Genomic DNA, 60,948 nt, shown 5'->3' with positions numbered 1-60,948 from the left:
GGAGGAGGAGCTGGGGTCATGAGATGGGTTCTGGCAAGTGTGCTTCCAGGCCTGCTGGCGGAGTGGCTGGGCTGCTCGTGGGAAGGAGTTTGCAACCTCCCCCCACCCCCCAAAGAAAACAAACCCAGATTGCAATCCCCCCCCCCCACCAAAAAACAAACAAACCCAGAAATCTAGTCCCTGAGAAAAAGTGGAGGATGTTGAATGACAGGAAATCTCCTTGTCATTTGTCTGGGGGGCAGTCCAGAAAGATCTCGCTTCTTTTTCTTTCCCCCCCCCCCAGTTCAGAATCACCATTTCATACGTATGCAATATGAGCAATGTAACAGGCATTGCTTGGGACAGACACCTAAACTAAATCTCTACCATTGTGTTTTTTTTTTTTTTTTGGATGATTTTATTTTTGGATGATGTACATTGACTGTACATGTACAGATATTACTAACTTGAAGCTTTATGTTCATTTTTTTTTATATTAAATAAGTTAAAACACCATACCCATACCTCAGAAAAACTTGATTCTATCTTTGCCTATGGCCACTTGGAAAGAAAATTCAGACAATAAATATTTATTGCACAGCTGTATGTCAATCAATAACTATTAAATTCCAAACCATTAAGCTTAGTTAAGAATAAAACATTTTAAAATATAATGGGCTAAACACAAAAACTTCAACTCTGGTGCCTTGTGTAAAGCATTTGGAAAAAGCTATGTCAATTGCAAGATAAATGACTTTAGTCTGGAAAAAAATCTTTTAAAAGTGACCTTCTTTGAAATAATGGGCTTATATGATTAATTAGTAAAATAGACATCAAAAGTGCCTGTAAATCATGATAGAAAATAATTTTTTGAGCATCTCACTTTGCAAACATTATGCCAGTAAAATTTGGACTGATGCAACCTTTTCTCCACATAAATTCGTTTCAGGGTCAAAACACTGAAATTTTATAGACCACACCAAATCTTTCTAACAAGAGTAACATGAAGACTTTTTAACCAAACCAAATTTTAAATCCTATTTTTTCTGAGCTCATTTTTACAGCCAGTGAATACAATTACGTTTTTTCAGTAAAAATTCAAGGAGCGTAATATGGAAATAGCTAACTTTGCAATAATCATTGTGTTTGTGGCAAACGTTTGCAACATGAATACTTCTATAATATACTTCCAGTTTAAAATTATGTTCTGTATTAGTGGGTTGGCTATGAAAACTCAAAATTTAGGAACTTGAGTGAGCAAAAGTGACCAAAAACCCCACAGTTCTTTTTTAAATGTAAAATAAGAATCACAAAGAGTAGGACCTTCTTTCTTTCTTTCTTTCTTTTTTATAAAGCATCTTGAGGTAGTATTTTTGTAACACCCATGAAAAATTTATAATTAAATGTCAGTTTTACTGCCAACTGCTATAATTAGTTGTGGGTGCCAATGACTTTATCCAGCAGCTACACACTGCTAAAATTAAGTTAGATTTCTGAATTTTAGAATAACTATTTAAAATGTTTGGCAAGAGAAAGAAGGGAGAAAATAGCGTGTGCTTTTCTGTACTTGTTGACGTAAAGAATGGATATTTCTGGCAGAAGGGACCCGAAAATATCTGCTGCATTTTTTCTTATAAATAAAAAAACTTTACGCGATTTGGCCATTTAGCAGGTCTGATTAAAAACAAACAAAAACAAGTATTCAAAATTGATGATGTAAGGTTTATCTGCACATGGCTAATTGCTGTGACCCCAAACAGGTCAGTGCTGAATGTGGTCTGGTGTTTGCTGTGCTACTTTTCTTCAGGGAGCTGGAAACAACCAGGTGGAGAACAGTTGCCTATTTATTTCACTGCCCACCCTTAATCACATCACATTATCAGGGTAGAAAAAGGCCCTACAAGGAATCATGTAATGGGATTTGAGCATGGGGCTTAAAATGGTTCACTATTAAATAATCAGCCTTGCAGTTACTTCAATGGTAATAGTATTAAACTGTTTCAGCATGACTGAAGCTTAAATCTATGACCATTAAGTAATATCATCTTCAAAATAGCAAGTGGTTCTTAAAGATTTCTGGGATAAGAACAACTTTGAAAATCTGCTAAAATTTCTGGGCCTTTTCCCTAGAGTGATGCTTATAAGGCCAAAATTTTGCATATACTTTCAGGAAGTCTACAGACACACCCTTTCCTTCCAGATTATCCTTGGACTTTGGGTATCTCTTATAAAGCTGTAGAGTCCAACCTGTGTTCAATACCTAGCTCTACCACCTATACCTTGATGATTCTGCGAATATCTTTTAAGTGTCAAAAACTTAATTTTTTTTGTCTTCAATATGATACATTGCCTAGGGATGTGGATTAAACAATACAACACATGTGAAAATGCACGTGTCGTGGCTGCCATGCAGTGGGTCATTTTTATTGATGACTGTAACTGTCATGTGGAATGCCATGTTCATATTAGTTGGTCAGCATGTTCGAGTCTTCCTGGGGGAAAATGTCCCTGAGAAGTGAGATGATCAGATTTCTTGGGAGAATTTAGAGTCAGGGCAGTGAGAGACAATGAACCAAAAAGTGAGTTTCTGGTGTTCTCTAACTCGGAGCTGTTGCACTTGTGTCCACTCCAGATAAACAAGTCAACAGCAAATGCAGAGTCCAGACAGGGCATCTTTTCCCATAGAGATGTGTTTACAAATTCTTCCAAATAGTCTTCTTTTTCTAGCATTCTAAGCAGACCACTGCTGTTAACACATCTTTCTTCAGACAGGCTACTGCAGAGCAGATCCTGGAGCCATTTTCTGGTAATCATTCCAGCCACATGTTACTAAGACTACAGCATGGTCATGTTGATTGGACCACCTCTTCTACAGAGAGCTAATCTCACTGCCTATGGGCCATTTCATTTTAATTGCCAAGTTGTTGGGATTATCTGGAGTCTTCTGTGAACAGTTTGTAGTGTGTCGACTCTGATGTTATGTATCTATTTCATATAGACTCAAAAGCTCGTGTTGGTAACCAATGGACCCATTTATACTGCACACATGTGAAGACTATTTGGTTGGTGGGAAGGACTGATGCATGGATGGTGGGAAGACCTCAGGCTTTAGAGTCAGATAGATCTTCCACTTACTAGCCTTTGAGCGTCGTGACTGATGTAGATATTATGGGACACCTGTCTGTGGCCTCCTATGGATTCTTGCTGCCTGACCCTTGCTAGTGGTTATTGTGATTGTTATGGCCTGTGGCTGCTCACATTTCCTGCTTCTCTTAGCAACACTGCATGTTCATGGCCTGAACCCTCTGATCTCTTGATTTGTTTTTGAGAAATGACCAGTTGAAGTAGTTTTTTTTTTTTTTTTAAAAATATGTGGGAATGGAAGGGGTAATTATCCACTATCTGTCATAGAGGCTTATCATCAAATATATGAATTATCAAATATACAAATATCATATTACATTGCATTTATCATTTAACCAATTAACCCAACTGATGATGAAGTCCATTCTGGTAGTGTTGTGCTCTGTGGAATGCAGAGTAATGTGTACATAAGAATGATCCATGTGCTTGAATTATTTGCTGTGGAATTAAAAGGGATTTCTTATGAAACTAGGACCCATCGCCTTAGTTTTTCTTACATGTAAGCTTGATTTTACAAATCTATACATGTGTTCATTTTAGGTTAGTTAGTACCACAGTCCTCAGGAATCTGAGGATGGTTCATAAATTTAGGAGGGAAAGTGATTGTTATCTTGAGAGTTGAGTCAGACCCTAAAGAATCATTACTTGGGTCTATCTGGAATTAATTAACCTGATCTCTGCTTTCTTTGGATTGCATCCAAAATCAACCCTGGATGGTTTCTCCCAGAATTAGCTCCTCCAAACTCTTCCTCCTGGAGAAAATGTGTCATAGACTGGAACCCACGACTAAAATTTACCAAGCAAGGAGAACTAATGACTATGTCCTCAGCTTTATAGCAAAAAATACTCAAAGGTTTTCCAGTGTGGTTTATAGAACACTGATACTTATTTTCAGAATCAGTGGCACTGTTTTGCTAACTCTATCAACCCAATTAGTAAAATTAATTAAAATCTAAGTCAAATACTAAATCACATTTATTAAAATAAAGATTGGGTCTTTGTTTTTATTGTCAACCTGAAATCTCCTGTACAGTCTTAGAATTCTTGTCATATTTTTTAGTTTGATGTATAAGCCTCACTGTGATTGATGTACAGCTAAGAGTTTCTGTATTGAAACAAGAGAATGTTTTGCAAATAGTGAATGTTCATGTGATCAGTGAGAATTTTGTTTGTGAATTTTATTAGGGGTCTTTGGAAAACTAGTCCCATGTACACGCCCTTGATAATTTTGCCTGGAAGGCCGGGGGTGGTTTAAATGCTACCTTTCAAGTACATTTGGTTTCAGAATTAGGTGATGTCTGAGGAGCTGGAAGGCCAACTCCAGCTTCCAGAAGGTCATTTTAAACTTAATACAATGAGCCTGGTCTCTGCTGAGACTGCTGACTGTGAACTAGGTGGGGCAGAACAGAAAACAGCCACTTCCCAAAACAAAGAGCAGAGTGTGAGACACCCAATGATGCCAGCATGTCCCCTGCATTCTCTTCCAGGGTTTTTTCTCTAACATGCATAGCGAAATCTTCTTTCCAGTGTCAAGAGGGTCAGGGCCTCTCAGGGTTGGAAAATCTAGGCCACTTCCATTTTCTGAAGCCACTGATAATGTGAAAAAATGAAGTGTCCAAACAAGTGTATGAATATTGTGGCACATTTTAAAGCCTCATGCTTAACAAGTTAATGCAGAAAATAGTGGGCACTTTTCATTTTTTTAAATTTATTTTTTATTAGCATATTCATTGTTACAAATCATACTTATTCTTTATGCCCCTTATCCAATCTCTCCCCTTCTCCCCCTCTCTTCTCCCTCTCTCTCCCCCTCCCCTTTTCCCTCCACCCCTAATAACTACAGATTTGTTCTCTCCATCTGATAGATTAACTGTTCCTCTGTTGGTTTGTTGCCTAGATGATCTGTCCAGTGCTGAGACAGGTGTGATCAAGTCCTCCCCTATTATCATAAATCAGGTGCTTCTTCTCTTACTCTGGAGTGTGCTTTGTGGAGAGAGAGCACCTCTTGGGCACTTTCATTTTGCCTTTGCAAAATGTTTTAAGGATTTATAAAAATGTATTGACCCATGTGCATGCCAGGAGCTTGGGCTGGTGATGGGACACACACATAGATACATGAAGAGCATTTCTGTCTGTCGGCCTCGTTGGGGTTTCTCTCTGATAGCCTGAATAATGCCACAGTTCTTAATTTGAAATCCTTTGTGGATGTGATGGCTGTACCTTCCTTCTCATTCCTTTCATTCAAAGGGGCCACCTCCGATTCTGAAGATAATTTGTTCGTCTTTGCTGTCCCATACATTGTCACTTATAGTGCCTGTCTTTTAGAACGTAACTTCCAAAGGGATGCAGGGGCCATGTCAGAGTGGATTTAGCCTGCCAGTAGCCTCCACCCAAGGCTACCATTGGTAAAAGTATTCAGTCAGGGATCTGCTGCCAGTCTGCCTGGCTTCTGAGCCCAGTTCTACCACTTACAGCTGTGTGACCTTAGGTGAGTTACTTAACCTCTCAGAGCCTCAGTTACCTCATCTCAAAAGATGGAAAGATGGAAAATAATTGCTATCCAGCTCATGTGTTTGTTGTGAAGATTGAGTGAAGTAAAATATTTAGCACAAAGCCTGACATAGCAAGTGATAGTCTACAACAGTAACAAATTATTATTATTTGTTGTACTATTCATTCCTTCCCCAAGATCTTGATCTATTTACTTGTTCTTTGGCTCATGCAGGCAATTAAGGCCCATGAGAGTACTGCATTTCCAAAGACAGACTTTGAAAGTCATAGAAAAATATCTCACTGAGGTTTTGTAATATGTATTCTGAAGTCAAAATGGCATATGTGATTGAAGACAATAATAGAAGAAAAGTAGATTTTTTTCATTGTTTTTACTGACAATTTTGAGATTAGTTTACCTGTTTTTGTGACTTTACTGCACATTGCTAATTTTAGTCCTTCCCTCTCCCTCTGCTACTTAAACAGTGAGACGTTGCCCTCAAAGGTGGTGGTTTCAAGCCAGCCTCCATGGGACCCCCTCAAATCCCCCAAACTCTGTTTAACCAGAGCTGCTCAAATTTTATTTTTTATTCTTTGTAATTAACTTTTATTTAGATCTAAAGTTTACATGTTTAAAAAAAAATTCCCTAAACTTGAACGCCCCCTTTTTTTCTATTGAAACATAATTGATTATACATATTTGTGGGGTACAGAGTTGACAATCAATACTTGTGTACAATATGTGATGATTAAATCAGAGTAATTAGCATATCACCATTACAAAATGTATCATTCTTTGTGTCCAAAAACCAGTTCTCTAAGGGCAAGCGATAGGAAAGGGAACTAAAATTTACTGCCCCTGCCTTACACAAAGGCTCACATGCCTACATGCATAAATGGAGGGAGACTTTGGTCAATAAATGTGATACTTGTGTTGTTTTGTAATATCTGGCTTCCGAAAAGTATGTAGAAACGGATTTATGACTGATCACCTGAGAATCCCTGTCTATCTCATTATATTAAAGAATATATGGTTATCTTTGCCTTGTGGATAAATATCTAGCATCAGAGTTGAAAGGAACCCTGGAAATCATCTCAGGTCCAGCCCCCCAGAGGTGCTGGTCAGCTTGCATAATCAGAAAGAGCTGGTTCTTGGCAAAATCCAGGCTTTTAACCACATTTTATGCCACTATGCCATATTGTGTCCTAAGACTATTATTTTCCTGGCTCAGCAGTAAATTGGCAGAGAATAAGCAGCCCTTAGACCACTTATAAGACACCCCAAAACCAGATCACACACTCTGATTTTCTACAGGTTTTTTCCAAGAGGCCTGAAGACATAAACACAACTCCCAAGTCCCAAATATCCATTGAACCAGAATGCCTCCAGCATCTAGAGGTGTATATTAGATGGAAGTGTTAAAAATTGAGCCAAGAACAACCCAGTAGAACAATGGGCATAGGGCTTGAATTGATATCTCCCCAAAGAAGCTGTACAACTGACCAATAAACACATATAAAGATGCTAATCAACATCACTAATCATTAGGGAAATGCAGATTAAAACCACAATGAGCTAGCACTTCCCACCTATCAAAAAAAAAGCAGAAAATCACACATGCTGGTGAGGACATAGAGAAATCGGAACCTTGTGCACTGCTGATTGGAGTATAAGATGGTGCCTCTGCTATGAAAAACAGTACGGCAGGTCCTCAAAAATTAATGTTTTACTGTACGATGCAGCTGCTCCACACCTCCATGTATCCCAAGAGAACTGAAAGCAGGGACTGGAGGAGTTATTTGTACACCCATGTTCATGGCAGCATTATTCACAGTAGCCAAAATGTAGAAGCAACCCTAGTGTCCACGGAAGGATGAGTGGTAAACAAAATGCGGTATATACATACAATGGAATATTATTCAGCTGTAAAAAGGAAGGGCCTTCTGACACATGCTAATGTCATGGATGAACCTTGAAGACATTATGCTAAATGAAATAAACCAGTTACAAAAGACAAATACTGTACTTGTTTAATTCCAGTTATTTGAAGTACCCAAACTAGTCAAATTCGCAGAGGAAGAAAATAGAATGGTGATTGACAGGGCCTGGGGCCTGGGAGGACTTGGGAGTTACTGTTTGATGGATGTGGAATTTTAGTTTGGAAAGATGAAAAAAGTTCCGGAGACGAATGGTGATGCCGATTGTGGAACTGTGAATATACTTAATGCCAAGAAACTATACTTAGAAATGCTTAAAATGGTAAGTTTTATGTTATGCATATTTTACACAATAAAAAAATTAAAAAATGGAGCCAAAGTTTATACCATAATGAAAAGATAATGCCCTTCTTGAAAGAATATTACACTGAATGAATTTGTAAGGGAGGAATCCTGTAATAACATAAATGGTCTATTATAATGTAAATAATGACTACCTAATTTATTAGGAGTTTTCTATCTACCACAAAGTATTCGTTGAGCATTTTCTGCAGTGTTTTTTTTTTTTTTTTTTAAGTGGGACAATACGTCTTTGCATTTAAGTACATAGACATTATTTCATGTGTTGTTTCAAGAAAGGAAGTAATAGTGCCTCTTTAGGCCAAGTACAAACTTAGGAGTAGTGTAGTTAGAAAACTACAAAGGAGAGAGGGGGGTTGGGTTGGGGTCACGTGTCATTTATTTTCCTTCTGTCATATATTAAGCCACTTAATCTAAATTTTCACGGGCTCAGCTGTGTTTTGCTTTCGTCAAAAGACAACTGTGTTTCAGCTCAGAATCCCCAGGTTCCCGTCCTGACTCAGCAGCTTGCTAAGCCGTGCAACTTTGGGTAGAAGCATCTCTCTAGAACTGTGAGAGACAGAATCTCTGTCTCATAGAGCTCACATTGTAGAGTGAGGGCTAATGACAATAACATAATAAACAAGTAAATTAGTTCCTAAATTTGGTGAAAATAGCATAGTGGGAGTGTTGGAGTAGGGTGGTGATGGGGTGCATTTTATATAGGGTGGTCAGTGTGGGTCTTACTGAGAAGTGGGTTTTTGAACAGATTTGATGGAGGTGGAGGAGTGACCTGTGTGTTCTGAGCAAAAGGCATAGCTGGTGCAAAGGTCCTGAGGTAGTGCATGCCAGTGTGGCTGCAGTAGGGTGAGGGGAAGAGTAGATGACATCATCTAAGAGTCAGGGGCATGTTGAGTAGGGCCTTGTAGGCCATGTGAGGACTTGGCTCTTCCTTGGAGAGAACGTTTTGAGCAGGGGAGTGACCTGCGCTGACCAAAGAAGAACAGCAGAGTTTAAGGGAATAGTGGTTGAAGTGATTGTTATAATTTTCCTAATGCTATCTCCTAAAACTTCACCAGCCTGTTGAAATGTATTGAAAAATAAAATGTTGAGTATTTTGAAGGAAATTAAATATTGCTGAGGAAATTTAGTTGCCTGAATTGTTTTCCAGTGTATCAGTCTAGTTTGTTCTAGTCTGTTTGCCACAGGGTGTCAAAAATTAGGAGCCTGTTTAGGTCTGCCCTAGCAAAAAGATGAGTCATTTAAAATTAGGAATTATATACCCTATGACTTTCTCATGTAAAAGTGATTAAAAAGAGTCCTTTCTGCAGTGTTTCAGGTGGCCTATGGATTGACACCCCCCCCAAAAAAATCCCCCTTCTCTTCCATTACTTAGGCTAGGATTTATTTATTTTTTTGCAACTGCCCAGTTCAGGGATCCAAACCCTTGACCTTGGTGTTATAACACTGCACTCTCACAACTGAGCTAACTGGCCAGCCTAGCCTAGGACTTGAAACTTACCCAAAGAAAGGCAGATGCCCAGGAAGGAGCAGAGGCAGCACTTAGCCAGGCTTCCCTAGGCCCTCGGGGACAATGTTGGCTTGCAGATGCCACGTCACCTCCCTGTGCTCTGGGGTCTTACTTTGCCATTTGGAAAGAACTTATTTTATGTGTTGGTTTACTTCTAATGAGAGGAATGCTTACAAACACTAAACTCTTTCTTGGCCTAACCCCAATCTCAGCAAAGCTGTATTTTCTTGAGCCGGGTGTGTTGGGGCGGGGACCCTGAGCCCTATCTCTGCCCATAGCATCCTGTCCAGCATTCCAGAAAGGCCAGTTCATCCCTTCCTGTGTAGCTACTGTATTCTATTTTTTCCCTAGCAATGTTTACTTAAATTTTAAAAAATTATGACAATAATGCATAATTCTTACAGAAAATATGGGAAAAACAGAAACAGAGAGAGGAACATAAAAACTACCTGAAATTATGCCTTTAAGAGAGCCATTGCAATGTTTATACGATAACTTTTTTCTTGAGATGTTATAAAAGTAAACATGAGCAATCTCTCAAATTATGGGAGCCCCAAAAAGGTTTTGCAATCTCAGTCACACACACATACACACACATCCATATATACTGTACATAAGACTTGTCACATATTCTAAATACTGAAAATATAAAGGCAACTCCTGACAGTAAGAAAAGTAAAAGGGAGAGTCTGGTTTATTTTATATACAGCTAAAATAACATAAAAATAATCCTTTGTTTATATCAAACACTGAAATGTGACTGTCACTTTCACACAGCATGCATTTTGCATTTCTTAGCGTGATGACCAGGAGGTGTTATTTGGTCTCGGCACATCCAGTAGTGAAAGCATGTGGTCACCTCCTCTGCTGGAACCTGTCTAGTTTCTTTTTAACTTGGTAAGCATGCCTGCTAGAGAGCTATGTGGTTTTTCTACTGTTTGACACATCTGTCTTTATTTTTATTTTTCTAGAAGTTAAGAGTTTGACATTCTTTTTGGCTCACTCTCTTTTTGTAATTTGATGAAGTCTCTACTTAGATTGCCAACTCTCCAGTAACATTTTTGATTCCATCCTTGGACAATCAGTATTAAAAATGGAGGTTTCTGCTGTACTCAGACTAGCAAAGGCACAGAAAGTATTCAAACTTAGCCTCAGAATCGCGGTTATTTGTGAAAGTTCTGAAAAAAATTATAACTAAATTGTGTATAATTCATAGGGGAAAAGAATAAAGCAAAAGGAAAAAAACAAAACAAAACAAAGAACAACAAACCCCAGCTCATTGAAACTTCAAAGAAAAACAGTTTGAAGATCAGCCTTTAAGAAATGCCAGCTATTTTCAAAATACATTTTTAAAGAGGTCTAAGAAGTTAGATACACTGTACTTAATTACAATGAGTCAACATAAGTTTGCTAAAGTAATTTAGAATGGTATTTGATAAATATCTAAAGTATTTGATGGCTATTTACTTAGCAGAATTAACTTTGAGACTAAATAATTTTGTCTTGACACCAGAAGAGTAACATTGTATGTTATAAAGATAAAGTCAGAAAACACCATCTTGAGGAAATTGTGCACAAACAAATGTTAAAGCTGCAGTAGTCACTATTTCCTTCTTCCTAAGCCCACTGACAAATTTTCAAGGTTTCCGTCCAATGCTGGCCTGTCCTTTGCCAGGCCATACCAAGAGAGGCGAGTTCATTACTGTCGTTGTTTCTGTATGAATATTTTCTCACAGGTTCTTTTCATTTGACTCACAGTTGTACACATATGTGTTTTAAGCTTAGATCATTTCAGCAGTTAAAATGGTTTTTAATTAACTAGTTGCCGGAGTTGTCCATTCCCTGTAACACTGGTGCCAAACCAAGTCTTTTCCTAAATGTAGATATTTGAAATGGGCATACAAACACGATTTGCGGATTTTACAATTAATATACTTACTTTAAAAGCTCCCCTTCCTTTCATTTGACTCAGAAGACCCTAGTGTTTTCTATCCTTCCGTAATTTGGAGTCAGTGACCTGGAAACCTAGAAGAAAGGAATTTACAGCTCAGGCAAGCAGACAATCTCACTTTCAGGGGCACCATGAGTTAATCAGTGGTCCTTCCTCCTCATTGGCAGCACAGATCTGCAGCCATTAACTTGGAGGGTTTGGGCTGAAGGCTGAAGGCTGTTCTGTGATGCCCGAGCCTGGGCTGGGACCCAAATTTAGTAGCATGAACCTTGCCACCAGTTGGGAGATTCCCGTGTCTAGTTTTATCTGAGTCTCATCATATCTGCCGTCTGCCCCCCTTTTTAAAGGGCCATTGTTCAGCCTATGGGAAATGGAAATGCAGGGTAGGGTGGGTGGCAATTCAGCGTTCTACTTAAGTATGAATAAAGACATCCTTGTACCCCACATTTGTGCTGTCCACTCCACCTTTCAAAAGTTGGGAAAATTGTCCATGTAATTAAGTATGTTTTGGAGCAGATGCTTCCATCTTCTTGGTTTCCCTGCCTTGTTTTAGCTACCTCAAATCTCCCATTTAGTTTTGTCACCTCAGACATACAATTTTCACCCCAAAGGTAATAAGTGACCTGCCATCGTGGGACTTTTAAGAATGATTTTCTTTGAGTACCCCACCTTTACCACCATGCTAGGTGCTATGTTATGAGGATAAAACCAATTAGCTCTTGCATGAAGTGAAAAGTGATTATGTATGGAATTCTGGCAGTAACATTTAGTCATACTAAGATAACACCATGAAATCGGGGCATTATGAATCCAACTGACAGTGTCCAATTTTTGCATGCCATTTTAATTCCTTTTGTGTCACTTTGGATGTAAATAAAACAATTAGTTGGCTGAATTTGACTTTGAATAGAGCTTTAACTCTGCAAGAGTGAATTTATAAGTGAATTTATGATCTGTTTGAGGATGGAAGACCTTGGAGTTGGGGTGGATTGTCTTCACTGAGTAGCAATGGCTGCTGGTAGATATGTTTGCTTCCATTTGATAAAAACATTACAGTTTAAAGTTGCTTTAAACTGGACTCAGGCTGTCATAGAAAAAGTTTTGTCTGTGCTCATACAGATTTTGACTGATGGAAATGTTCAGATATTAACACAATTAAGTAGACTGTAGGAATAAGAAAACTGTCTTACTTTGGTTCTAGCATGTACTGATTTATATAGCCAAGGATATAGATTTATTGCAGTTTCATTTACAAAAAAATGTTTGGTGGTTCAAAAATATTTCTGGATTATATGATTTTCAGAAAGATACCTCTTTTGAGAACTGTGAATGGTGGACTGATATAAAAACTTCAGAAAAAATACCTCTTCTTAAGCCACTGATGAAACTCTTAATGATTGACTTCATACTGTGGTTGAACATGTCTCAGAGTAAATGAAGGGAAAGTACACTATTAAAATGGCTTGCCTTTGCTGCGCTGTGGACTCGTGTGCTTACTTGTAAAGTTGTTTAAGAACTAATATGCTCTTCCACATACTGCCTAAGAATATAATCTATTGTTACAAAAATTATTTTTTAAAAGTAGGGTTCATTACTAGGAATCAAAAAGGCAAAAGCCATTCATAGTTTTTAGTGTATTTTTTGAGAAAACACTTTTATATGTTCTTATGTTGAAAAACTTTGGAATGTTTGAAACAACCTAGCAAATAGTCAGTATTAATTTTTCCCGCACTCTTAAAATATCATTAATTGGGACTCTCTGTATAAATTTCTGATTGCGTGGTTCATTATTAGAAAATACTGAGATATCCTGTACACAGTATTATTATTTTTTTCTGAAAGATTTTGAAATGCTCTCCTTTAGTGAATTCAAAATGTAAAAGGAGCAGACAAACAACGCAGGTTGTAACTGAAGCTCTTATTCTCATCACGTGGGACATATTTGCTCTAGGGAGGTGATGACAAAGGGTAAGCAGTTTGCCCGCTGCTCCCTGAGAAGCAGTGCAGGCTGGTGAATGTGGGCCAGGATCCTACTTTGGTTTTACTCATTCCCTTTGTGATCATGGTAAACCATTTCCCTTCTCTGAACTCAGTTTCTTCATTAAAAAAAAAAAAAAAGTATGAAATTGGAGCAAATGAGTTAGGAGGTTTCTTCCAGCTTGAATATGTTCCAAGTCTTTGTTAGAGGACAGTCTCCGCCTTCTAAAAGATCCTGAAACATTACTTGATGGAATCTGCTGGCCCCCATGCCCCACCATGCCTGCCTCCCCTACCTTTGGTTTATCTCCTACTCCTCCTGGGTTCCATGGCATAGAAAACTTGCCCCCATGCTTGGGAATAGTTCTTGACTCTCCTCTCCCTATTACACCCACAGCTAACCATTGGTTCTGCCACTTAAATAACAGAATCCTTCTGCTTCTCTCAGTCCTTGCTGCTATGTGCTGATGGAAGCCACTCTTGTCATCTCTTGCATGTGTTACTCCATCCTTCTGCTTCATCCCCACCAGCCTTCCACTAACATCCTTACTCCTTACTGTAGCTCACAAGACGCTCCTTACCTCTGCCTCTGCCATCTTTCCTGTGTCACCTCTCCTCATTCTCCCGTGTCACCTCTTTTCACTCTTCCTCTTCAGTCAATCAGCCATATGTCCTGTTCTCAGTTCTTTGAGGATGCCATGTCCTTTCTCTCCTTGAGGCTTTTGAGCCCACAGCTCCCTCTGCCTGATCATTTTCACTTAGCCCTACCCTCTCCTCAGTCGTCTCCTTTTCACTTGGCTAAGCCTCTTTATCTTTCAAGTCTTACCTTGCAAGTCACTTCCTCAAGGGTTTCCTTACCCTCAGACAAGGTTGTTTGATTTTCCAATAGCTCCTTGTGCTACTTCTGCTTTATCACTTCATGCTCTGATATAATTTGTACTATTCAATTGTCTATCTCCCTCCATTAGGATATGTGCTTCCTGAGGTAGGAACCTGTCTGTCCTGTCCATGGTGGTATTCTCATCTCTTGGCATGATGCCTGGCCCATAGTAGGTGTCCAGTAAACACTTGGTGAGTGAATACTTGAAAGAAAGAAAGGAAGAGGGTAAAACCAAATGCATTCTCAAGAAGAAAGCAAGCCTAGCAGGGAGCAGTTTTACCTTGTTGCTTGTCATCCTTTCACCCCATTTTTTGTTAGAAACAGGGACTTCCCTACCAGTACAGGGCCTGTTTAATTGTCTTATAATCTCAGAGGCTTTGCCTCTCAATAATATTATAGACACTTGGTAGAAATATCCAAATGATTCATTTTAAACTTCAAGTTCCTCATTGCTCACATTTGTATGAGAAGAGATAAGGGCCCATGTTTGATCTAGCTAAGCTACTTAGATGACCTCAGATATCTTTTTCTGCTAGCAAAAGTTTGCCAGTTCAATAAACTTTGCTTATAGATTTTCCCACCCATTTTATTGTCACTTCTGTAGTAACCTAGAGTGATTTAGTGCTAATGTCATTATTGCCTTCAGTTGAATTTTTACCTCTATCTTATTATCTTTAAACATAGGCCTTCTGGCCTCTTCTGCTTGTTTTTATGATTGGCAGAAAAACCCTTGGTATTGGATGGGGCAGAGGGAGCTTCAAGAGTTATCTTCTTGTTAAAAGGTGGTTCAATATCATATTGACTTTAAAAGTGGGTGAGGCCAGTCCAGTTGGTGCTAGTGTATGTGTCTTTGCTTTCTCTTCAAGGAGGCAATGTTGCATAGCTGACTAGAGAATGGGCTCTGGAATCAAAGCCCAGCTCTGGAACCTTCTAGCTGATTGACATGTAGCAAGGTGCTTAACTTTTTTGGGCCCCAGTTTTCTATCAATCAAATGGGGGTAATAATAGGATCTATCTCTATAGTTTTGAGGAAGATTAGCTGAAATGCTGCACCTACAGTGCTTAGCATGGTGTCTAGCACATTCTCAGTACTGTCAACTCTCAACCATTATAAGTAGGTCTTTTACAAGTTGCAATCTTTTACAAGCTACAATTATTTGCATAAGTGGAAAAAATGAAGAACAGTAGTAGTTTTGACTTTGGTGGACAAAAAAATAAATAAATAAATAAAGCAGGGTCTAAGGTGCTGAGTGCAAAGGGCTTTGGGCTGGAGTGAGCAGATTATTTTAAGTCTGCTGGTTACTAACTGTACCACTGAGTGTACAGTCACCAGCTCTTTGGGCCTAGATTCTTTCAATTTTCTTCCTGCCCAATCTGTATATCTTTTATTTCCTTTAAAATAAAATGTTAAAAAGTAGTGATGAGAGAGGCCATCCTTGCTTTGTTCCTGATCTTAAAGGGCAAGCTTCTAGTTTCTCACCATTAAGTAAAATGTTAGCTATAGTTTTTTGTAAGTGTTCTTTATCAAGTGGAGGACATTCCCTTCTATTCCTAGTTTGCCAAGAGTTTTTATCATGATGGGTGCTGGATATTGCCAAATGCTTTTTCTGCATCTATTGATATCATATGACATTTCCTCTTTACCCTATTGATGGGATGGATTACGTTAGTTGATTTTCAAATGATGAACCAGGCTTGCATACTTGCGATTAATCCCATTTGGTCGTAGTATGTAATTCTACTTATATATTGTGGGGTTTGATTTGCTAATATTTCATTGAGGATTGTTGCACTGTGTTCATGAGAGAATTTCTTCAGTTTTAGGATCAGAAAGTTTGCACAAATTAGCTCTGTTGGCCTTTAAAATGCTAGCATCTTGTGAGTCTAGGAATGAGTTATTATTTCATTTAAAATATCTCACTGTGGTAGATACTGAATAAATATTTGCTAAGTTGAGTAGAATATACTGACTTTGTCTCTGGAATGTAGGTGATTTAGTTTTATGACATTGAATTGTAATGACATAGAAAATGATGATGATGATTTTTGAGATTAAAAGGAAAAAGACACACACACACAAAAGACATAAAATTCAAAGCAGAGACAGACAATGCATTAGTTTTCTAGGTTGCTGTAACAAAGTACCAGAAACTGGGTGGCTTATACGACAGAAACTTGTTTTGCCACAGTTCTGGAAGCTAGAACTATGAAATCAAGGTGTCGACGGGACTGTCCTCCTGGGAACTATGAAAGTGAATCTTCTCCATGCCTCTCTTCTAGCTTCTCGTAGTTCACTGGCAATCTATGGTGGACCTTGGCTTCTAGTGCATCACCTCAGTCTCTGCCTTCACCTTCACATGGCATTCATCCTGCGTGTGTGTGTGTGTGTGTGTGTGTGTGTGTGTGTGTGTGTGTGTGTGTGTCTGGGTCCAAATTTCCACCTTTTTATGAGTCCATCTGTCATATTGGAGTTGGGGTCCATCTTAACTAAGGATGAGTGACCTCAGCTTAACTAATGGCATCTGCAATGACTCTATTTCCAGATAAGGTCAAGTTCTGAGGTACTGGGGGTTAGGACTTCAACATATGAATTACTTTGCGGGGGGGACACATTCAATTCATAACACGTTGATCATTTTGTCCTTTCAGTGTAACTACTCAGCTGTCCTTCCTTCCTTCTTTTCTTCCAATAAGTGCTATTGTGCCATACATGTGGATGGATAATAGGCAATTTTATGAGGAATTTTCTTTATAGAGGTAATATAAAAGTTTTACATAAGAGGCCACTAGCTAATTCTCAGCAGTTAATCTTTTAATTTGTAGATTACTCATAGCTGGCGCTTGCTCAGCACATGTCAACATTTGTTTCCACGTCATTCCATTTTTTCCCTCTTACTATCTTTATTATTCTATTCTTCCTAACTCTTTCTTCTTCCCGAACTTGACTTAATTGCCTTCTGTACTGAGCATTTCACTTATGAGTAGAGTTCTGCCACCAGATGGTGTGCAAGGACTGGAAAAAGAATCGAAATTATGTTGGTCAATGCGGTTGCTTTTCAACATTTTATTTCAGGAAAAAGATTGACACAACAGGCCTAAAATGAGATCCTGAGATTGTGTAGGTTTTAATCATTCATATAAATTTTCCTTTTCTTCATCACAAAAACAGAAACCTGACCTGGAAATCTTGAGGGGGGGAAAAAAAAACTCTATAAAATTGAATGTATAAATGTTAATGGGTGATTCTGATCTCAGAATAGATTTGACAGTATTAGGCTGAGATGTGGAAGCAAGGTTCTTGAGTCAGAGGACCACTTCCTCAAACAGGGGTTTCAGAAGCCACAAAAAAGAGAAATAAAGGAGCCCAATAAAGCTGTAGGATATTAATGCAATAAGGGATTTCAGCCACCTTCTAATTCTGCAGCCTCAGATGAAGTCCACAGAGAAATGCAGCTCACAGACTATGTCCACTCATGCTGTGCTTTGTTTAGCTTGAATACGGTTTTTATTATTATTATTAGTTATTAATATTATTAATTGCCAGTATTAAAACAATCCCAATATTTCACCTAATCATTCAAATTTCAGGATTCCTTTGGAGAAATAAACCTGAAGACCTGGCAGTCATGACTGACATTTTTTCCTTGTCTACACCTTCCTATGGCAGAGTTGTGGCTGCCGCTGTAGTTGAAACTTGAGATTTATAGTTTGCCGCTGTCTCTTCCACCCCCTATTGCATTATGCTGACCCTTCACCCTCATTCATATGTTACCTGCCTCTGCTCAGCCCATGAAAGGCTTTTGGAAATATGCCCCTGCTCTCCTGTTTCATGGATGAAGACATAAGTTCTGGAGAGGGGAGCCGAGAATTGGCTCAGTGCCACACCTGTCCTTAATTCCTGCCAACCCGCGCTGCCTCTGCAAATAGGAACACGGAACTAAGAGCAAGAGATCACCATAGAAGAGTGATGCAGTTCAAATAAGGAATCAGGAGGGAGGGTAAAAGCTAAAAAATTTTAAAAATAGATGCCGTTACTTGATGATAGAAATAGACACTGGAAGAATATACACACATAGGTGAAAAAATGGTGAACCCTGAAGCAAACACCTTACAAGGAACTTGGCGAGAATGAAGACATACATCATCAGAAGACCATTGGTCAACAGTCAAAAGAGAGAACCCTAAATAACCCATCTGCGAGCTTGGGCTGTTTCTGGGGTAAACTCATTATTAAGCTTTGGAGTGATGACGGATGAGACCAGGTGACTGAGGAGATAATGTAAGCAAGTGAGCTTAGAAATCCAGTGGTTTGTTATTATCCAAGAATGCCTTTGAAATGGCTGTCAGAGATCTTTTCCATCAGAACATGGAAACCAATTCCTGATAAAAATAATGGGGTAGTAATGGGATGATTCCAAATGGGGAAGCAAAGAATGTTTTTCTCGCCTTAATGAAGATAAATAGGATAAATGGGAAAAGGTGACTTCTGGATGACTTATTAGTGATAGCAAACATTTATTGAGTGCTTACTCTACACCAGACTCTGCAGTAAGACCTTGACATGTGTAAGATCATTTCATCCTCACAACGTCACTGAGGTCACCACTATTGCCATCCCTACTTTATGGATGAGGAGCCTGAGGACCAGAACAATCAGGTAACTCTTCCAAGTCCACTTAGCTCAGAAATGACAGAGTCAAGATTCAAATGCAAGCTTTCCTGTACTCCACTTAATAAATAAGATACTCTACTGCTGCTCCCTATCCCCCACCCCCTCTGGCCAAGGATGTGTTTGGCTTAGTGATAAATGCCCAGCATCCCATGAGCCAAATGTAGATTGTCCTAGTGATAAGGTCCCAGCATGTACTGGACAAAATCTAGGTTGTCATAGTAATAAATGCCCAGCATGTCCTGGACTAAATCTAGATTGTCATAGTGATAAATGCTCAGCATCTCATGAGCCAAATCTAGATTGGCTTAGTGATAGATGCTCAGCATGCCCTGGACCAAATCTAGATTAGCCTAATGATGTGCCTAGCATCCTGTGAGCCAAATCTAGATTGGTCTAGTGATAAATGCCCAGCATGTCCTGGACTAAATCTGGAACAGCAGTTGAGTTGCATTATTTTGTCTGGATGGTATGTATGTAACAATTTGAAAGAACTAAAATTTTAATTTGTAGCATGTAACAAGTTGGTTTCAAAGGGTCACTAGATTAGAGGACTGGCAAATGTCAATCAACCTTTATCCTGAAAGTATGTGTAAATGACATCTGGGAAACTTCGGTATGGCAATCCTATTTCCACCCAGACCATGCTGGTAAAATCCATATTAAGAGTAGATCATGGAAGGCTTAAGCGAATGACCTTTTCAGGAAGAAGGCTACTGGGCTTGTGGAAGAGAGAACTGTATATGGCTAGAGCCCTTTGAGAAGGTGAATATACAGAAAGGCCCTCTGATGGGGGTCCAGACCAAAGGGAGATGCTTGCAGGGCAGCAGCCCTGGAAGGATAGTCTTGTGGTTTTCAGAGAGGGCTTAGAGGAAGGAAATCAGAATAATGGTTAAAGAGCTCATCCCTACATGCAAATATAAACTGTGGAGCCCTGGAGGAGTGAGTGCTTAGATTAGTCATTTTTACAATTGATCTAGGAGAAAGAAGAGAGTGGCTGGATCTCTTGGTTCACAGATACTGTTAAGCTCTTCTGGGCAGAGAACTGGTAAACCGGTCAGGATACAATGCCAGGCCTGACCAATGTAAGTGCTAGTTGAGTTTATTGCATATGGAGAAACATAATCCCAGTTGTAAGTTTATGATGCCCAATACAACCCTGGGCTTTTTGAGGAAAGCTATCTCAAGAAAACCATAGTGATCTCCAACCCTTACAGAAAACCAAGGCAATTTTCTACCCAGAATACTAATACAGGGCTAGTTGCCATCTCAGAATTCAACAGATTCATCAATACTTAAGTTTCTATTATGAGCAAGAAATGAAGTTAGACATGATTCAGGAGGAAATGTGTTAATGAGCTTGATTGTGGTAATCATTTCACAATGTATACATATGTCATAACATCATGTTATACCCTGTAAATATATACAATTTTTATTTGTCAATTGTACCTCAGTAAAGCTGGAAAAATTATATTAGGAACATTAGAATTCAGGTCAAATGTTATATGCCTTGAAGTAAATCAGGACATATATTAAAGTGTATTCTTGCACCTGAACCAAGTAAACTAATGGCAGCTTATTTCATGAACTGTTACAGGTTGAAAAATGAAACTGCGTCAGATAAAATCAAAAGGTAGCTCATAATGGATAGTTTAGAACAATTAATGTGTTTAAAGATTTTCCCTAAATCAATGTAGGAAGGGAGAGGGGATGATACTTGTAACATCCCAGAATAAGTTTTTTTTCCCAGAAGTTTTTAATGTCACTGTCAAGTAGATACCCCACCACCTCTTATTTATTCTTTTTAAAATTAATTTTTATTTTTAATTCAAATAATATATAAATACATATATATAGTTTCAAAAATCAAATGGAGTTAAATAATTGGTAATGCAAACAGCAACCCTCTCTTCCTTCACAAGTTTTCCTTGCAGAGACAATTACTTTCAATATCAATAATTACAATCTTTTCTTTTGCCACTTATCTCTATGTTTCTAAATATATGCTTATGCTGGTAGTTTTCCATTCATCATTTTTTACACTATCTCCTGACTTCCTGTTAGGGTAATTGAGCATTTACTTTTCTTCTGTTCACCACCCACCACCCCCAGCGTGCGCGTACACACACACACACACACACACACACACACACACACACACACACGCGCGCGTGCGCGTGCACACTTCCTCTCCTCTTCTCTCAAGATAGAACATGATTAACATTTCTTGCTTGTATTATTTTTTTCTCCCCTGCAGCTTATAATTTTCTCATTTTTTCTCCTTTCCTAGTTTTCTATGTGTCTATTACTGTTTTTCTCCAATGCATTAGTAGATCTTTTTAGTGCCTATCAATACTTTTTCCAACGATACAAAGAAATCAACCTATACAGTCTACAAATCTACAAATTCTACTCCCCTTCTCTCCCCGCACCACTTCTATCTGGATGGTTGATTTCTGGCGTATGGCTGTCGCTCTGTCCTTTCCTCTCCCCCACAGTTTGCTCACATTCCCTGTGCCCTGGAAAGCATGGGTGACTCTGTCTTGCATCACTCCCCTATTTGCTGAGGTGCATCCTGCACTGGCTTCCCCAGAAATACTGGAGGCAAATTAAAAAAAAATTTTTTTCTCTTTGTATTTTTGTAGTCTTTGCATGTATAGAAATGTAAAATGTCTGTTCAACTCCTTCACTGGATCGATAATTTGGCTGATGTAGACTTCTAGTCTTCCAACAACTAGCATTGCAGGTGAGAAGTCTGACATTCTGATTTCTGATCCATTGCATGTAAACTTTTTTGCTTCCTGGACTGTTTAGGCTACTGTTTTTATCTTGGTTGTTCTGAGTTTCATACTGATGTACAAGGGTACTTCAGAAGGTTCATACAGAAATAGAAGTGAAAGATAATATGAATCTTTCCATAAACGTTTTGAAGTACCTCATACTTTTAAAGTTTATTTTGCTGCACGCTTGATGAGCTTTTCTAATGTGAAATCTCATATACTTAGTCCTAGGACAAATTTTGAATAATTTCTTTGATAATTCCTTCCTCTCTATTATCTCTGTTCTCTCTCTTGACATCACACTTTGCAGTTTGACCCTCTAATAGTTTTATCTTTTCCTCTATTTTCCATCTATTTTTTGTTTTGTTTTGTTTTGTTCTAATATCTTGAAGATTCCTTTGCCTTTAGTTTGGTTATCATACTTCTTAACTTTAAAGAGCTTTTTTGGGGTCTCTTTTTAAAAATAGAACACTTTGTTTTATTGACATATAGGAACTCCATCTTTTAACTCTGAGCATAATGTGTGTGTGTGGGTGTGTATTTGTATGTGTGTGTAACAATTTGTTCTGCTCCACGCTTTGTTACTATATCCAGTACTTTTTTTCTGATTGTCCTTTTCTGTCTCTTTCTTTATTGTTAGAGACTGTCTGCAAATATCTGGTGACCCTTGGCCTCTGCTTGTATTTAGAAGTAAGTGCTAAAATGCTGATAGGCAGTTCTGCGGGCATAGTCAAGTTGATTGATAGGCTTCATTGTTAGTATCTAGATACCTTTTCTCTTCCATTTAGTGTCTTCAGGGAAGAATCATTCAGTCTCTTGAATGAAGAGATGGGCTTTTTGTGCAAGAAAACTAGAGGTGGAGGCTCAGGAACACTTTACTCTCTTAGATGAAGACATATGGCTTTGCAGGCTCTGAATTAGGTTTAAGATCCAGGAGGGTGGCAGGCATCTATAAATATTTCTTCTTGAGGGCATAGATTGTTTGTGTAGGTCCTCTGAGTGGTAATATAAGACTTAAGTATATAGGAACTATGGCATTGCACAAATTTTAGCTTCCCAGATTAGGCAGAGCCTCGCCTTGTGTGGATAGTATCAGCAGTAGCTGCTTGCCATCCATTACTGACTCCAGGGCCAGAGCAGGCTGTGCTAAGAGGTGCTCCAGCTGCATGGACTTTGCTAAATTTCTGTACCCATGAATTAAGCAGTTGGGAACTTATTGGGTATGTGTGTGCACGTGTGTGGGTGTACATGTATTTGTGTAGTGTGCGTATGCATATTTGTTCTCAGTTAGTTGTAGTCCCTGGAAATGCTGCAGATGGCAAATGCCAACTACTCTATGGGTAGACTTTCAGCCAGGCTCCCTGTTTTCGGAACTTTTCTTTATCTCTTGTCTTCTAGGGACATGGTGCTCCCAGCTGTTGCTCTCAGCCATTCTCTGGGGAGAGTGCTGACTTCTCATTGGAGTCCACCTTTTAGGAGACAACATTTGCTATTTTGCTATATCAGTCATCACACTTCTGCCTCCTTTCCATCTTTCAAAGACTGGTTGAAGCCCTTGGTTGCTATCATCTCCCCTCATGTTCTCTTTGGATCTTAATACATTTTTGAAAACTTTACTATCATTTTGGGAGGAAGAGGAGATAAAAGCCTATGCTTACTTCAATATATTTACTTTGAAATTTATTTTGATTCCTTATCACGATTATAAGCTCCTCAAGGTAGAGGACCAAGTCTTATATTTCTGTGTTTTATAGTGTACATACTAGGCACTCAGTAAATCTTGGTTGAATGAATAAATGATCTGTGCTGCGAGGCCTGTCTGAAATGCAATTATTTTAGCTGGTGATGTGATTATTTCCCCTGAGATTATTCCTGGTTAATCTCAAAAGGAGGGAAGGGTATTGACTGCCAGGTGGAGGGTTTTCAAACTGACACCCATGACTGAGCGAAGCATTTTTCTCCATTTTGCTTGTTTATTTAATTGTTAGCTTTAAGAAAAAGAAGTTTGAGTTCTTACTTCAAAGTAGATATCTTTCTAGTTTTATAAGCAGACTTAGCACTTTAGTCCTTTACTACCCTTCTTGAAGGTCAGATTTCTGACTGTTTAAAATGCAGTGGTTTGACACACCTGAGTCCCACCCAAACAGCTGCTTCCCATACTTGGGAAAAAATTAAATGTACATGAATATTCTTCCTGGTATCCAGCATCCTATAAGAGTTTAAATATTAACACTAAATAAAAAGCTCCTTTTCTGTTAACATTTCCTTACTGACCAGCTTTGTGTTTAAACATTGTTTTTCCTGCTTTTTTTTTTTTTTACCTCATTGTGACTGTCCTTGTCCTTAGATTCATTGTTGTCATCTTCCTCCTTTTCCTTTTTTTCCCTCCTTCTCCTTCTTTTAGCCACAACCAATAGCAAGAAATGCATTTTTCACCACTCCCCAGTATGAGTATATGCAACTGGAGCAAAGGTTTCTTGAAGCAATTCTTGCTGTTAATATGTGTGACTGCTCTGATACTGTTCTGTTCTGTCTGTTTTATTTTACTAAAAATATGTTGATCGTGATCCATTAAGTTTGTCTTACAACCCAGTGGATTGCAGCCTGCTGTTGCAAAAACAGTGTTCTAGTTAGTGTGAATAAAGACCGAACTGTAGGTCAGCACTTCCCTCCCCCCTCATTCTCTTCATTTCATGGCCAGAATTAAATAACATGGCTCTGAAATTAGACGAAAATACTGATTAGGGCTCCCCCATCTTAACAAGGCAACTATCATCATTTTTGTATGTTTCTTACCTACCATCTTTGTCCTTAAGCGGCTGGCATCTTCATCATATGGCTAGGAGACATTTTGTTGTACTCTTTTTTTTTTTTTTTGAGACTTTTTTTTAAAGACATTTTAGGTTCACAGCAAAATTGAGCAGAAGGTACAGAGATTTCCCACAAACCCCTGCCCCCACACATGCATAAACACATCCATCATTATAATATCATACAGTGTATTTGCACTGTCCTAAAAATCCTCTGTACTCCATCTATTCATCCCTCCCCAACAGCCGTTCACACCACTGGCAACCACACAGTCTGTGTTCTCTGCCATACTACAGGGTCTCCTGAATACTGTGCCATCTCTTTGAGGTATAGTTTTATTTGTTGAAAGAACTTTGGCATTTACTTAGTTTTAGGCCTTCAGACAGAATGCTGATTGATTTTTATTAAACTCGCTAACATTCTTTTATTAAGCATTGTTTTTTAAATTATAGAATCATACATATCAGCTTTGGAAAATCCAGGCAAGTACAAAGAGGAAAATAACATTTAAAATTCCACTGCTCTAGGATAACCACTATTAACAATTTAATGTATTTCCTTCATGTAATTTCTTTGCGAGTATAGTTTTACATTTTTGCTATAATACTACACACAGAATTTTATATTCTGTTTCTTAAAGTTAACATTATTTCACAGTCATTCTTATTTCATTGAAATCATTTAACAAATATCATTTAAAAATTATCTATTATTGGATATTTTTATAAAACTTCCCAGTTTTATTTTATCTTATATTTTGTATGTTACTATAAATAACTGCAATAAACATCTAAGGCCTAAATATTCATTTGTATTTTAAGGCACATTCTTAAGATGGATTCCTGTACCATCCAGCTGCCAAAAAAAAAAAAAAAAAAAAAAGAAAAGAAAAGTAGACTTACTGGATCTAAAGGTATGGCTACTTTTGGACTTTTGATGCCTCTGAGTCACTTTTCAGGAAGGGTGGAGTTCTAGAAAGGTCCATTGTTCTTTAATGATGAGAGAGACTTGGGGATCTTCAGCAACTGCATGTAAGGAGCCCCAGAAGAGGAGACAGTGTAAGAATAATGAAGCTATGCTCCCCAAGAGGAGGGAGAAGGTTGAAAGCTGGGGCATAAAAAGATGTCGTGTTCCCCGATGTAGGAAGAAATTACATTAGGTTGGGGTTAATTTTAACCAAGTTTGTGCATGGTGGGGGTGTGTGAGTGTGGAAATCTCCAGAATGGCTTTTCTCCTGTCCTCAGAGTCAAGGAGTGAGGATGGGGATAGGGTATACGAGGGGCATGGTGGGACTCGGAATAACACACATGGGAATAGAAGGGAAGATGCTTGGAAATCCTTTACTTTAAGCTGTACGCAGAAAGTTTGCAAGCATCACTGGAGATACAGCTGAGGTTGGCCATCGCACATTCAAGGTAGTACCAATCTGTGAAGTCCTCTGTGGTTTTTCTCAGTAGCATCTGATGCCTCTACATGGAAGTAAAAATGAGATGGATGGATTGATCTGGGTTGGGAATTGAGGAGTGGTTGCAGAGGCTGAAAAAGGCACTGAAGAGGTGAGGGTCATAGCAATAGTGTTGTTTAAGTGATGCATCATGTGATCTGGGATGCCAGAAGAGGGGCCTATCAGGTTGATGGAATTGGAGGAAAGGAACATATTCTGTGTCCCTGCATCACAGCTCAGATCCTGAAATGAAATACAAGCTTGTCCTGAAAAGGTGGTGTTCATGGTGTGACAGTGTTGGGGACTGGAAAAGGTCCCTGGATGCCTCTCTTCTAGGAAACTGGTTGTGGGTCCATTTCATGGGTACAGGTTAAGAGCAGGGAAACTTGTTGGGAGACTTTGCTGCTCATCTTCAACTGGAAGGACGATGCTAGCACTAGTTCAGAGCAGCAGACTGAACAGATTTGTACTAGCCTACTTCGAGCTTCCCTCCAAGGCCTAATGGTACCTCCCTGGACATGCTGCAGAAATGTAGGATTAAAAAAAACACCCAGAGTAGTTTGTGTTCTGTGTCAAAGTGGGAATTTGGGACTGCCCAGTTGGGTTAAGGATTGCCCTAGTGTGCACTCTGAGGACAAGAATGCTTGGTTCCCCTGTCATCTTTGGATTTGTGGGATCATCTGTGACTAAAATAGACCCCTCAGAATGGAGGCCGACAGAAGTAGCTCCTTCTAAGGTGGGGATGGGAGGTCCTGGTGGAACCACATGCTCACCTGAGGACAAGCATTTGGGCCAAATGTAGGAAGTCAACCCTGCTCAAAACACTTCATTGTATTTTATAGTTATTGCTGGAGTTGGCATTTTCCTGGGACAGTGTTTCCAGTCTCTCTATTGCTCATTTCTCCCCAGCAACATTTATTGAAAGGAAATGTTGGAGTGTTGTTTTCTAAAGTCATATGAAGTTTGTTTATGGCTTGAGCTTAAATTTAAGTTGGCTCTTTGTGAACATTGAAAAAACCTTCTGATTGCCTTTTTTCTACTCTCAAGCTAATGCTAATCAAAAATGGTGTTTGATTAACCTCTTGCAGTATATTATTCAAATGTGCCCTGAATGACTAAACTGATAAATTGGATAAAATTAATTGCTAGAGGTGATGAACTCTTGTGAATTACTACCCTTCATTCTGCCGGTTTGCTCAAGCTACACAGTTAAATCTGGAGAGGTAACACACTAGAACACAAGCCCAGTCCTCAATCAAAGCAGAGCTTGAGAGGACTAAATCTTTCAACACTGTCTTATGCGATGCAATTATTAGATAAACTTGAATCTATTTGTTGCTTCTGTTGAATTTGGAATGTATTTTTATATTTTATATGGGCTATATGGGTGTGTGTATTATGTTCCTGATCACCCTTTCTCTTTGAATTCATTGTTAGAACGCAAAATCACTCTTTGTTCATTGTTCCTGCATTGCTGATCCATGTTGAGATAAGTCTGCAATGTGGAAGACCTAGAAAGGAATCCACCATTAAACTCAGCAGTAGTTTCAGCCTCTCAGTGGAACTTTGAGCATTGATCTGGGTGCCTTGAATTAAAGGGAACATTTAGCCTATGGAGGAATCCCAGAGGACTCTCAGCTTGATAAATATGAGATCCGAAAGTAGAGCCATTAAGGGAAAGACAGGAAACCGGGGCTATTTCTTCTACAAGGAAAAGTCTAAGGGAAGCCTTAAAGTCTGTCTTCACATATGTGAAGAGTTAGCTTTTGTTCCAAGGGTAGTGATATATTCTCTTTTTATATACTCTGGGTAAAATCAGGGAAAATTGGTTTAATTTGTAGTGGAAGAGATTTAGGTTCGATGGGAAGAGAAAAAATTTCTGATGGGAAATGCAAAGTGAACAGCAAGTAACTGTGTGGATTTCATTGCTCTGGTAAAAATCTGACTATTAACTAGATGCTGGGTTGAATAGTCTTACCCACTGGTGATGATCCAAAGCTGAGCCTTAGTCTCAACATCTTGAGGTTTTATAACCATTCAGTTTTGTACTTGTAGAATGTCAGTCATGTTTGTGATAATCTCTTTTTGGAAGCAAAAATACTCTTCTCAGTATGATTCTTTGAATCGATTTATACCTGTGCTGATAGTGAAATGGGCATTTAATGAAATACTGTGTTAAAATTCCAGACGGAGGGTGATTTTTCTTACAGCTGCTGGATGAACGGGGCTTTTTAACTTGGTTTCTCGTCACCTGTGTTGTCTTGGCCTTCAGATCCTTGTTACAACAGATGTTTCCTTTCTAAGAGAGATTAGCTGTTAAGATGACCTCAAATTCTGTAGGTTGGGGGTAGGGAAAGCTTTGAGGGAAGAACCTTGGTTTCATTTGATTCTTAGGTATCACCACCTACTGAGCTGTTATGGCTATGCCATGGCATTCAGAACCAAACCTCGTCAATAAAAGGAGGTGAATGTATTATTTGTAAAACGTTATTTATTTATTTTTAATTTTTTTATTTTTTGGCAGCTGGCTGGTATGGGGATTTGAACCCTTGATCTTGGTGTTACAACACCATGCTGTAGCCAACTGAGTAACTGGCCAGCCCCCAAATGTTTTTTTTAAGATAATTATTTTGGATTCTGAGTATATATCATTCCCTCCATGACACAATTAACTGAAACAATGCATTTTATTTTATTAAAAAAACCAAAGCAAACCCTAACAAAATGCATTATGATTCTAAACCTGATCTTTTCATACTGTGGATTGCAAAAACTTAAATCTCTCATAAAATAATGATCAGGCCATCTCACAGTTTCTGAGAACCAAATCTACCTTGCCTCCAAGGTACTGAAGTAAATTTCTAGATATCACCAGTCTGACGCTCATTTAAAGCTTTTCAAATTCATTAAAATACTAACTGTCATTTCAAATAAACATTTCAAAACTTATTTGAAAATAAAATAAGGTTGCTTCCTACTATAGCTAGCAGGCTATCTAAATTGTTAAAAATTTATTGTGATGCCAAAGGCAATTGTGACTTGAGGTGGGTAATTCTAAAGCTCTCACCCAAGTAACCCACACAGTGGAGTCCAGAACTTACATTTGAGGTTTAGAATATGGTCTCCTCAGTCTCTCACTCTTCCTTCTTGCTTCATCCTCATTCCTTTTTTTTCTCTCCTTCATTTGTATATTATCATTATGTTTCCAAAGTTGTAATGTGGAGCTGGGATGTGATTTTTTAAGTAAACCCTTCCATTGTTCTTAACATTTTTATTTTTATTTTTTTGCTTGTGAAGGAAAATTTAATGTTTTCTCAAAAGAGTACTAAACTTCTATGATATTTTTTCTCCCTATAATGGGTTTATAACACTTAAAAGAAATTAAAATAAAAATTTTAAAAAAACCCTTATCTTTCCTCTATAATAGAAGGAAGCTATGTTTGTACTGTACACATTTCTTTTTTCTTTGATGGGTTAAATGTAATTTGTTGATGAGATTATTTTCATGTTGGTAAGAATTTTTTCATCTGTTCAGAATTACATTCCTTTGTAAATCCTACCAATGAATTTCAGTGTCTGTGAAGACTTATTTGGTGTTTCCTGTCCTGTATTTGTTCTAGATACATTTCATATTGCTCTTCAGTCGACAAGGGAAATTACGGCTGCAGAAATGGTACACCACTCTTCCTGACAAAGAAAGGAAAAAGATCACCCGAGAAATTGTTCAGATTATTCTCTCTCGTAGCCACAGGACAAGCAGTTTTATTGACTGGAAGGAGCTAAAACTTGTTTATAAAAGGTGTGAGTAACTTTATGAGAACAGAATTTCTAATTATTGCTTTGCCTTGTTTTAATCCTGAAAATTTTAGATTGCAATACCTATTCCATTTACTGAAATCTTTGAAGGTGAGGGCCCAAATATTTGTACCCGTAGATGAACTAGGAAAGAACTCTCACTTATTGAAAGGACTTCTATGTGGCAGGATGGATTCTAGGTACTTGAACCACACATTGACAGTGCACGCGTGCACTCAAGACATTTTATGAGCTCCTTTTCTATTCCCAGCTCTGTTTTAATGGCTGTGGATACAATAAACAGGACATGTAACATTCCTGCTCTCATGGCATTTACTTATTTGTTAAGTAAATAAAATATTTTCAGTTAGTAACAAAAGTTATGGAAAATACAGATTAGTGTGATAGAGAGATGGGGACCATGTTCAGTGGGGGGTAGCTCTTATACTTATTCAATCTGCAGATGATTAAACTGAGGACACAGAGAGTTTAAATAATTAGTCCCCAGTCACAGTAATTGAGTGGTAACAGAGCCAGGATTCAAATCCATATCTTTCTGACTTGAAAGCCTATGTGTTGTTTTTTTTTATTGCACCTACTTGTCATGGCAAGACCATACCAGAAAAGAACCTCAATTTGTAGATGAGGAAACTGATGCCCAAGAGGTAAAGTAATTTGGCCCATGAAAACCTAGGTAATTGATGCCTAATCCATGACTAGAACACAGCTGATCTGATGTTGCCTCTAACATCATACTGCAACTTTCAGAAAGAAAGTGCACCCTGGATATACACTTGCAAAGGGTATTTATAAAACATGATGGGAAAAACAGGGAACCTCCACAGACTGCTATTTAATGGAGTAAGTTACCAGCCATTGCCTGGGCAAAAGCTCCTTCTGCTGGGTCCAATGTCAGAGTTGACAAGTTGAGGATGGAAGACACATGCAGAATGATAAAGTATAGTGTGAAATGAGAGGGTGGGGAGCGTGGGCCCCTGAGAGTGGTGGTCGGGGGGTTGGATTTTACAAAGAACAGTTTACAAGCTGGAGATGGGCATATATAGACACCCCGATTACCATGGGCCAAAGGATACTGTCCCTTGATAATAATTCTTCAAGGTAAAATTTGGTTGAGAGCCTTTCATATAACTAACGAAAGTAATTCAATCACCACAATACTTTTATATACTTTTTTTTATATTTTGGGAGGATATTGGATGTGATGAATAAAGATTTCATTCTTGGATTGGGAGAGTCTCTGGAGAGGAGGCGGGGACTTTGCATATTCACTGGGAAAAACCATCGTCAGGATGTTTAATGTATCATATTTTGATTTTATTTTTTTCTTTTCAAGGTATGCTAGTTTATATTTTTGCTGTGCAGTAGAAAATCAGGACAATGAGCTCTTGACGCTAGAGATTGTGCACCGTTACGTGGAGTTACTGGACAAATACTTTGGAAATGTAAGTGCTATTCTGGTCTGTTAGAATTAGTCACAGTCTCCATCTTAGCTCTTATTCAGTTCTGTCTCTTATCGCATTCCTTCCTTCTCTCAAGTCTGAAATGTAAAGAGTATTTGTACTGAGGATCACACTAGTCCGCCTAGGATTTGAATGCAAGGCTTTTCTCCCTGCCTGTAACTCTCTTTAAATGAAAGATCTGATGTTTTCAAAAGACAGGTGTATCTTTATCTTCTGAGTACAAATACACTAGTGACCTTGTTTCAGTGAACCAGAATTTAATTATGAAGGATTCCTTGATAACCTGTTTTTTATTCCTCATTGGTTGTGACTTTTTTCCCTTCTGTGGCTTTTTTTCTAAGCTACAAGTGTTCTTTAATATTACTTATACATAAGGAAAAAAGTATACCAAATGGAAAACCCTAATCCTTTCCCTTCATATTGCTATTCAGTAACCATTTTGCATTTACTGCCAATTAACATATTATCCCAGGTGCCCCACCCTCAGGAGCCATTCTCTCTGCAGCAGCTTGCAGCTTGGGTTCCATCTTTACTGCTGCAAGGAAATCATAAAGTTGCCAGTGACTCTGAAGTCCTCACTTGCTTTCACTTTTCTGTAGCCCTGTATCCTTGCTCATCACAATGCTTTAAATTCACTGCTGTTTATTTTTTCATTGACTTCCACTGATTCTTGTCCTATATTTCTGAAGACTCTGGCTTCTGAAGATGCCTTCTTCCTCCCAACTGCTAAATGCCCTTCATCTCTTCCTATCCTCCTTGTGTGTCTGCTCACTTTGTCTCCTGGAAATCCATAACTAGGTGACTCTTCTTCACTTTTGCATTAGTTCATTTCTGTTGCTTATAACAGAATACCTGAAACTGGATAATTTATAAAGAAATGAAATTTATTTCTTAAGGTCTTGGAGGCTGGGAAGTCCAAAGTCCAGGGAAGGCATCTGATGAGGGCCTTCTACAGCAACTCAGAGTAGTATCACATGGCAAGAATGGGCTGAGTAAGAGAGAACTAACTTTTTCACTCTCTCTCCTTATAAAGTCATCAGAACCACCCCCATTACTCCATGAATGGATCAGTCCATTCACAAGGGCACAGTTCTCAAAATCTAATCGCTTCTAAAGGCCCTACCTTTCAATGACCATAATAAGATTTCCCACCCTCTTAACACTGTGATGATGGAGGTCAAGTTTTCCATACATGAACTTTTGGGCGACACGTTTGGCCCATAGATACTTTCTTCGTTCATGGTCTTCACTAGGCTTCTTACAGTCAAGAATCAAACTCATCTTCTGAAAACCTCTCCTGTCTTGTGGTTGGAATTTATTATGTTCCAGGATCCTTCAATGCAAAAGAACAATGTTTCTTTTGTCTTTCTCTACCCTTTGCTAGAATCTGCCACTGTCTATTCAAATTGGACTAAAATTCATCTCCTTTCCATTCTCATTACTATAGGTTTACTTGGGATTTTAGTTTTGTTTTAAACTTTGTATCTGACCCTTTCTGCATCTGGGCTCCTTTCTGTTTCTCTTCTCCACCTGTTAGTTACCATCTTTCTTACAAAACACAGGTGTAGGTGTGGCATTCAAATCACCTAGCCTGGTGTTTAAGCTTTCAAAACATTGGTTCCAGATGTGTTGATTTTCTCCCTTACGAACCTGACGTAGCCAGTGCTCCAGCAACATGGAACAGCCTTGTAGTAGCCCCAACTGGTACAAGATTTGCTTGACTACCAAATTGCAAGTCTCTCTAGATCATGACCTGCAACTCATTTGTTTGTTTTTTTCCACCACTTGTAACCAGCTCTGGGCCAGATTTTAGCAAATGTTCCAAAAACATTAATCCAGTTCACAGTCTCAAGAAATAAATCACTGGATTTGGAAAATATTTTCTTCTCAGTAATATCCTCTTTCCTATTCTTCTGCTCACTGAAGATTTTTATTGTGGTGTTAGAAGAATTTGCTTCAGGCAAGTTTCCTGTATTCTCTTTGTGAGAGTACAGGAAATGAGTAGTCTTTGCAGTGTTGGTCAGTGCCTTATCAGATTTGTTGCAACACTTTTAATGAGGATGAGCACTTGAAAAGTTTCTAAGAGAATTTTCCTTCCTCTTCCCCCTCTTTTTCCCTTGTAAATGATGTTATGAGACCTAAAATGCTGCTTCAGGGATTTCAGGGTTTTGGGCAATATGTAGAAGTAATAAGATAGATAGACTATCTTTTCTTTCTCCTGGTTCACCACATTTATTTTCATTTTTTAAAGAGAAATTTGGAAGTATATAGTAGCATGTTTTCAAATATGAGATTATTTAATTTAATGCTGTCTACTATTCAAATGTTTTCTGACATTTTGGTACTTTCTTTTGAAATAAACTACCGACTTGGCCTTTTGCAAGAGCCTGGAGGAGTTTTCCTGAGGTCCAGGCTTTCTCATAACCTGCCTTCTCCTCTTCATTTCTGAATTCCGGTTTGACCTATTGTGTTTTCCTAGTTTAAACCAACTTTGATAATGTGAATTGCAGCTGAGTTTTGATCTCAATCTATCTGACCGAATTTCAACCAGAGCACATTGCTTCTCAAGAGAACTTGAATGACCTTCACCAATGCTAAGCTTAGTTAAAGTATAAGGAGAAGCAGAATGAATTCCTATTTCTCTAACATTAATTTTCCATCCTATCTTGGTATACCTTTAGAAGCTCTATCTCTGTCATGAACCAAAATTTAATTCACTAAAAAATTCAATGAATCTTTCATTAAGCTAAGAGCAATTCAAGGCTATATGCCCAGTAGGTGTTCCATTCTTATTAATTAACAGCAATGAGCAAAGCCTTCTAATACTGATTCTCATTGACATCATCTCAGGAATAATATATTTCTCTTTGCTTTTCTTTTTCCTCTTGTGTTAAGACTAAAGGTTTCTTTGAATTCTGCCCTTATATTATCCAAGGAAAAACTTTGTACTGAGCCTCTTATAACATTGGGAAATACTATCTTCTGAAGACAGATAGATCAAAATCTCGGATTACTAATTTAAATTATGTAGTTTTTTATTTTTTTAGCACTTTTTAATTCCAAGGAGATTTACAAGGATTAACAGTTAATCTTTCGATCTTCAGTAGGTAGCATTAACCCCAATTTTTAGAGGTTGAGAGGAAATGCCGCCCTGTCTCACAGCAGATAAGGGTCTGTTTAAGCATTTAGATATCTGCCATATTTTCCCATTACAGAATATAGTGTGAATTTTTACTGATGCATTCAGGGTGTGTGGATGTTGGTGTCCCAGAGAGCTTTTGAACTTGATTTAGAGAGGTTTTTTGTTATAAGAGGAGGAGTACCATGAGTCATTCTAGGCGCTGGTGTCAGCATGCTCCCTAACCAGAACCATGATTTGGGGCTTGTCCTCTGTCTCCATTTTACACATGAGAAAAATGATACTCACAAAGGTTAACAGAATTATTTACTTTGCTAAACTCATGGGGCTGATGTGAGGGTCAAAAAGTAAATAGCAATATTTTATAAATCATTAATTGCTATATAGTTGTAAATTACATTACAATTAGCTTTGTTTTATATATAGTTTAATAAAATTTATGCATTTTTAAAAATTATCTGAAGCATTTACTGCATATAAGTTGAAATTTTTTGTATTTACTTTAGAATGGAATCCAGTAAGGGCAGGTGCATCTTAGACTCTATTAAAAAAGATTTAGCTGTTGAAATGCCAGAAATAACCTCACTGCAGCATGTATTCTGCTGTTAAGAAAAGAACCTCAAGCCAAATTATATAGTAAAGCACAGTACTAGGAAATTGAAGATAAAATTAAATAATCAGTTTCTGCCTTTTGTAAGCTTTATTCAAAAAAAAGAAGAAAAAAAGAGGCTCGTGCATTTTGTGTGTATCTGACTCTGCATGCCACCTTACCTTATTTTTATCCCTTGAAACTAGGCATAGAAAATTAATTGCCCATGGCCCCTGGAGGACCCTACAGACCTGAGGTTTCTGCTCTGAGTGTGTATGAGAAGTTCCTAGAGAACTGGCATTAGTATTTGTCAGGTTCACTTTGCAGGTTTCTGATTACTGGTTTATCCTAATGCGGCTCTTGTTTGTCTTGGATTCCTGGTGTACAGCTGCCTTGAACTCTGAGGTTCCTCACCTGTTGCTACTCTAACGTCTGACTTCTGCCTCTTCTGACCTCTGGTAACTGCTTACTTCTCGTACATTCTTTTCTGTGCATGAAATGTCTGATATACCATGATTTCTTTTTGTGTATTTATATGGTTTAAAATTGCAAAATAATGCATATATATATTTTTTACATAGCCCAATAGACATGTATAATTCTATTTTAAAAAAATAAACGATACCGAATTATGTATATTATTCTGCAATTTTCTTCTTTCCCCTTACAAGTCTATTCTGGAGCTCTTTCTATGTCTGTCCATGTAAATCATCCTCATTCTTTCTAACTTCTGCCTAGAATTCCTATGCCACGGTGGGAGTATACCATACTTTATTTAAACAATTCCCTTATGGATGGACTTTGGATTGTTCCAATTTTTATTCTAGATGATGCTGCCATAATCTTTGTTGTTCATTTGTATTATTGTGTGCTAATTTGAGTATAGCTTGGGAATAAATTTCTTGTGGAATTGTTGGGTCAAAGGATTCGTACATTTAAAATTGATAGATAATACAATTTGACCCTCCAAAATAGTCTATAAAACTTACAAATTCTACTACCAATGAGTGTTAATACCTATTTGTCCATACCATCACCAGCAGATGAACATTCATTAAATTAGCATTTCCCTGATTACTAACGAGGCTGTACATCTTAGATGTGTATTGGCTTTTTCTGTTTCTTGCCTTGTCTGTAAACTGCATCTTGGTAGCCTTTATTTGTTTTTTCTATCCTGATGTTTAAAGAATTCTATTGTGATGTTTATAGAATTCTTTCTGTATCATAAATACTATCTCATTTCCTCCCTGTTAAATATGTTGCAAATATTTTCCCCAGTCCGTCGCTGTAATTTTAACCTTGTTTATAGTACCTGGCCCATACTGTGATCTGATCTCCCCAAATTTTTGTCTGAGGAGCTTTGTTTCACTATCATTCAAATTGCTGAAAGGAGAAGTAAAACAAAGTTCATGAGCTGAGAATGTGCCCTTTTATCATACCATTCTCTCCCTGAGAATGTTCTCAAGAGGGAAACCTAAAGGTCTCATGGAGTCCTGGGTTACAGTGTCATGTTCCAGTGCATAGATTCTTTTATTTTAAAATTGGCCGTATATATATATTCTTTTATTTTAAAATTGGTCACACACACATACACACACACACACACACACACACACCAATTTTAAAATAAAAGAAAAAATATATATATAGAGAGAGAGAGACTTTAGGGGGGAGATAGACATAGGTATATATACATGTTTATTGTTGATTTAATGCTGTTTTCTAGTAAATGAAGAGCCTTTGCAGGTAAGTTAGATGAGTTTTTCTGAGCTGTCCATTTATTATAGTGGTATTGTATTCATTTGTTCATATACTTCTAGATTCAATTGGATCTATCAACATAAACCATGTTCCTGCGGAGTCTGCAAATTTATTGACCTAAGTCTTAAATAAATGGAGTAATTTGCTAACATATTGACCTCCATTTTGTGTAAAGTTATAGCATTTGGTAGAATCAGACAATTGTTGATCTGGGAAGCCAGCATAGTAGAAACAAGGCCTATATGGTGGCTGACACATTCGTTTATCCTGCAGACATTAATTGTTTCCTACTATGTGCCAGCTGCTACGGATGTAAGACTAAGACCAGGTGTCTGCTCTGAGCTCACAGAGCAGGGTCAGTGATTGATAAGTAAGCACATACCAGTGCACAGAAGATGTAAGTGAGAACCCGGAGCAAGTGATGTGAAATCTGAATGGGGAAAAGAGGATTTGGGCCCTGTTTTTGAGTCTGGCCTTAAAAAATGAGCTTGGTTTTGCCAGCAGGAGAATTAAGGGAAGGACATTGGGGGGAACTTTCCAGAAATTGCTAAAATGTGTAAAGGGTGAAGGCATGAAAGAACACGGTGAGTTTATAGCATGAGATGAGTGCTGGCAAAGGAAACCAGACAGCAGGGTCCAGGCCGGGCTGTAAAGATTCCTGTATGCCATGCTGAAGAATTATACTCTGTCCTGAATATCACATCTTACACAAGGGAAGAACAAAATCAGCATTTTAGCAAAGTTTTAGTGGTCAATGACCTTGAGCAGGCACAGCTACCACTAGGTCATTGCAGCAGCCTAAATGAGAGGTGCTGCAGGCCTGAGCAGTGGCTGTGAAAACAGGAAAGAGGAAGGGTTGGGGATTTATTTAGACACTAAAATCAATAGGAATTGGCGACCAAATCGAGAGGGATGAGAATGAGGGGGAGGGGAAAATAAGTTGAACTCTAGAATGAATTAGATTGAGCAATTAGAAAGAGGTTGCAGCTACTAAGCCAACTAGGGAGTAAAAGAAAAAGAATAAGCCTGACATCAGCTTGGGGCATGGTGACATGGACTGGGAAATATCTAGGTAGAGATGTCTGGTTAGCAGGTGAAAATATTGCACTAGCGCCCCAGAGGGAGATCAGAGCCAGACATCTAGGTTTGTTGAGCCACGTGCATGCTAGACACAGCTGTAGAGTCAGTGAGATCATCTGGGAGGATATGTGCATTGCAAAAAGAAAAGGTCCCTGGAGGACACCACTGTTGAAGGAGATGGATGGCTAGAACGCAAGCAGCATGCCGCAGAGATGTTTGTCTGTTCTGCCAATTGATACAATTGATACGTCTCAAGCACTCCAAAAATACTTCCTAAATGAATGGAAGGTGGTGGTGGTAGAGGGAGGGGGAGATAAATTATTCAGGGGGTCTGAGAAGGAGGCATCCGAGATGGAGGACAGCAGGTATTACATGGTATTGCCAAAGTCGGGGGAGCAAGGGCGAAGAGATTTTCAACAGAGTTTGGTGAACAATATCGAATGCTGCTGAGAGGCAAATGTGAGTGAGGAGTGAGCTCTTTCAATGAGCTGAACTCGAAGACAGCAGCTTCAGTTGGGTGGTGTGCCAAGAACAGGTGAGTGTAGCGAGCTGCGGGACAAGCAGGGTGGGAGACGGCAAGGGTGGTACCTGAGCAACCACCTGGCTGAGGTGTTGGAAGCCAGCCTTATTTGCATGATTGGGTGGTCTTGCCACTCGCTACCCTTAAACACCAAAGTCTATCAGACTCTGCTGTGGTCTGTGATAGTGGGTCTCCACCTGAGGTTCCCCAGTCCAGCGCAGCAGCAACACCTGGGAGCCTGCTAGAAATGCAAACTCTCAGGCCTTCCCCAGACCTGCTGAATCATGGGGCAGGTGGAAGGGAGGTATGTCTGTGTGTTAATGAGTTTTCCAGGTGAGGGTGTGTGCGTGTGCGTGTGCGTGCGCGTGTGCGTGTGCGTGTGCGTGTGCGTGCGTGTGCTGCCTGAGCTGCAGCTGGGCTCAGCTCTCCTTCGTGCAGGTGAAGACAGGAGCTGAGCAGCCTCATTCCTCTCCTGAGTCTCAAGTTTCTTGTTACAAAATAAACCAGTATTATCTAAGGACATGCTCTGCTTCAACAGAATATAGTTTTACTTTTTTTTAAGGCCTGGAATTCCCTGGGTCTCTGTCCTGAAAATAGCTTCTGATATTTTAATCTTTGGTGTGCCACATGAGCACCACTTGAAAAAGCTGGAGACACTGACTTCCCCTGACACTACAGCAAGTTTATCAAAACATTTGTTTTTGTCCCACCAGGTCTGCGAGCTGGATATTATCTTTAATTTTGAAAAGGCTTATTTTATCCTTGATGAGTTTATAATAGGTGGAGAAGTTCAGGAAACATCCAAGAAAACTGCTGTCAAAGCCATTGAAGACTCCGATATGTTACAAGAGGTCAGTACAGTTTCCCATGCCGTAGGGAAAAGTGATGATAGTGTTAATCATGATCATATTAGCTGACACTTACTGAGTCCTTACTCTGTGCCAGGTGCAATTTATAACCAATTTACATGCATTAGCTTATTTAATTCTCACAGCCACTCTAAGAGGTAGGTAGTATTGTTGCACCTGTTTTGCAGATGAGTAAACTGAGACACTAAGAGATTAAATGGCCTGCTCAATTTCACACAGCTGGTAAGTGTGAAATAGAGATGAGAACCAAGGCAATTGGGCTTCCAACTCTTTGCTCTTCATCTCTGGCTGAGGTTTTTAGTGTGGGGAGACCTGACTGTCAAAAAGGTATCAAATGCTTGGTGCTGTTCTTTTCAAGAATAATTTTATGAGATGTATAAAAAGACTTTCATTAAAATATCTGTCCTGCCCTGGGAAAGAAGAATAGCAGTACATAGTTATTTCATTGGCCAGTGATATTAGAGTGTTATTATTGGAGATGGCATTTATCACTTTAATTAAAATTTCTTACACTTCCTGGGAAGTCTGTGTGCATGCTCCTGTTTGCTTAAATAAATTGGGAACACCGGTCCTTGCCAGGGTATAAATAGGCCCTGAAGCAGCCATTTGGTATTGCTCCTCTCTGTGATTCTTACATAAGATATAGGGGGACTTTTCTTTTCCAAGCAGCCGAGATACCTGCATCAGCCCTTTCAGTCCTCCCCAGGACACTGTAAGAAAGAGCATATCAGCCTACTGACCTTTGCCCTCCCACATGAGATGCTCTGACCAGCAGTAGCTCAAGTGTGCATCTGAGGGCCCGAGTCCTGTCCCAGCTCTGCCACCTCTTGGTGCCTCTTCCCACAGCATCAGTGCATCTTTCCACCTTCTTTTCCTAACAGCAGGCCAGGAAGATGCAGAACATTCATTATAAGGTACCTTTTTAAAATTGGTGTTAAAGCCATTCTTCCTCCTATTTGGAAATAAGAAGCTGAGTAATTAATAAAACAACATTAGACGTGATTTCCCAACACAGTTTTGGCACATCTTTGATTACTTGTTCCTGCCCATTGTGGGAAACAGTCCTCTGGTGAATGGACATAGAGAAAAATGTCCATATGAGAAGGTCCCACAAACAGCTCCCTGTGTCTATCAGGCAGCCAATGCATTCATTACCAGAGGTGTTCTCACCTCAAAAAATGCATTTAAACTCTCTGACGTTTACTTGGCTCTCTCCAAATGCCAATAGGAAGGGAATTTTATAAGGCACTTGAGAAATCAGTGGTTTGGAAATTCCACAGAACAGCATGTCTTAAAATACGCTGGGGGTAGCAAGGTAGGGAGTGGGTGGTGGAAGTTATTTATAATTCTCTCCTCAGGATCCTTACTGTGGAATCTCCTTGTAGGAGAAACAGACTTTTAACAGGGTCTTTGGAACTTCAGTAATTAAAGCTCCCTGAATTGGGGCCAAGACATACCTGGGTTATTTTGAAATCCCCTCTGTAGGAAATAGAGTTTTTAAGAGCTTGTGGTGAATCTGGTGTTTCTAGTTCCATTTAAATCTGGGAAGCAGGTATTTCAAGAGTGAGCTCTTTCATAATTAAATGCTAATTGGTAGCTCACATCCCTGGAAGTGAGTGGAAGGTCTTGATGGGTAGGTCTCAGGGGACCCTGCATTAGCCCCCAGTCTCCGTAGTGAGCAGGCAATGTCATAGCCGCCCTCTAAATTGCTCTTGTTGGCTTAATAGCACGTGCCAAATAGAGACAGTGTTATTAGTGTTCTCTTGGGCTCTGGTACTCCAGTGAAGTCAATGAACATTTTGGGCAGCTTGTTGGAAAATTGACTTTGTATATCTGGTCTGCTTCAGAAAAGTTTAGAATGGATAGGAGCAAATAATATTGCATAAAGGAGAAAAATTACTGCTTTGTTTTCTGTCCTTTAGACCTAAGCACATATTTGTAGTTATTAAAGGTTCAGGGAAACCTTTGTGACATTGCTTTCACTTTTAGAACAACTGTAAACCTTGAAGTAGCACCTGGGACTTTTCCCTAACACCTACCTAATAAAAGTTTCTTAGAATAAAAAACAACCTCCCCCCGCAACCAAAAAAACCCCTGTGCTTACATATTTAGTAAGACACATAGTTTCAAATCTCCAAATGCTCAAAGCTTATTTTGAGTGTACTGGGGTTAGATGTTGATAATGGGTGAATAAAGGCACAGTTTAATTGGCTGGGGATAACTTATTTTGGAGATAACAATGTGGACAATGGGACAAAGTTATTAGAAGGAAAATGAAACTCAAAAGAAGATAGTGGTCATGAACTTCAGAAGGTGCAATTCAAGGGATTACCAGTAGGGGAAGCAAACAGCAGATGTTTTAGACTAAGAGTGCATGTGAAGAAGGGGGGGGGTCAAATGGAATAAAATAATTAGAATATGGTATTTTGCAAACCCCTACTGAAATAATGGATCTAGCAAATGAGCATCAACGATGGCTAACGTCACAGAGAGACGATCAGACTGTGAAGCCAAGTATAACCTGAGCGAGACCAAGCATGAGACCCAGCAACCAATCATCAGGAAATGCATGGGACAGCGGAACATGTTAAATGACACTACAGGGATGGAGCCAGTAAATCCTTGAGAAACTTCATGGGGCAAAGGTGAAAAAATTAGATGAAGGGGTAAGCTATAGATTAAAAGAAACTTAAGAGACAGATGACATAACAATCAATGCAACAAGCAGAACTTGTTTGGATCCTGATGTAAAAAAGTCAATTGTAAGAAAGCAAGGAGGTGGGGGAGAGAATTGGAGAAATTTAAACATGTTTAATGTTTGATCATATTAAGGAATTATTGATTTTTAAAATGAGATTGTGTACTGCAGTTATGTCTTTTATAAAAGAGTTCTCTTTTAGAGACACATACTGATACCTTGCGTCATGATACTGGGATTTACTCAAAATAATCTAGAGGGAAGGCAGAAAGTGGGTGGGGGTTGCAAATAAGATAAGATTGCCCATGAGTTGTTGATTGCTGGATTTACTGCATATGCATTAAATTTTTCATAGTAAAAAGTTAAAAAAAAAATGCTACCTCTATGTGGATAAATGAGAAACTGCTAGGTGCACCCCAACACTGTCACTCTTAAAAGCATAAACTGTGTTAACAGCTAAGCCAAACAGTAATGCAATAGAAAGTCATAGCGTGTACAGTGCGTGTATGCACGAGAAACACCACAGTGCTGGATGTATCCAGAAGGGATTCCAAGATACAGACTCTTGCTCTCCTCTTGTGAAGGCAGGGGCAGAGCTCTTTGAGGTCTTTGAAGTCTGTTCCAAACCTTTCAAGTGGCAGCTCAAGAACATACTGACTCTTACATTATTGGTTCACGTAACTTGGGTCACAGCAGGCTCAGATGGGGCACTCAGTGTGGGGTTTTAGCAGACCGAGTAATCTGGTGTCCTGAGCAGTGCCGAGAACTAGAGGCCAATGAACCATGAAGCTAGCCTGGTGTCAACTCGCTCAGGCCCTTCCAAGGCTGCAGGCCCTCATCTGGCCATGAGTTTTTGTCCAATTTGGAAAAGGAAGATATTTTAACTGCAAAAAATACACAGCCACACAATGAATATAAAATATTATAGAGGAGCATGAAGCAATTAATTAATGAACTTAACGTGACTATTCTGGATTTTTTGATATTTGCCATTTTTTAAAAAATTCATAATCTGCTGTCATTTCTTTTCTCATCCTAAATAAACTTTATACCTAATTTTGTATTTGTAACTGTTTTCCTTTTTATTATTTTAAAGATTTAAAATATTTAAATGAAAGTGATATTTTTGCATTTATACATTTCCTTATAGTGTAGTTTCAAAACAATTTATACATTTAATAGTCATTCTTTACAAAATATCTACCTGAATATGTGGAAGGCCACTTGACAAAATGGAACCAAAATTAAGTATGAAGGAGTGATGGAATTGTATTCCTTTTAAAATGGTATAAACTCTAGACTCCATAAAACCAGCATGGGCTGCTGGCTGGTATGAAACCCCTGCTAAGTTAATAGACATGGGCATCGTCTATAGCAGTCATCACAGGGCAGAGGGTGGGGTGCTCTCTTGGCCGAGGTCTACTTAGGAGGTAAGAGTTTTATAAGAAAGTGTGAGTGACTGAACACAAGTATTTTCAGCAGAGGAGCACTGGAATTCTAAATAGAGCTTGTGAAAACCAGTTAGAAAACCTGACTTCGAACCTGGTATCCCCTGAGCAATCGACTTGGCCAGTGGCCTTGGACTCTGGGCCATGCCACTCAGAGTATTTCCTCGCAGGTTCAAGTGAATTACGTACCCTGGGGTTTAAACTAAAGAACAAGTTGAGCGTTGATTGCCTAATGAGCTGATGGTGACTCACGTGGAAGAGGCGGCATCACCTAAGAATAACTTTCTGCCCCCTTGAGCTCTCTTATTGATCCAACCAGGGCCACAGTGTTACACAGATACATATGTTTGTAGCAGGAGAAAGTGCAAGAGAAAGCCCATTTATGTTGCATGGTGTAAAGCTACACGATTACTGCCAGTTGGCAGTTAGGGCCAATTGTATTGTTAAAGCAATTCATAACAAAGCCAATATGTTTCATTATTTTAGTTATACTAAGTTTCCATTTGTATCGTCAGGGCTAGGGCTCAAACCCTTTAAACCCATTGTACAGACTGGGTCACCAGACCTCTCACATGCAGGCCCACAAGGTGGATAATTGGGAAAGGTCCTGAGAGCCATTGGCATAGAACACAAGCTCAGACCTCAGCAGCAGCAGCTTACAGCAGCCTCCAGCAGCAGTGGTGGTGGCCTCCTGGAGGGTCCCAGAGACCCTGGTAGCAACAGCCTTCAGCAGCAGTAGCGGCCTCCCCGTGGACCCCTGGGGCATCCTGGGGGTGGGGGGCCCTGTGGATCAGAGCCACTCATCCTTTATGCTTAAGTCCATAACCCAGGACACCTGGGTGCGCATATGCAATTATATTAGACAATAGCCAAGGAACACCTGGGTGCACGTGCATATTTATATCAAATGCTCGGCAAGATTCAGAACATCTGTGGGTCCCTGACCATTTTCCTATATTTTTCCAGCACACGGCATAGGACTTGCAGCGTCGTTGTAACATTTCAGTCTGCTTGGAATTGTGAGTCTGTTCAAACATTAAAAAATAAATAAAAGTGCTGGAAAAAGATTATGGCGTGTGGTGTGGTAGCAAGCTTGCTAACTGATGAGGAGGATGAAGAAACATAATTTGTATACTTTGTAGAAAAGCCTTTTCAAAATACATGGCAGAAATTCTTAATAATTATGCTCTTTTATGTCTTGGCAAAAAGTGTAGTAAGATGTTCTGCACCATATATGTAACAATAAATATGTTATACAAATACAATTCTGACTTCTGTAATGCATGCGCCTGGGTGCAGTCCTCTCGATCATTTCAACAGACATTTATTTTAAGTCAGCAGTGATTTCTTGGCAGCTGTTGCTTGAGCATTTCTCTTATCAGACATTCATTTTATGATCAAGCTTAGCTTTTTCTCAGTTGAAAGTTATTTAGTTTTAGGCATGTGGATGTGTATACAAATCATTCTCAAACTTTGACCACCTTTTTTGATTAGAATCCAAAGATTTATGTCCATATATACTTTTGAAAACTTTTTTTCCAACAATGGCAAAAAGTAAATAAAAGAACGAGATAGATTTCTCGTTCCTGCTAAAGGATGTGGTTTAAAGGGAAAATTGTTCTGATTTATTGTTCTCTTTCAGACAATGGAGGAATACATGAATAAGCCTGCATTTTAACTGTGCATCTACTTGAAGACTCTGAGTGCTACGTGTTGTGAACCTGTAAATAAACAATGTCTTGTATCCAGTTTTTTGATAGCGCCTCTGGCACCATGCCAAAAATAACTTAAAGGGATTCTTTGTTAAATAACAAAACAAAGCTGTTTAACATAATATATTTATAATGACTATATGTCTGTATTATACTGTAAATGAGTACTTATTGTAGCTCTGGATGTGTAAAATACCTGCTGCAAAGCTGCTGCATAACTCAATAGACTGAATATTTGTTTGCAATGTTGTAACTCTATGTGATATTTTAAATCTAATTTTGATAAATTAGTTGCAATATATTTTCATCGTATTTGATCCTCTACTGACAGATTGAAAAGTGTATTGTGATAATCCAAGATTTTGAATGTAAGATACATCTTATATCAATACTTTTCCTAAATATTTAGTGTTTTAGATTGTATAATAACTCAAAATTATGTTAATAGTTCAGAGTTTCTACATAATGCTAGACATTTTTTAATATACTTAATAATTCTGTAATTTCAGTCCAGATATATCTGATTTTAATGTACTGAATTAATTTATTTTTCAGGATTGGAATTAAGGAACATAACCAAAGATAGTATAGTATTTCTTAAGTGTTTTTGATGCCTGAGAAGCTGCTATCTAGGCTGAGGTTTTAATTTTATCTTTTAATTGAATATAAGGGACATTCCAGTAGGGTATTCTACACATTCTATGTATTTATTAAGGTTTCAAAAGATCTGAAGATACAGCATCTATGACTTTCCTTATTATAAGAATAATATGATAAGAATAACAATATCAATAATTATTATTATGTTTCAGATCTCTTATGTTCAAAACACTCTTAGTTGCTTGAGATTTTGTTTCAAATTTGTTTTAATGTAGATCAAATATATTTGAAGACATTGTTTATTAGGCTTACTTAGAGCATTTAATATTGCTGCAGTCTATGTGGCAGATGCCTTTTCTCCTTTTTCCTTTCCCAACACCTTACCTCCCAAAGACAATATTTGCTGCTGACCATTATTATTGTGATTATGTCACACCCGTGCTTCCTTGAATGAAAATTCTACATAACTGGGTTCTGAATGTGGTCAGACATATTATGGGGAAATAGCTTATAATATTCTGTCCTGGTGCCCACTTTTGATGTCTTACCTGTGAGTTTTCAATGTGAGTTTTGGGGTCTGGTATCACTCATATTTGTGCGGTTAGGGACCCTTCAGCCCTTTTCCTAGGAAAAGTGTGCTTCATGTTGAATTCTATAGGAGATCCCACGTGGTAGACCTTTAGAGAATCTCTTGTTTTATCTCAGCAGACATATTTAGGGAAAAATGGCAAGACAAGAACAGAGGGAAAATTTGACCAATTCCTCGATATAACCATTATTCAAAGGAAAATTCAGATTAGTATATGAAGTAATCATTGGGGCTTTAATATCTAATTACAATTGTGGAATCAGATTGAAGTTTAACTGTCATTTTTGGTCACTTTGTTTACTTTAGGTCTTCAGTTTTGTGTTTTGACTTTTTTTTTTTTTTTAAATATGGTAGAACACTTTTTTTTTTTTTTTCCCAAAGCAATTTTGTAAAGATGGACTTCTTGTAAATCCATCACAGATTATCTGGTTCCTTTCAAGTTTTCCACTATTCATGGGTGAAGGTATCTCTTGAACCTCATTCAAATGTACTACACATATTCTGGATAATTCCATATTAGACACTGTCTAGCATGCACAAAAGTCTTCTCAGATATCTTCATGTAAATGTCACAAATAGAAAATGAGCATATGTATGTGGTACACTGGGATTTTGGGGGCATTTACATGGGCCTTGGTGAAAATAATCATTTTGTTTTCTTATATGTCATATAATTATAATAAAAGTATCAAGGGAAATATAATAAATATTTTGTATAAAACTTCCAAATAAAATGTTTTTAAATTTTTTAGTGAAGAATCTGAGTGTATTTTTATAAATATAATTTTTTAAAAAATCAAGATTTATGCTTGAAATTGCTACCTTTAATTCCTGGTGAAGACTCTTTCATGTGACTGCCTTTTTTTCTTGGTACTTACTATCAAGGAGAAACTTCATAAGTAGGTGACAGCAGATGGGAGAAGAGGACTTATTGCTTTTGTTCCTACTGACTTCTTTCTCATCATTTACCCACATTTTGATCATCTGATCTTTTTACCTTTGAATTAGTAACAACTCCTTTTATTTCATTAAAAAATGCAGAGTTGACATTCTTGTGATAAAGCAAATGGATTTTTAATTAGTTTGAACTTTTTTTTCCATCAAGTCTTCTAAAATAAAGCTTTTTATAAATGATATTGCCCTTCTAAACCTAATAATTTTTGTTTAGGATTCATATTATAATACCTATGAAACATCACTGGTGAATCATGTTTAATTTCACTTTTCTGAGGTTTAGTTAATAAACTTTATTGGTAAACGTAATTTTTTTTTCTTATGGTCTCTGCAGTTTTCTAAAATTGTTTTGGCAGCTGTCCTATATGGGGATTAGAACCCTTGACCTTAATGGTACCAACACCATGCTCTAACCAAGGTCCCTGCAATTTTTGATTAACATTATTTAGACGTTCTGGAATATGAGTAAAGTAAGCCAATGACTATTTTCCAATAATGTGCAAAGGGAGGGTCATTAAATTTTTTTTTTTTCAATTCTTATTTTTAACTCTTGACAGAACTCTGCCCATAGCCAATGTACTTTGGCGTTAAATGGAGATAATCTATTTGTCCTATAAAGCTAAAAATAGAAAGGTCTGTAACATCTGGGGCTTTGTTAGATTCACCTTTTGATAGTGCTGCTTAATATGGAATTCGAGCCTACAGGTGAACTTTTGATAAGTTCTTCATGAATAAACTCACATATTAACTGAATCGTGGCATCTTTGTATATCTGTGCTATTAGTACATAACTTATGCAGTGCTTCCATTATAACTTATTTAGTTCAAAGTGTTCATTTACTATTTTCTTTACTAGTTTGTTTTGTGACTTTACAGAATAAACAGTGTTCTAAGCGTTTCTCTTCAGGTTGATTTAACAGCTACTAACAAGGGTTGATTAATCTGAGATGGTACATTTATGATTTAACCATCTTCTAGATTTGAATTATTTCCATGTCTTTGACATGTCCTCTATTTATCCATGAATAATACTATCCAAATGTGGCACTTTTTCACTTGGGAAATATTGAGAATGACCATGCAGGCTAATAAAATGAGCAGTTCTGCAATTGTGTGAGTTATGTGGACTTTTGCTGTTGTTAAATGACCTCATAACTAGCTTTGTGAGCTACACCCGTTATTTTTACAACTTACAAGAGAACTTTGTTTCTTATTTTATATTTGTGCGTGTTTAAAGTGTTGGCTAATCTTGTGTGTCAAATAGATGTTTAATAGAAAGATGCCAGCGTAATTTACTTGACACCATTGCTTTACTTGATAACATTTTGAAGTACATAAGACATTTAGGCAGAAGAAGAGGAAAAATTATGAAGAACTTGGTTCCAAATGTGAAATAGCCCTTATACTGCATCAATAATGACTTGAAATAAAACTATTTTGGGGGTGGGGGTGAGGGGAGGAGGTGGAAATTTGTTGAATTTGTGAAGCCTCCGGTTTTAAAATCTTTCTATTACAGTGGGAAAATATCTGTAAAATTTAAGACTATATAAATGGAAAGAATAAAGAACTAAGGAAGTTTCAGGTGTTTGTGGTCAGAAATTAAATTTCAAAAGATAATTTAGGTCATTTGCATTCTTTAGAATGGTACAAAATAAATTGAAAAATTAAAGTGCAATAAAAGCAATTTTGGAAAATAATGCAGTTAAAAATTGGAAATGTTGAAATATTCTCATTTAATAAACTTCCAAAAAAAATCTTATGTAAATATTTCACTTATGTAGGATTAAGTATATTTTGAAGAATCTGTCTTCTCTAATGAATTGATTTAATGAAATTAAGTTTTTCTGTTTTTAGAAATAAGCATTTTTATTTTTGGAAACAATTTTTTAATAGAATTTTATCAAGAGTCAGGCTTTGACTAATTATGATATTAAAAGCCAAAACCAAAATGATGGATAAATGAATGAATCAACAAAGGCATATTAATGAGACAAATGAATAAAATCAATTATGGGTTCTACATGGATAATAGTAATAATAGTATGATTATTACTCATATGCTAATAGTAATAATCATAAAGAAAATTTATATATACTTTCCTTATTAGTTGAAACATTATTAAAAATGTTAGAGCATAGAGCAAATTAAGTTGGAAGAAAATTTAAATCTTTCACGTACATACAAAGAAACTCAAGAATGATAAATCATAAAGTAAAAATCAGACTATTTTAGAAAGTGCTTCATGTGTAAACACTTCATTCAAGCCCTCTCTGTTCTCTGTCAGTGCATTCTATATTCAAAAATCTTATGAGCCAAAGCACATAATTACTGAATTTAGGAAGTTTTGTGAGGCAGCCATCCAAATACTACTCAAATATGGTTTGAACTCTTGTGAACTTGTGTATCAATGGAAAATAATGGCTTAAATTTTTTTTTTTAATCTCTATGTGATTTTCAGCCTTTGCTCTCTCAGAGCAAACAAGGAGCTGTGGTAGTCTGGTTGGGATGTTCTGAGCCCTACGACTGAGCATCATACTGAGGTTTAGCTAGAGCATCAAAATGGACTAGGAGTTGGGCCCTTCATGCTGGTCCTAGCTATGACACTGACAAGCCTCATGAACTTGCTCTTTGGAATGGATGGAATGTTGGAGTCAGATGGAACTGTGAAGTGAGCTAGTCTGAATCACTCATTATGCAGAAGAGGAAAGAATAATCAGTCATTAACATTTATGCTTTGATCGGGTCCCAGTGCTAATCGTTTAATTACGCCTTGTCTTGATCAAAGGTGTTACCCCATAAAAGTATTTGATGAGCCTGTTTTTCTGGCATGAAATATGAGCCTAATGATATTCAAGCTTGATTTTCACCCTTTTACATGACACAAGTGAAGTATATTGAGTGCCCTTTAAATGAAGGATGCCATCATAAGTGTAGAAAGAAGAGCCGCTCCAGGAATACAGGCAAAAGGTGAATTACCAAGTTTATGTTCTTGAATTTTGGAGGTGAAGGAGAGAACAAAGGATGAATATATATATATTTTTGCTGGTGTTGAATAATAATCTAGAAAAAAGCATTGAATTCTGTGACTACTTCCAACATTTAGCTACGGTATTTCATTTCAACCTTCTTTGTACCTAACTATGAAGTAAGACCTTGATGTTTGGTTCTGAGCTGAGAAGCCAGTGTTGGATGAAAACAAACATTGCTTGAAAACGAGCTGTTCATTTATCAAATCATTTCCTGTTTCCTCCTGCGCATGCAACGAGGCTTTATTTTCCATCCTCTCTTGAAGTTCAGTTTATTTGTGGCAGAATTATGGCCAGTGGATATGGGTCAAAGTAACATATGCCCCAGTGCAAGTCTCTCTCATAAAACTCTCCCGTATGTGACCTTCCGTTCTGTCTTTCCCTATTTATGACTAAAGGAAAAGATTCCAAGATCCAGAGAAGGCAGAGCCATGATGAGGTGGAAGGGACCTAAAAAGAAGCTGTCAGGAAAGCCAACTAAGAATGCTGCAACAGAAATAAACTTCTAGTGTGTTAAGCCACTGAACTCCTGAGTGGTTTGTTACTGCACTGGGCCTTACCTAATGCAAGAAACAACTAGGGCTACCATCAGCAGGATCAGGATATGTGAAATCAAGTTTATATTCAGAAAATGGAAAAATAGGGCAACTGTGCAGCTATACAAGCAACTAATTATCTAGAAGAAGGTGGATAATAAGCCTGATTGGGTGAGTAGGCTGCTAAGGAGCAGATGCCAAAACGTAGAAACAGAAAGATGATGTTGCCAGCCACACATCATATCTGTCAGTTTTGAAGAGGTGCAAATTGGGGTCCACAGGCTACCTTGAGCCTGTACACAAATTTTGTTTGGCTCTCACTGTGCAAAAAAAATTGAACTGATTGTGTGATTTCATGTAAAAATTTTTAAAAAATGCTTTTGCTTCTTTTGAAAAATTGTAAGAACTGGCAACATTAGGTCTGCACTTCTGCATAGCAAGAATCAGCTGCAGCTGGGGGTCTGCACTGCTGTTCTCTATGCTCCCACCACTGTGTCTGCCCTCTTTACTGGTTAACATGCTAGCCCAGCCTGGGGCATTTTCATTTGATCCATGCCCTAGATTTTTTACTCTGTTTCTGTGGTTGCCAATACAGCCTGTTTGTCTGCCTTTATGACTCTCCATCATCTGACTGCTCTGAACTTTTAAATCACATACCCACCCTCCTTCCCAGTTCTTTCAGTTGATATATTACTCTCTCAGTCTTGGCTGTTGCTTGTTCTGTTCATTCCTTTGGCCTGAAATGTCACTTGCTCCTTCTCCCTAGATGCAGATTCTTTAGCCCAACTCAACTGGCACTTCCTTCGTGCATCCTCTCTTGTTCCCTCCTTCCTCCCTTCTCCGAAATCCCTTTGCATCACATATGTGCCTTCCAGGGTACTTATCAATTTTAATATTATATTATAGATGATTAAATATATGTCCTATCTCTTGCTGACATGAAAAATCCAAAATGAGCAGGATGTGTGTGTGTGTGAATCTCCTCAATGGCCTGTTGATGTCTTGCAAACACTGACACAATTATTAATATCTGTGAGATTGGAATCTGAAAACCTCCTTTTATAAAGATGTGTTTTCCTTAACACTTCCAGACTGGGACGTTTTGAAGAACCACGAAAAGTTCATGAAACCAGCAAGCAGTCTGCTCATTTCCAGAGTACATCACTGGAATAGTTTAGATTTGATCCAGATGGGTTGTACTGTCTGTTATATTATCTTGAGTTCAGAAGTCACATTAAAATCCTTTATTCCTGAAGTACAACAGGGTCCTAAAACTTCAGGTGACAGATGGCACTCTACTGTCCAAGATTTTTTCTTTTTGTCTGTTGCTGATTCTCCACCACCCATACCCGTGCCTGACACACAGTAAGATGTTAGTAAAAGTTTGCTGAATGAACGCTAAATGATCAAAGACTAAATTCAACATGGTGATGACTTGCTGCTGTTCCAGTGACAAAGGGATCAAAATTAAAACTGAGCACTTCGCAGCGATGTCATAGGGACATATTTTGTTTCCTGTGAAAGAAGTGGGTTGGGACCAGAAGTTCAGCAACCACGTTTCCAGGCCAGCCTTAATTCACACCAGTTATGTGAGTGACACACTGAGCTTGTATGGGAAGCCATTTATCCGGGTGGCAAGCCCGTGGTCAACCCTTGCCAGCATGATGAAAGAGAACTGATGCTTGGTTGATGTGGTTGTGAAGAGGAATAGACTCTTTAGGAAAAAACGCGATTCACATTTACCCAGAGATGTGTGCCTTTTGTATTTTTAACTGTGTCACATGGATTATGACTTTAGTACACGATTATTACAGGGGGCAGCATTGTTAGAGTGGAAGCTCCCTTTTGACTATTATTTTTTCTACCTCATGAAGTAGGAAGCAGTGGCACACTAATTCCTCTGGGTCTCTTCAGTCTTCCTTTTGCTCTTTGCTACGGAAATATGTTGACTTTCTCTGTAGACACTGTGTGAGACCTGTGCAAACACAAGTGACGTGAAGACAAAGCCCAGGAAGGCACATCTGTAAACAGAAATGGAAAAATGCCCTTTAACGAAGCTTGACTGTAGCTGCAGGTGGTAGTTGCCATGGGAATGACTGACTCCCAATTACATGATGTACCAGGCCTAGCTCAGGTATTACTCATAGGGACAGGAAGGACAGCTTTTTTCTTTCCTTTTGTTTTCTTTTAAAATTTAGAACAGACGAGCAGGAGAAGAAGGATAAACAGTAGAAAGGATGAAATTTCATTTGGCAAATGTGTAAGATTCCCCGTTTGCTTCTCTCATTTCATGCTCCTGTTTATAGATGGAGACACAGCAAAACAAGAACTTAGAGTGAACAACACGTTTAAAGGAGGACTGAGAACCAAATCACGACCTTTATTTTGACTTCTCTCAAATTTCTTGATATTTGCCTATTAGAGACAAAGAGAAGTTATTTACAGGCAGAAGAAAACTAGGGTTGGTGATAGAGGGTCCATGTGACAACTAAGTGCTTCCTTTTAAAATGTTTACCATGGGAGTGTGGCTTCTTCACTCAGCTGCTTCAGTAGAAATCACGATGCTGAGATTAATATTTAGAAAAATTAAATTAAAGAGAAAGTTGATTGGGAAAGCATACTGGTCTCTTTCTGTCTGACTTAATTGTCCCTAGGGAAAACAGAACATTCAAATCAGGACTCCCTCACTTCTGCCTCCTGTGGGCAGCCTGCCCTACACTACAGGGCTCCCCACCCAGTGCTGTGGTGCTTAGAAAAGTGACCTTCTTAATATGACGGTCCAGAAACCCCAGATGCACTGAGCCCTGCTATCTCTTTTCTTGACTCTTCTCAATGGCTGTCACGGGAGCTGCAGGCATGCAGCAGGCCAGGATGAACTTCTTGCTTCACAGGACAGAGTAAATGTGAGGCTAATATCACCCCAGATGCCAAAAGGATATATCTGACAAAATAGGAGCTTAATCGTAGACAAACTCTAGGTTTAAAATAGTGTCTTCCTTTGACATATTGAGGATAATCCCAAAATGATAAGGCTTATTTTTATCCAGATTCAAAAGGCCACGGGTCAGTTGTGACCCCTGGAACAATAATAGCCTCAGTGTGCTGAGAGTCTGATGTCGCCTGGCTGCCTTATGTGATACAGCTGGCCTGTCCCTCCACATGATGGTAAGCAAACCATGATACAGTATTTTATTTCCCTGGGGCCATGGATTCCATGTCCAAACTCTTAGAAGTTTTCATAAGATTGGAATGTTTAAAGAAAGGAATGAAAATTCATAGCAAAATGTTTGTCTTTAACAAAAATTCAAATGATATTTAGCAAAAAATGAAAACTAAAAATAATACCCAATATTAAATGACACAGGTAAACATACATTGCTGAAAGCGAATTAGTTCGTATTAAAAGAATTATAGTAATTTTATCTGTCGACTCCGGAATTCTGAGAATTTAATCAAGGGATAGCAAACTAGGGCCCATGGGTCAAATGCAATCGTGGACTGTTTTGGTACGGCCAGCCAGCAAGGTAAGAATGTTGTTTACATTTTTAAAGAGTTATTGGAAGAGGAAGAAGGAGCAGGAGGAGGCAGATGGAGTGGGAGGTGGAAAAAGACGACTATATGGTCCACGAGGCCTAAAATTTCTACTCTTGGGCCCTTTTCACAACATATTTGCCTACTCCTTATCTCACCTGAAGTAATAATTCAAAATATGGAAAATCTGCAAGAATAAGGTGAGCTTTGCAGTAATTTTATAATAGTTCAAAAAACTGGGAGCAATGATAGAGCAAGGTTACATACTGTCAGCTCATGTGACAGGTTATTTTCTCACCCAAGAAGTGATGGCTAGTGAGGACCAGGAAGAAATGCTCCTGGGGCTAGGAGTCTGTCTGGGTTTTGCCTGTCGTAGGAAGCCATTACAGACTCCCCTGACTCACAGACGTTTTCTAACTCCTGCATGCTCAGTGCAGGTGTTGGTTAAATTGCAGATTAAAAAACTTGATGATATTCTGCCTTGAACAGGAAGACCTTGCGTCAAAGTAATGGACCCTGATACCTTCCAGTGCTTGTGCTCTGGCTTTTAGGACACTTGCAGCAGGGAGGTGCCTCCCAGGATGCAGTCTACTTGGGGGCATGCCCAGGAAACGCTTTTCTCCACGGATCAGATCTACCCCCTCTGTTGCTCTAGCCCCTGCAGTGGTCCCCACTGCCTGTAAGATAATGTCTGGTGCCTTGGTGTGGAATCAGATCTTTTCAGTTTCTCCAGCCCCGCTCGTCCCAGGCCCACATTCAGCTGTGTCTCCAACATGTGATATACTTGCTTTCTTCTGCATTTTTCCTGTTTGGAACCTTGAGCTTATATGTCACCTCCTCAGAGAGCCCTTCCTTGATCACCCCAGTTAAGTAGCAACCTACCTCCCCACCGTCACTTTCTTTCCCATAACCCTGTTTTATTTTCTTTATAACACATTACCCAAATTATCTTATCGGTTTGTTCCATTGTTTACCTATTTATTTACCTATGTGTGCATGTATTTATGCATTTTCTGTATCTCCCTTTCCCCTCATCTCCCTCACTAGAATCTGTGATTTTTGAGGGCAGGGACCCCATATCCCCAGCACCTACAATGCTGCTTAGCAGAGAGCCTGGCATACAGTCGGTTCCCAAAATGTCCTTTTTCCCTCATCAGCTAGAGGAAAATTTCTCATCTTTAGGACCCATGGGTCACCCTTTCAGACCTTCCCAGGTAGAGGAGGGTGCCCCGTCTCCTTTTTGTTCTGCCAGCATAGCTCTCAAGTCTGTTGTCAGTTTATGTATCGCACACCCCATTGCACTGTGAGGAGCCTCAGAAGGCAAGGACTGGGCTCTCTGTACCCACAGCTTACAGTTTGTCATATAGTAGGGGCAGCTTTTTATTGAACAAATGAATAAATCCATCGTAGTTTCTTAATTAATACTTATTGTTTGAATTGATTTGTGTCTATAATTTCTAGATTTCTTTTTTTAAAAAAACAAAAACCCCATGAGGTATATTTCAATTGCTATATCTATTATCCTAATATTATTCTTCCTCAAGTTTAAAAATATGCACTTTTATAGAGAAGGCTGGCTTGGTTTATATTTGGTTTTTGCTTTTCTTTCTTCTCTTTCACCTTGATAGACAAAAACTCTAGAAGTCAGGTGGAGGAATTATACCTCTGGTTATTTCGTCCCTGTATTTGCCTCTTTCCTCAATATTAAGTGTATTTATAGTGCTGTGGGAAATGGAATTCTTAAAACAATTTCAAAGAGTTCATTTCATGATTCCAGGGGATGAGATGGTGTGCAGGCCAGACACCTCACACACAAGGAAATAGGAGTTAATTAGAGCCCAGACGATAGTGGTTGACAGAAGCTTAGACTCAGATGGCAGACATCGTTCAAATGTTCAGGGTTTAAGATCCAGGAAAGGGAAAGATCGTTCCCTCAGCTGTTTGTTCATGCATTTGTCCTTTCATTCATCCCTTTTTTAGTAATACCTCACCTGAATACAAAAAGGACTTGGTGTGAGTTATGCTCATGAACAAGAATTAATGAGGCTGTAATAGAGCAGCTAGCGTGGGATAGGAGAGGGCCACTGGGGGCACCATTTCAGCCAAAGCTGGCCCTAAAGAAGCAACCACAAGAGCATAGTTTTCTCACTTGCCTGTGGCTGGTGTGGCAGGACCAGGAGAAAGGAAGACTCAGCCCAGGGGTGAAGCTGAGCAGAACTGGGTTCGGTAGCCACTTGTATAGCTCTTATTAATGAGAGCTGAAATGCCAGAGTGTAAGATCCAAAGGAACACTGGCCTCACATTGGGAAGATCTGTGCTGAGTCTTGTTATTGCTCACACCCATGCTGGAATTCCTCTTCTGGACTCACCTCGGGGATGCCACACTTTAGCCATTTAGTGACTGAGTGAATACTGAGCTCCCTCTAGGTGACAACTTCCGTGCTTGGAGTCCTCACTTACTGAACTAATAGGTACTATTCCCATTTTACAGCTAAGGAAATGGAAGCCCAGGAAGTAATGACTGGACGGAGGTCACACAGGTGTTAAGAGGCAGAAACAGGAATTCTTCCCAGATCTTCTGATTTCAAATCACTGGTTGGCAGCTTGATATTTGGAAGTCTTTCAAAGTCAAGGCTGGTGGATGACTGACTCACGTGAAAACATTTTAGGTAAAAATAATGTATGTTGATTTAATGAGACCAGATTTCTTGTGTGATTTATAAACTGAACTTGAAGGCAATTGATGGAAAAATATTTCAAACACCAGGAAATGCTTGGCATGTAAACTCAAGCATAAAAAGTAGTATTACACAGGTTCTTGGTTGTGAGCAACAGCTCCAGGATAAGAAACAAAGAGAAGGAAGGAAGGAAGGAAGGAAGGAAGGAAGGAAGGAAGGAAGGAAGAGAAAAGAAAAGGGGAAAGGAAAAAACTATTGGAAGGATATCAGAAAGCACATTACATTGACCCAGAGAGCTCAGCAGCAGGCCACAGCTGAAATCACTCTACAGAAACAGACTGGGTAGGAAGCTGCTGCTGGCACACACACCACACTATTTATTGTAGCTCCTGCTACTCTTGAACTGCTGCTCCCACTGTTGCCCAAAGCACCACAAGATGTGATCTGAGATCATCCCTGGTATCTAGCTAGTGTCCCAAAGGGCATGAGCCTAAATCTGAATGACTCCAGTAGGATCACCTGCCCAACCCCTGGCAATACCAGGGGGAATGCCGACAAAGGCACCCTCAGTGTCTGCAGAGGGAGGCAGATGCTCAGAATCACCCTACTGCCAGGATTATGCCTTGTACCCCACGTGGCAGAGTAGGAATTGCCTGCAAGGCAATTAGAATGCTTTGGATGGATCTTGGGCGTGGGAACAAAGAACAAAAAGAATCCAGAGATGTGCCCAAGACTGCCTCAAAGGACTGAATGGAAAAAAAAATTCCAAACTTTTAATTGCAAATATTGAAAGAAAAACACAATAAGTGCCCTTTTATCTGTGTATTACATTTAGAAAAATAAGCACAAGGACTATTACAGTTAAAAGGGCTTTAAATGTGATCGCCTCATAATCTAGTGCTTTTATCTTAAAGGAGAAAAAATCCCAGTGAGTGACTTTCCCATTGGGTAGCAAATTGTAGAGTTGGAATAGAACCCACATCTCCAGATTCCCAGTTCAATGCTGGAATTAGACTAGGATTTTTTATTTAATGTCATATATAAGGTTGTGGAGTTGAAACTGGGCTTGCATCCTAGCTCTGGAACTTACTCTCTGGGACTTTTTGCTCAACTTTTCAGTTTTTTCATCAGTAAAATTGGAAAAAAAAATTATTTCCCTTTCTTTTAAGTTTGCTGTGGGAATTAAATGAAGTAAAGCATGTAAGGCTTGGTTCAATTCCTGATGAATAAATGTGCTCAGTAAATGTCAGCTAAAAGCAGTTATGGGTACTTGAATGAATGGAATTGAGCAGATATTCTTCTGTGACATAAACATCACAGTGAAAAAGAAAACTAGTACAGGAGAGTGGTGAGTTGGTCAATGAAAAACACATTGAGGAAATTTGCCAAAAAGCTGGGTGAAAGGCCACATTCTTGGCCCATGACACTTTTAAAAATGGACTTCAGCCTGTTCCTAGCTTGGCCTAGAATGTGCTCAAAATGGAGGAATGGAAGTTCGAACATGAGGACGGCAAGAGAGGGATGTGACTGTGTCTTTCAGGAACTTCAAGGTCTTGGATATTCTTGGAGATACGGAGGGTCATGCACAGGGCTGCTCTGGGAACCTGTGACCTAGAGCAAGAGAAATCACAGTGGGTTAGATCTTCTGGCCCAGCAGGGCTAACCCCATGCAACACTGAGAAACAAGACATGCATCTCGGGGGCCCTTCAATAGGCCCTGTCCGAGTACTCCTGCTTGGACTCCCACCCCACCCCTATCCCCACCGCCTCTCTAAGGGCCTCTGTGTACTGCTCTAGAAGAGATGCCCTTGCCTTGGTGCAACACAAGCCATTCCTGCCTGGTTGGCAAATCCATGCAAACGTCTCAGTCACCTAACTCTTTAGGCCCTGCCCCTAACCCAGACAGAACATGCCAAGGATAGGGGGAGGGCCACAGGTCCACAGGGCCACAATTTTTCACAAGATTTGCCTTGAGTCAAGAATGGATTCCCTCTCTCTCTGTTGGTCTGCATTTGGCCATCCTTTTTGTTCTCTCTCTTCTCCTTTTTTGGTCCTGTTTCTAGCTTCGAGATTCTGGTTTTCCACCTCTGACCTCAGACTCCCTGGTTATCTCCTCCCAGTTTCACGTTGATCCAATACCTTTCCTGGAATTTCACCTCTTGGACTTGACCTCATATTCCACTTTTCTGAATCACCCCTTCTGGCAGCTCTGGGACTGGTTCTTGTCACACTCAGAGAGAGCAAGTGGGTTAATGGTTATTTCTGCTCAGCATTTATTAGGGGTCCTTGGGATACAATGTTTTTACTCCAATATTTTCTAAGATGTGAAACTGACAAGTCGTTGCAGGAGGTATTTAAGAGAATAAGGGTTCCATGCCGAAAATACTCGAGAAACATTTAGAGATTTTTATTCTCTTCTTCCTCGTGGAGAGTCACAGCACATTAGCCCATTGTAAGTTCTGGAAACTCCTATTGTAAAGAGACCTTTCAACTTGGTGTTTCATAATTATATTTGAGTGACGGAAACAGTTTTACAAAAAGTACTTGTTAATAACCCATGGAACTAATGCTTCATGGGGAATGCTGCCTTCACCTTCACATAACTGTGTTGCTCCAATGTGGAGAGTGTTGACACCGTAGCAGGTGCTTGTCCATATAGTTTTCGCACAGTCCTTACAACAGCCCTACAAGGAGGATTTTACTCCCCCTATTTTAAAGAGGAGGTTGGGACTCAGAGGTGAGTAGCTTTGCAGACCCCACACCACTAGTAGCCTGGAGAGCCTGGGTTCAAGCCTGAGACCACTGACCCCTGAGCCTGCTCTTGTCCTTTAGGGTGTGTGTTCAGTGGTCCTGCTAGCCGCCGGAGATGAGAAATAGACCAACTTATGTCAAATCTGCTGGTGCCACTGGTCAAATTGGTAGAAAAGGGGCAATGTCACTCTCTGGACAAGTGTCTGAGGCAACCAGTCTATGTTGCTACAGGGCAGCCTGGTGAATGCAGCCTGCAGAATCCACTTCTAGGCCTGGATTACTCTGTCTCCAGTCTTCTTACTGACCCATCTCCAGTTTTCCTCTAAGATCTGCCAGATGTATCTTCAAAAATTTTTTAATTTTTCATCATTTCTGCCTTTACTGCTCTAGTCCAAGCCACCACAATTTATTGCCAGGATATCATAAAGGCCCCTTATCTGGTCCCTTTCAGCTCTTGACTCACTACAGTCTATCGTGTAGTCACAAGAATGATCTTTTTTCAAGAGAAAGAAAGAAAGAGAAAGAAAACAGTCACAATAATATAGTGAACTTTCAAAAGGAGAGATCAGAACTGTGGTTACTAGAGGTGGCAAAGAGAGGGGGGAAGGGGACTCATGAGAAATTGGTTAATGAACACAAAAAATGATTATGTTTTGTAATGATAAATATGCTAATTATCCTGATTTGATCATTACACATTGTACACAAGTATTGATATTCAACTCTGTACCCCACAAATATATATTATCAATTATGTTTCAATTAAAAAAATAGCGATCTTTTTCAAATAATAATCACATCATGGAACTTCTTTTCTCAAAAGCCTCCCAAAGCTTCCCATCACCGTTAACTCATCAGCAGAGCCCCTAGTCAAGCCCCCCTAGAAGTGTGGGAAGTACCAAGTTCAGAGCCATCTGCCAGAGGTTTTCTAATCGTTTGTTACAGGTGCCATTTGGCAATAAAGAGCACCTGGCTGGCTTCCTTACTCAAGTTTATGCTTGAATGCCTCCTGCTCAAAGTGGCTGTTCCTGATGGATCCATTCTTTCCTCTTTATTTTTTAAATTAGCTTTTGAATAAAATAAACTGTATTTAATTTTGTTTCTGTTTCTTTACTTTCTTTGCTTTGTTTTGGTTTCTTTTAGCAGTAAAAGCATACCTAAAGCATATATTTATAAAAACATATTTTTATAAAAATATATATTTATGGCTTTCTTTCTTGGCAGTCTCTCTCAATATGCAACCTGAAACAGGGA

General features: G+C 38.8%; 1 protein-coding gene across 1 annotated transcript; it reads left to right on the top strand.

Annotated features, from left to right (window-relative positions):
- The first annotated feature begins 7,780 nt into the window (after positions 1–7,780).
- On the top strand, positions 7,781–44,994 carry AP1S3 (adaptor related protein complex 1 subunit sigma 3). The gene is made up of 5 exons (XM_063086626.1): positions 7,781–7,873; positions 29,557–29,735; positions 31,086–31,194; positions 39,015–39,152; positions 44,959–44,994. Exons 1-5 carry the CDS (start codon positions 7,781–7,783, stop codon positions 44,992–44,994), a joined length of 555 nt encoding a protein of 184 aa, XP_062942696.1.
- The last annotated feature ends 15,954 nt before the right edge of the window (positions 44,995–60,948 follow it).

The sequence above is a fragment of the Cynocephalus volans genome, chromosome 1, assembly GCF_027409185.1.
Source record: "Cynocephalus volans isolate mCynVol1 chromosome 1, mCynVol1.pri, whole genome shotgun sequence".
In the NCBI taxonomy this organism is placed as follows: Eukaryota; Metazoa; Chordata; class Mammalia; order Dermoptera; family Cynocephalidae; genus Cynocephalus; species Cynocephalus volans.
The sequence above is the reverse complement of the archived record's forward strand: the minus strand, read 5'-3'. Positions and strand labels throughout refer to the sequence as shown.

What these genes read in the sequence shown, in the direction of transcription:
- AP1S3 (XM_063086626.1), top strand. Translation starts at nt 7,781, where the DNA reads ATGAAAAAAGTTCCGGAGACGAATGGTGATGCCGATTGTGGAACTGTG. An exon ending in ACTTAGAAATGCTTAAAATG is followed by an intron (nt 7,874 to 29,556) that starts GTAAGTTTTATG and finishes TATTTGTTCTAG; the next exon opens with ATACATTTCATATTGCTCTT. An exon ending in CTAAAACTTGTTTATAAAAG is followed by an intron (nt 29,736 to 31,085) that starts GTGTGAGTAACT and finishes TTTCTTTTCAAG; the next exon opens with GTATGCTAGTTTATATTTTT.